The sequence below is a fragment of the Thamnophis sirtalis genome, unplaced genomic scaffold (assembly GCF_051295495.1).
Source record: "Thamnophis sirtalis isolate CommonGarterSnake01/CBP01778 unplaced genomic scaffold, rThaSir2_p1.2 scaffold_1, whole genome shotgun sequence".
Lineage (NCBI taxonomy): Eukaryota > Metazoa > Chordata > Lepidosauria > Squamata > Natricidae > Thamnophis > Thamnophis sirtalis.
The window spans coordinates 96,855,454-96,910,755 of NW_028261381.1; the positions used below are offsets into that span (position 1 = coordinate 96,855,454).

A 55,302-nucleotide genomic window follows, 5' to 3' on the forward strand; every position below is an offset into this window, starting at 1 on the left:
GCAGCACTAATACTACTTACCCAAACTGTATTTCACAAACTTGCCTCTGTTCATTACTACGGACCAGTTTGGAACTACTTTGCTCACATATCTGAACCACAATTACCTCTTAAAAAGAACTTGGACAGAAAGGAGGGCAGTTGCACTGTTTGGCTTTCTCATTTACCCATCAGTGATTAGAGAGCATGCAGCTTTATTTGCACCAAGCTTAACCTGCAATACTAGCTTAGATCCAGTGTGAATGATATGTCTTTTTCCATCAATGGTATGAGTGACACATCAAGGCTTACGAACTTACTCTATAGGAAAGAAAGGTAATAAAGCTTACGTAAATGTGAAAGCATCTAAATGTGTTGTACAGCTAATTTGTAGTGTTTGAAAGCAGAAAAGTTAAGATACAAATTCACCAAGAATCTCACTAGCTAGTTTGGGAAAGTTATCTTCCCATCCTAACTATAAGGTGTTGATCTACTAGTCTTTCTTTTTAGAGGACATAGTGTGATGATGTGAAATTAAAAGAGTTTGCCTGTTTCCCCTTTGACTGGGGTATAGCCTGAATTAGGAGGTACCAATAGTGGCATTCTCTTAGAATATTTCTCAATTACTCCCTCCCACTTCATTTTACACTTGTCTGGCAGCATAGTCAGTCAGCATGGGCAGTGCATCATGGGTGAAGGGGAAACAGGTCCTGAGAAAGATTTCCTGTGTCCTTCATACCCCCCCCCCCATTACAAGTGTGATCCATCAGCCAGCGTGGCCTTGGATATGTGTCTAGGCATAAGTTTAAACAAAGTGTTCTTTCTGAAGAGTTTCATCCTCAGAAATAGCCTTGGTGCAAAGAAACTCTATGTTGTGACCTGTTGCTTGACTAGCCTGAAAAAATGGCACCCACCCATTGCCTTTCAACCCCAAACTGCATGTGAAGGAGAGCAATTGGTGTTTGCCCTTCCTGCTGGCAGATAACTCTGGATGGGAAGGGACCACAGTCAGGGGAATCCACAGACATGGCCTTTAAATTGTCAAAATATAAGGACAACACCAGTCACCAGCTTTGTCACCAAAGCAGAATAGGGTTTGACCATCAGGCAAATTATACCAGAATATTTTTATGCCAACTCAACATGTAGAGGAATGAATATTAACACGGAAGAAGTCTTCTGCTTTTTATAGGCTGTTGTTAGTAGTACCATGCACAGAAGAACAATGTTCTACTGCTAATTTAATAAATATTAATAAACAATGAAATTTATGATAATTTTAAGGCAATCTTCTAAATTACTGATAGAGTCTGTCTCTCACAACTGACATAGCAGAGCTGAATTGCAATGTAACAGAAGACAAATGACAAAATAGAAATAGATCAACTTGTAATCAGATCTACTGAAATGCCACCCATCCTATACAACATGCCAGGGAAAACTTCTGAAGCAGTCCTTAACTTGGAGCCAAAGTCACATCATTTCTATTTGGCTTAATCTTGGAGCCATTCAAATATAGAAAGGCAGCACCTCTGTTAGAAACGCAATGTACAGAAGGCATTCAGCCCAAAACACGGAACTTTTCTAGCCTGCAATGAGCTGAAAAATCTGTTAGCAAGTAACCATATTCTCCACATGTCAATTTCTTTTAGTCAATCCTATTTCAAGAAATTGGTTTTGTATATAATCAAGATCTTCGAAGTAGCCCAAATTTGTATTGTCCTTGATTGCAGGACATTTTTTAATTAACATTTAGGGTTGCATAAAAATGGGGCACAACTCACTTAACAACTGTCTTGTCTAGCAATGAAATTTTTGGGCTCAATTGTGGTTGCAAGTCAAGGACTATCTGTAATTTCACAATGTGTTCACAAAGAGCTGTGGTGGCAGTGGTTAGAATGTAGTACTGCAGGCTACTTCTGCTGACTGCCGATTGTCAGCAGTTAGGAATTCAATTCTCACTGGATCACCGGTTGACTCAGCTCAGTCTTCCATCTTTCCGAGGTCAGTAAAATGAGGGCCTAGATTGTTGGGGGCAATATGCTGCTTCTGGAAACCACTTAGAGAGGACTGTGAAGCGGTATATAAGTCTAAGTGCTATTCTATTGCTTATCTGCATTATCAGTTACTGAAATTATGTATGGATTGATTTGATTATTTAAGCTGCCCAGAGCTGTTTGCAGAGTGAACTTGGTGGCATATATTGTATATTAAGTAAACAAGTAAACAAGTATGATTGGTCAATTTATTTTCAGCCTTTCTTTCAGGAACTCAAGGTGGAATACACAGAGGTTCTATTTTTGCTCACAACAGCCCTTTGTATGACTCTTCTCACTGGTCATAAATAAATACTAACTCAGCAACAAATCTAATATATGTTCTAAAGCTTCTATGTTTTTTTATCTGAATTTTATAGGAGGTAAGTTTCCCTACTTGGTACTGTCAATCTGCTTTGCTTAACCAGATCCACAGATGCCAATAATTTTCTTTATGTAGGTATGTATTAAGTTAATAAGGCTGCCCAACTTCATAATGATTGACAATATGCATTTGTTCAATTTATAAGGCTACTCATTTGGGAAATGACTCTGCTGCAGGTTAAATTCTGCAGAGCCTGCACTATGGAATGGACTCAGAATGGTTCTCACTGAGATGTGGTTTAATTGAAAGTACTCAGTTGATGTCATTATTGTTGTTGTTGTTAAGGCTGTCCAACTTCAAAAAAGACTTTACCATGTAACCAGAACATGTTTTAAAAAACACAACTAAAACAATATGACTATACAGACTAAAACAGCATTCCCAACATTCAGAAAAGGACTCCACAGGGGTTCCACATTTGAGGTCTAAAAGCAGAGCTGGGTCTTACGGGACCTCCAGGACCATTGGAGTCTGGGAGCTATACTATAATTACATCTGGGGAAATGTTGTTCCAAAGGGCAAGGGCTGTGATTGAGACAGCACTCTTCCTTGGTCCTACAAGATGACATTTAATTGAGAGACCAAGGAACATGCCCACTCGATCTGAAATGACAGACAGTCCTCCAAATAATCAGGTCCTGTAGCCATGAAGAACTTTCTGGGAAAAGTGATTAGAAGTGAGATAAGTGCACTTAGTATCCTTTAAAAGGCTCCACTATGACCTTGATGATTAAACCTTTTGTCTCCCCACACTTAGCCCTGTCCTGCCTTCTTTAATGAGAAGTAACCACCTGGAGATGTACGGGTGATCTTCTGCTCTCTCCTTGTCTGAAGAGGTTCTGAAGAACTTGATTACTCACTGCTTCTTTAGCCTTTGCCACAGTTGTGCTCTCTGAAGCGCACCATGCCTCACCAAAAGTAAGTAGGGTATTAATCTGTAGGCAAATTTCCCCCTTTACTGTGGCATTTTAATATTTTAAAAAATTGTGGTCATAAGTTGATGACTACCTGTAAATGGATGATCACTCCAAGGACGCTTTAGTTAAGCCTGGTTGAATTAGAATGTTTGAGGAAACTCCGTGCTTGAATTGAACACTGATATAATTTGTGCATGATATATCCATTTGTTTCAGTGAATCATGTTTTGGTAAATGGAAACTGTGATTAGCCTGATTCAAGCAAGATCATTATCAGGGCAGTCCTAAGCTTACTCTAAAAATAGCATCAACAGGCTATTTGACCTTCATTAATAGACTTGAGGTTTAGTTGTTCTTAAGTATGCAAAGAATTGCAGTAGTACGAGCCATGTTAGTTTGGTCATCAACAAAATATATTTAAAATGTGTGTCTTGGCATGAAGTGTGATGCTAGCACATCCACCTTTGCAGTGGAATTATAGAAAAAGGGAAATTCTTAATAATGCCTGTTGTGCTATTCTATCATTGGCTTGGGAATTATACTTTTTGGGGGACAAATTAAAAGATGCATCCATATCAGACGGTCTGTAGTACTAGAATACATAATTGAGAATATGAGCAGTTTTCTTATGCCTAAAATCTTGTAGATGTTAAAACTTCATTGAAAAGAAGTTTATGTAAAATATATTTGAGGGACAGTGAGAAAACTATTCAGAATTCTGAAATCATCAGTTGCCACCTTCACTTCCTCAGGTAACTATAAAGAAAATATGGCAAACTAGTAACTGCATGCAACAATACGTGATTCTGAAAAATTATTAGAAAGAATTTAGATTCTAAATTCTAGATGTTATGTTTTTCTTGTATTGCTTTTGGTGGCTGAGCTTTCATAATATACTGCATTCAATGTATTGGTATTTATACGGCCATTATTTGCGTATATGCTTGTATAGTTTAGTCCCAATATAGAATGCACAATCTTACCTTTCTCCTTGTTATTTGGAAACATTGTGAGAAAATATATACTAATTTCCTTATAATATAGATTTGGAAAAGATGAAAATCAAAACTAGTACAATAGTATTTATCAGTCCTCCGCAAAATAATCCAATATAAAGGTAGAACTCTGTCAATAACACTAGCAATAGTGCTTAGATTTATATACCACTTTACAGTGCTTTATAGCCCTCTCTAAGTGGTTTATAGAGTCAGCATATTGTCCTCAACAATCTGGGTCCTCATTTTACTGACTTCGGAAGGATGGAAGTCTGAGTCAATCTCGAGCCGGTGAGACTAGAAATGCCAAACTGCTGGCAGCTGGCAGTCTGCAGAAGTAGCTGCAATACTGCAGTCTAACCACTGTGCCATTGTGCCTCCAGTTTAACATCAAGCATCAATGGATAATTAATTTTCTGTAAGCACTTCTGAATATACAGCACATTCATTTGCCCATCTTTGGAAGAAATGATGGAAAGAAATTTGGAATTCAAAAAAACAGAGGTCAGAAATGATTTAAGCCTTTCTCCTGCCAATCCTTAGCTCCAAAATACCATGCCTAATGTTGGGGAAAAGATAAAATTACTGATGTGTTAGTTAATGACCACAGTAAAGTTAAGGAAGTACAGCTACTGAGTCTGTAATACTTATTTTGAGTATATAATAGCTTCATTTGCACCAGAATCTTTAGATCTGGTTCACACATTATGTTAAACAAATGTTGACTTATTTATTAAATAATCCCCAATTGGCTAGATTCAGGCATCACAAGGAGCTGAAAGCAACAGTTAAACACAACATATAAGTCTTATACTTTTCTTGCAATTGCACTCTTCAGCTACTTACATGCTTTTATTTATTGATTTTACTACAGAACGTGTGGAGCACTGGTGGCAGCAGCAGATGAAGGATCTGATCCAGGACTTTTTCCAGTCTTAAGGCAAGAGTGAAGAGCAGGACAAAGGAAGCTTGCATGCCTCCTTGCAAGCAAGGGGTTCTCGCCAGCAATCACTTGCATCAAGTGGGGACTCTATTTTAGAACCACTGCTAACAAAAGGAACCTAACATACATTTTTGCTATAATGTCAATCAGACTGATCAGACTGACTACAATTATTAGTATCCATTTTATTCCTTTTTTTGTATATGGGGACAACTTTTGCCATCTTCCATCCAGCTGGAATATTTTAGTCCAATTTCATTTTAAATTGTTTTTATAGGATTTCATTAATCATTTGTGTTTTGAACTCTGCATTTTGATATGGCCTAAGGGCTAATCAACACACTAAATTAACTAACCACTGCTAACATGTAATTCCTCATTCGGAACAACTACTGTGTCTGAATTCCTGCTTGCGAAAACACTGTTCTTTGGACTAGGGCTGCTGGGGATTTGCCAATGTCACTACTGTCACTGCTTTGATCTTGCCTAATGGGAATTTGCTTGAGACAGTCTATGCAACTGTGTACACACCCTGCCTGCCAATCTATAATTAATCTATTATAGTCTAATTATAGTTTATGTCCTTTTGAACTGTAGGCATATATGTGTATGTCTGTGTGTGGGGGTGCTGGGACAGGACAATGAACTTATTTTACATCTACTGGTGGACTTGTAAAAAAAATACAGCAGTATAAGGCAATAATCAATGCCCAGAGGGAGGAGATTTTCCCCTAGCAGGCAGTAGCTAATTAGAGTGGAGGTATTTGCCTCCAGTGACATTATTAAGTCCAGTAAGTACTTGAGCCAGCGTAATTCAGAAAATGCCACCTGTGATGTGTAGCAGAAAAAGACTGGTACAAATTGCCTTCCACATAGGCTGAATGCAGGTAAATAACAACATTGTGTGTTCCTATTCTTGAGAAATTTGTCAGTGGCTTGTACTTGTGTAGGAGAAAGCCAGTCATCAATCTCTTTTCTATATTTCTAACACTTTTCATATCTGATTCAACCCAGCTGATGTAATGGTATGTGGGAGTGAGTTTGGGAGACAGAGCAATCAGATCCAGGCAAGGGAACAGTCAGATAAAACGCACTTTAGCCCACAGCAGGAATGTAGGCAGGGCAAAGTCTCAGAAGAGATCATCCCTACTTTTATTGAGCTGTAAAGGGGACAGAAGTACTTTCACACTTGCAAGATTCTGTTAACATAACTTTATAATGAAGCAGAATTAGCTCATTTGGCCGTGTTCCCTATCTGATCTACCCAGTAAGGCTGAGAAGCTTGAAGAATTTGGTTTTACATTATTTTTCACAGATGCTATAACCTCTAGTCTCATAATCCTAGCTGTTTGACTAGTAATCTACTTACAAATTGCTCCCCAAATTCATATCTCTACTATAATAATGTAGCATATCATAGCAGTATACTGTATCTATTATTGCCAACATTCCTGGAGTGACTGTACTGAAACCTAACAATCTCCTCTCTTTTTTAAAACTCAGATGTTAGCTCCTATCACTATATTAACTTTCTAAATTGCCCTTTGCTGCCATCCAGTGAATGGAAAAGAATTTAGTCGATAAAAAGGGGCGTTTAGCTGGAGCTACAATTTGGTATAGTAACTTGATTACTTTCCACTTCCTACTCCTTGCTTTATGGGCTCATACGTTTTTTGAAATATGTTTTTCTGAGTTGGGAAATTGAATACTGGGTGTAAGAAAAGAATAGGACAGAAGTGCAGTGATAACAGCTTCTGAGAAAACAAGGTAATTACAACTTCTATTGACAAATATATGTTTGTTTAAGATTTTGTTCTACATGTTGCCAGCATATCCAGCTATTGGCACTGTAGTCCATATAGCTAAGATTGGAAAGCTAACAAGTACCAAGGAAAGTGAGAGTTGGAATAAATAACAAAATTGTTTGGCATTTAAATTTTCTGAAGTCACTTTTATTAAATATTCATCCAATATGAAACAATAAGATATACTGGTATGTGTTATATTTAATTTATTCTTTTAATTCTCCTTAAAGCTAAAGCTGAGAAGCATTTCTGCTCTATGAAGAACATAGAAGAAATCTACCTAAATTCCCATTCTTGGTGAATCAACACACCTTCCTATGATTTCACAGAACTGTAAGTCATGAAGAAAGATACAGAAAGTTTCTGTTATGGCATCATTGTCATAAGGAATTATTTTAATTGTAGGGTGGAGGAAAAGCTTAATGTTCTCTTCCAAGCCTGCATAATATGATCAGCTGTATCAGCAACTGTGCACTGTATGTAATGAACTTACCCGCCTGTAAAAAAAAAAAGGCAACACTGTCCTAGACTGCATTAACAGCGGGATAGAATCAAGATCTCATGAAGTACCTCTTTATAATTCCTTGGTAAGATCATGCTTGGAATATTACATTCAGTTTTGGTTGCCATTATATAAAAAAAGATGTGGAGGCTTTAGAAAGTGTGCAGAGGAAAGCAACAAAGATGATTAAGGGACTGGAGGCTAAAGCATACAAAGAATGGTTGCAGGAATTGGGTATGTCTAGTTTAATGAAAAGGACTTGGGGTGAATGATAGCAATGTTTCAATATCTAAGTGGTACAAAGAAAAGGTACTTCTCCGTAGTCCCTGAAGGTAGAATAAGAAGCAATGGATGGAAACTAACCAAGGAGAGAACTAAGGATAAATTTCCTGACAGAACAATTAATCAGTGGAGTGGCTTGCCTCCATAACTAGTGGGTGCTCCAATATTGGATGTTTTTGAACAACCATTTGTCTGAAATGGTATAGGGTTTCCTACTTGAGCAGGAAGTTGGATTAGAAGATATCCAGGGTCTCTTCCAACTGTCTTATTCTGTTATTCTCTGCAGTTTAGTATTATTAGATCTCTTTCCTGGACTATATAAAGGAGATCAGAGCAAAATAAATTACACAATGAAAAGCTTCCTAAATTTTATTTTTGTGGCTTTCCATAAATCATCAGAAAAGAAGCAGCAGATCTGGATATGATAGAAGTGCAAAGGACCAAGTATACCTTCAATCTAGTCCCCTACTTAGTGCAGGAAATCCAGAGCTTATCCAGTTGAGAGCTATCCCTTAAGACTTCCATCTTTGGAATGTCAATTCTTCCCTAGATCCCAAGGCCGTTACATCATTTCTTCTTAACATTCTATTGGGTTGAAAAAGAACAAAAACTCCTTTAATATTCAGTCACAGTAAACCTCTTTTACTTAAATTAGCTGGACCAGGACCTGTTCTCTGAACGCAGTGAACTTTTTTTTACCCTTTACATGTATCCTTTACCACTGAGAAATCTGCAGACTGCTTCTATGTTCATTTTCAGTTTTTCCTTTTCAGATGAAATATCAATTCCTTCAGTCTTTTCTTAGGTATAAAGTATAAAGATGATTCAGCCAGTCAAATGTTTGCTGCCATTTGCTCTTATAATATTTGTTCTATGTGTCTTAATTGTCTCTTAAAGAAATTCATTAGTTTCTAGGACATGGCACATATCTTCTAAACTTTCAAAGTACAGTATGATGTTTCTGAGAAAATATTATTTTTCCAAGCTTATAATTTACCTTATAATTATACCTTATAATTTGGAGCATCACCCAGAACAGATCTGTGCAAATTCCCCATTGATTTCAAACAATGCCTCCCTCCTTCTTGACATCAGGCAAAAGAGCAAGACCAAAACAATAACCTAATCAAGGAACTATAAGGAGAAAAATGGGCAAGCAACCCCATATAAACCGGGGAAATCCCACACTCACTGCAATTATTAAATTACCTTGTGGGGTGCTGAATTGTCCTGCAAACAAACAAGTTCAAGATAGCATCTAGGATTCCATAGTTCAACCTATATTGGAAGAAAGGTTATTGTTAGGACACTGAATGTGAAAGCATATTAAGTATTTTAGTTATAATAGGTTTATGTACTAAGTAACCCACATTAATAAATCTATATATTCTACTTAAACAATTTTATATAGATAGGTGTACATATAACTATAGATAAAATGTTTTATTTTGATTTTACTATTTGGGGAACTTGTTAAAGAGCAGATGTCAATTATGATGCTATTTTTAAATGTAGAATTAAAGTAAGGTGACCAGACGTCCCGATTTCAGCGGGACAATCCCTCTTTTGAACGATTTGTCCCACGTCCCAGGTTTTTTTTTAAAAAGTCCCGATTTTTTTTAAGTTACGAAAAAGCCTCCAGCCACCTTGAGGCTCTCCTAGCAACTGGGAGCGTATATTCTTCGAGCCGAGCGCATTCCCACCTGCACGTCCTTGGGAGCTGTTGCCAATGGCTGAGGAAGGAGAACACTACTCCATGTGGAGACTTCCCTCATGGATTTTTTCTTCTTCTGTTGCTTTGAGCAGCTCCTCTCTCCCCCCTCTCTCTTTCTCTCTCTCTCTCTCTCTCTCTCTCTCTCTGAGCTAGTGGCTACCTCCGAGGCTGTCCAAGCTCAGTCCCTCCCCCTCCCCCCAGACTGGGGCTTCTAAATTGGCATTGCTGTTGTTTGGGGAGGGGATTACTGTGCCATAGAAACACAGCGTATGTCTCACATGGCTGATAACCTGGTATCTATACAGAAGAGGTAATTTTTAAAATTCAAAGCAAATCCAGAAAAAGGGGAGAAAGAGGCTGAAGGAGTGTTTGCACAGGAGGGGGAATTTATAAACGGCCCAGTGAATCCAGAGGAGGAGTGTGTGTGTGTGTGTGTGAGAGAGAGAGAGAGAGAGAGAGGCGCAGGCTGAAGGTGTGCACAAGAGGGGGAATTTATACACGGCCCAGTGAATCCAGAGGAGGAGTGTGTGTGTGTGTGAGAGAGAGAGAGGCGCAGGCTGAAGGTGTGCACAGGAGGGGGAATTTATACACGGCCCAGTGAATCCAGAGGAGGAGTGTGTGTGTGAGAGAGAGAGAGAGGCAGGCTGAAGGTGTGCACAGGAGGGGGAATTTATAAACGGCCCAGTGAATCCAGAGGAGGAGTATGTGTGTGTCTGTGTGTGTGTGTGTGTGAGAGAGAGAGGGGCGCAGGCTGAAGGTGTGCACAGGAGGGGGAATTTATACACGGCCCAGTGAATCCAGAGGAGGAGTATGTGTGTGTGTGTGTGAGATAGAGAGAGAAAGAGAGAGAGGGAGAGAGAGAGGCTGAAGGTGTACACAGGAGGGGGAATTTATAAACGGCCCAGTGAATCCAGAGGAGTGTGTGTGTGTGTGTGTGTGTGTGTGTGTGTGAGAGAGAGAGAGAGAGAGAGAGAGAGAGAGAGAGAGACTATCACTAAGTGTTGTAGCTTCTGATTCTTGATGAATGTATTCTATTTTATTTTTCTTTATGTATATTGTGAGCATATTCACCAAAGTCAAATTCCTTATGTGTCCAATCACACTTGGCTAATAAACTATTCTATTCTACTCTACTCTATTCATTTCTATTTCAATTCTAATAAGGAGTTTAGCCTCTCTCTCTTGAAAATGTAAGCTAGCATAAGGCATTATAATGCAAGCTAGCTTTAGCTTTCAAACAGTTCATTTAGTGACCAAAGTTACAATGGCATTGAAAAAAGTGGCTGATGACTATTTTTCACACTTAGCGACCATTTTTCACACTTAGCGACTGTTGCAGCATCCTCATGGTCACGTGATCAAAATTTTGATGTTTGGCAACAGATTCATGATGGTTTCAGTGTCCTAGGGTCATATAATCGCTTTGTGTGACCTTTTGACAAAATATAAAATTTTTAATCAAGCCCCCCGCCCCCCCCCCCGGTCAATGGTGTCCCTCTTTACCAATCTGAAAATCTGGTCACCTTACACTAACATATAAAGATAAAGGTAAAAGTTGCCCTTGCACATATGTGCTAGTAGTTCCTGATTCTAGGGGACAGTGCTCATCTCCATTTCAAAGCCGAAGAGCCAACGCTGTCCAAAGACGTCTCCATTGTCATGTGGGCTGGCATGACTAAATGCCGAAGGCACACAGAATACTGTTACCTTCCCACCAAAGGTGATCCCTATTTTTCTACTTGCATTTTTGCATGCTTTCGAACTGCTAGATTGGCAAAAGCTGGGACAAGTAACGGGAGCTCACTCCGTTATGCAGCACTAGGAATTCAAATTGTCAAATTGCTGACTGACAAGCTCAGCGTCTTAGCCACTGAGCCACCTAATACATATAGATATGCTACATACGTACGTACATACGTACGTACGTACGTACGTATGTACGTACGTACGTATATACCTATGCCTTAACATATAAATACATATAAATATTAGTTACGGTCCATCTTGAATATGTAGTGGAAAGAGGAAGCTTGAGTGTTCACAAGGTTGATATTGTATGGAACAAAACTGTGGCTTAATCTGGATGTTCTGTTTTGAATGCCACAAAGCCTCTCCCACAAGGTAACAAGGAAAAAGGTTGTGAAGAGGATGTGTAGTGTCCCCAATAAGCCTGCTCAAGCATCACTTATGTGCTATGTCCTGGACAGAAGGAAGAGAACTACCAATGATCTTTCTCTGCCTTCCTCACCACTCTCTGCATCACCTTCCTGTCTGAAGCAGTAATGCTTCCAAACCAAACTCTAATGCAGTATGACAGGATGCTCTCGATTGTCCCACTATAGCAGGAGTGTCAAACTCACAGCCCACGGGCCAGATGTATCCTGCACTGACTACGACCATCCCCACTTAGCAAAGGGGAATGTCACAATACATCACGTGACGCCAACGTGACCTCGTGAGTTTGACACCCCTGCTCTATAGAAAGTGGCAAAGACAATTTAATTGAAACTTTTAATAAAGATATAAATGCTAACACAAAATAAACTAGAATAAAAGTTCATAGGGTGCAAAAAGAAAAAGAACAAAAATGGGGGGGCATGCAAAAGAAAAAGGCAACAGACAATAATAAAGTAGTGGCTTCCAACCTTCCTCATACTGAGGAAGTACTGTTAATATATCGTATAGTTAATCCAATGCTTGAAGGAAGAGCAAGGCCTTCATGGCCTTCCAGGAGCTAAAAGAGTAGAAATCACTTGGATCCTAGACGGGAGGCTATTCCAAAAATCTGGGTTAGCTACAGAGAAGGCATGCCTCCAAAATCTCATCCGGTGACAACACTTAAGGCAGTGTTTCCCAACCTTGGTGACTTTAAGTCCTGTGGACTTCAACTCCCAGAATTCCCCAGCCAGCTATGCCCAAGGTTGGGAAACACTGACTTAAGGGAGAGGACCTGGAACGCACCTACCCAAACTAATCCAGTAGGGTGGCCAGATACCCTCAGGCAAAGGCGATCCCACACGTAACCTGGTTCTGTGCCAGGCAGGGCTTTAAAGGTGATAATCATCCCCTTGAAATGCACCCAGAAAACTACCAGAAGGCAGTACACTCACACAGCAGTGGTGTTACTTGGATGAACCACTGAGACCCAAAACTCTATGTATTGCTGAATTCTGGAATTGTAGTTTCTGAATGGTCTTCAAGGGCAGCCCCATGTTAGCACATTGCAGTAATCCAAATGGGAGTTGAATAAGACATGAGAGCTCTCCTGGTCTAGGAATGGGTGCAATTGGCCTACAAGGTGAATTTCTGCTAAGGTCTTCCCAGCCACAGCTGCCACCTGCTCTTCACCTGCGCATGAGAACTATTTGGGAAAGTGCCACCCCATTCACAATCAGAGAAGTCAATTCTCCTGACCTCAAGGGGGCCAAAGACCAACAGCTATCTTGCTAAGATGAAATTGCAACTGGTTTCTCTCCCTCCTCCAGCGCCCAGGCCCCAAGCTAGTACCTGAACAGCATCACTTGGTCAGTATAGAGCAGAGATGTATAGCTAGGTATCTACTGAATGCTAGACTGCCAAATATACTCTCTGTTGCTGGTTGTTTTTTTGGAACCTTCACCAACCAGATTGGCCCAGACTCAATAGACACAAAGACTGGAATTATGGACAATTGAGTGTTTTGTACCTCCCCTCAAAGACTGCAGGACAGGGATGGGGCAAAGACATTTATTTTATTTTTAAAATTTTTACAAATAAAAGACTTCCAAGGTGCCTTCCAACTCTGTTATTATGTTATTCAATAATTGTAAATTATAAATGCTCAACACTATTGTAGAATCTTATTAATTAAATTATTTTTTATTTTAATTATTTTCTGTAAGCTCTTTTTTTTAATTTCTGCTTTCTACCTCTTATTCTTCTCCTATTCAGCTGAATTTTTACTCCATCTATGGGAAATGGCTGCCAGGAAAGGGAAACAATGTGTCTCTCTTCCCAGTTTTCTCAGTTGCTGTCTCCCTTCCCATTGCTTCTTCTCCTTCCATTGATCTCTTTATTTGACATCATTCAAAAGGAGAAGAGAGGAGTTGCAAAAGAAAAGACACAGTGTATATATGTAATGTGATTATGGTATGAAAAGTAATGCCTGCAAAGTAATACATCACCAACAGATGGCAGTACTCGTGTGATAGAAGTTCCAGCATGTTTGAGGGCACCTGTTTTTTCACTTCAGTTGGCAGAGTTACTGTAAGTTGAAGTGGAGCAGTGGTGGGTTTCAAAAATGTTTGGAACCTCTTCTGTAGGTGTGGCCTGCTTTCCGGGTGCACTGGTGGAACCTCTTCTAACCGGTTGGGTAGATTTGATGAACCGGAATAGGTGCGAACTGGTAGGAACCCACCTTTGAAGTGGAGGCAATATAATATCACAACTTCACCAAACTGGGGGGGGGGGGGGGAAATCCCAATCTAGAAAATTTGGTGGTGGCCTCTTTTTTATGGAACAAACATTAGTCCCCTTTCCAGGTGCATTTGTTCACCACCCTGTTTTTTTCCAAAAAATTATAAAACCATGGTTTTGTTTTCAGACCTGCAGATCACAAATGAATTGATCAAGTGGCTGATCTGATTGTGTTGCTGTTGCCATGGGGGTGAGGGTTTGTTTTTATTATACGGATTTATATTATATGGTGTGTGTTTTTTTAATGTTGTAACCCGCCCAGAGTCCTGTGAGTTCAGTTTTTTTTAATAATAATAAATAAAATTGGTTACAGTTTTTGGGGCTGCCGATGGTATTTTTCAATGGATTTCCTTGAACCTGACACACTATCAACTCAGTGCACTGTACTGCAATTCTCACAACTTTGAAACAACAGTTAAGCCGAGTTTCAAAGTTCAAGAAGGGAATTTTGCTGTGACCACGACAACCTTGGGCGTCATACCTCATGAGTCATCCAAGATACAACTATCAAGCGTGATCTCATGCCCTTACCCCAACTGACCTCGCACTCAGCTTTGGTAGCAGCACAGCATTTGCCTTTTCCCAAAATTGAAGAAATATCTTCATGGACATCTGTTTGATACAACAGCAGGAAAAGACTAGTCAGGATCTGGTTGAACAGATAAAATGAGGAGTTCCTTCATGATGACTTTAAAAAGGCATCATTGGCAGAAATATATAGCAAATAGTAGTGATTATATTTTTTAAAGTGTTAGGGCTTTAGTTTTTAGTTTTAAAGCAAGATGGAAGGATGGCATCAGCAAGTATTGCAGGCCCAATTGGCAAAAGAAAGCTCAGGAACATATTGGTTAGAAATACGCGGAAGAGGCATTCATCCTGCAGTGGATAGATAATGGCTAAAATCATGATGATGATGACATAAAAAAGTAAATTCAAGTAACAAATCATTTCAAGGATTATTTTCCTGATTCCTTTATTAAAATAACTGTATTTAAATTAGATTACTTTTCATTCAGCTACCTTCATTGTGCCTTGTTGTACATGTCCATTCCTACTGGCACATAAAAATAAGAGATAAGGTAGATACAGGAAGGAAAAAGATACAAATCAACCCATATAATAGCATAGGCATCCATATTACAAGAATCTTAGTGGGAAGCCAATATAAAAGCTTATACTAGTTCTTGGGAGATAAAGAACGTAAAATGTAATTACAATAAATCATAAATCAAGTATAATAAAAATAAGATAGCATGCTAACCAAACATCTTTATCAGCTGTACATATGTTATTGTTGAGTCATGAAGCAATAGCAATAGCTATTATAGTAACGTCTTATATACTGCTTCATAGGGCTTTCAGCCCTCTCTAAGAGGTTTACAGAGTCAGCATATTGCCCCCAACAATCTGGGTCCTCATTTTACCCACCTCGGAAGGATGGAAGGCTGAGCCGGTGAGGTTTGAACAACCGAAATGCAGAACTGCAGTCAGCTGAAGTAGCCTGCAGTGCTGCATTTAACCACCGCGCCACCTCGGCAACAACAACAATAATAAAACATGGCCCTTTTAAAACAAAACAGCAAAAAAGAGAAAATAATCAAAATGGTTTCCCAAATGAAATCCTTGATTTTGTAAAAAACACAGCACTGAAAGGTATTGCTAAATGTGTTCTGTTCATCTTAAGCTATTATTGTATTAGACAAGTGTGAGGACAGGAAGGACTACAGGTAGTCCTCAATTTACAACTGTTCATTTAGTGACCATTCATTGGTACAACAGCTCTGAAAAAAGTGACTTACGACAGTTTTTCACGCAACTGTTGCAGCATCTCCACAATGATCACATGATCAAAATTCAGATGTTTGGCATCTGACTCCTTATTTATGACAATTGAAGTGTCACGAGGATCATGTGATCCCTTTTGCAACTTTCAGACAAGCAAAGTCAATGGGGAATCCAGATTCACTTAACAATCATGTTGCTAACTTAACACATTGTAGTGATTCACTTAACAACTGTGACAAGAAAGATCGTAAAATGGGCAAAACTCACTTAACAAATTTTTCACATAGCATCGGAAATTTTGGGCTCAAATGTAGTCGTCAAGATGAGGACTACCTGTAACAGCTTGGCAAAGATTTGGCCAATAAGAAATTCTGGTTCTATTAAAACACTTTCGTGGAAGAGGCCACCTGGACTACAAGATCTCCTACTACTGCCATGCTGAAAGTTTAAAGAGGATTCTTAACACAACATCAGTGCTACTTTTTAATGCAGAAACTCAGAAACTGAGAAACAAATTCTGGTTTACATTACAATGATTATTATTTATATTCTGAATTAAACATACTTCCTCTTTTGCACACTCATTCATATCCTTCAAGTTCAAATAACATTCCAAACAAAAAAATAATATCAAAGAGGGGTATGTACTCTGTGCAATACCTAATTCCCTGTGTGATGGCTCAGAAGTATTATTCTTCCTGTTTTATAGCTTTCTGTTAGGCTTGGCCGGCCCCAGCCAGAAAATGTTATCATGCTTCCTGGTATTTTTTCAGCGGAGTGACATTTCATATGGGAATTATCTCATCTTTTGAGGAACTTTTCAGAATCACTTTATATTTTTGTTTTCTTAAAGATCTTCATTCTAGTGTTTTTCCGCAAGTTGTATAAGCTGAAAATCTTTTCTTTCTTTCTTTCTTTCTTTCTTTCTTTCTTTCTTTCTTTCTTTCTTTCTTTCTTTCTTTCTTTTTGGCTTTATCTGGCTCTCATATACTCAATCTTTCAAACATGCCCATTCCTGCTTGCACATAAAAATATGAGATAAGGTGGATACAGGAAGAAAATCCATAAATCAACCCATATAATAACATAGGCATACAGTAAAAACCATGATGATGTTAATATTATGTGCATCATGAGTGACGCTGTATAACACAAACACTATAAATTATGTATTTCTATTGCTTTGATTGTCCAGATGACACAAATAAGTCCCCCTGGGAATAGGGTGGCATACAAGTCTAATAAACTAATTAACAAATAGGTCATATCTTTTGTATCATGACAAATGCAATGTTCATTTCTCTCATCCCAAATGCCCATTCATGATAAATATATAATGATGCTGGTAACAATACTAAAGGAAATATACAATATGGTGTGCTGATTACAATATAGCCATTTTCTAATGCATCAAACTGTACATGAGGGATCTGTTATTTTTCTGCAAGGCTGGAAAGTTAGTGAAAGTTTGTCCATACAGTATATGATGTCTCTCTTAAAAGTAGAGCCAAAATTTAGAAATTAAGAGATGGAGAATATATTACATAAAGATCTCTTTACTAGTTACTAGAGATATTGTGCCTTATTGTACTTGTTCCAGGAATGTTCAAAGTCCCTGCCTGCCTTGATGTTGAACTTTCTTTGCTTTCAATAGTCAACATTGTTGCTATTGATAGGAGTCAGCAAAATCTAATATTTGGGCTTTTAAATGTTGTGTAAAATGTCACAATGGAGCCTATTGACTGAAACTTTTTATAATCTCTGCTGTAGAATGTTAGTCTCCCACTCTGTTAATGTAATGTATGAAAGCCTTCCAATAAAGTATCCTTTGCCTGTAAAGTACTTTGCTACATACCATCTGGGAACATCCTGTTGGATCTGATGAAATAGCAATAGCAATAGCAGTTAGACTTATATACCGCTTCATAGGGCTTTTAGCCCTCTCTAAGCGGTTTACAGAGTCAGCATATCGCCCCCACAGTCTGGGTCCTCATTTCACCCACCTCGGAAGGATGGAAGGCTGAGTCAACCTTGAGCCGGTGAGATTAGAACCGCTGAACTGCAGATAACAGTCAGTTGAAGTGGCCTGCACCCTAACCACTGCGCCACCTGGGCTCAGGGTCATGAAGTGCACAGGGTCTTTGACACTCTCAATTCAACTGTCAATTAGCTCCTTGTCTCTTCTGATTGGTAACAGCCTCTTAATGGTGACTGTCAGGTGGGCTCAAGCAGTGAAACATTCCTCATTGTAGGAGAAGACTTCTCCCTTCCCTGGAACTCTTAAGGTGGCCTTGGTTTACTCAAGAAACTACAACTTGATCCCACCTTCCTGGACAATTTATGACCAGTTTTCCTATCTTGCCTTTCTAGGAAGGTGATAGAAAAGGTGTTGTTTGGCAGCTTCATAAGCTCCTGGATGAAACGGATTATCTATAAACCTCAAAACAGGTCCAACAGAAACAGCATTGTTGCACTGGTGAGAGCGGAATGGGGATTATGCAACCATCCTTGCTGTCCTTGACTTCTCAATGGTCTTCAATGCTATCTACCATGGTATCCTTTTGAGCAGCTATGGGGTTTGGGGCTGGGCAGTAGAGTCTTGTGCTGGTTTGGCTCCTTTCTCCAAGACCAGTGGATGGTGAGTGCACCTGCCGCTTGCACAAATAAATATGTTTGCGCGCACAACCGCCTGACCCTCAAACAAAGCCACCCTGTCTCCGTGTACTTCAAGAAAGAAACTTCTTCTTTTGAGAATCCACCAGAAGAGTCTATGTGCCTATGACAGTGTTTCTCAACCTTGGCAACTTGAAGATGTCCGGACTTCAACTTGTTGAAGTCCAGACATCTTCAAGTTGCCAAGGTTGAGAAACACTGGCCTATGAGGACAGGTCACCAAGGCAAAATACACAAAATGAGGAAACAAGTCCGCACAAATCCATGGGCAGTGTGAAAAACAAGACAGAACCACTGAGCAAATAAGTTATTGATGACTGATCTTTTTATATTTCTCCTTCCCCACCCCTTTCAATGGAAGATAAGCTACTGGACAAACAGTTCTTTACAAGCAGGATTCTTAGTATCCTAGGCAACCTCTGTTCAGAATGCTAAACTGTTATTAACAGGAAGTGCTGCACCTTTGTACACCAAATTCCCCAGAATTTGCATTTAATCTTTTCAAACATCACACAGTCAGGCATGCCAACAGAACTTTCTAGATTAAAAGAAATTCTCAGAATAGACAAGGGTTGAGGCAGAACCGGTAGCTCTGCTATTAAGCAGAGAGTGAACCAGTCCTCTGTTGCTTTGAAAGTCGGCCTGCCCGCCCACCTGCCCACCCCTGGGTTATACCTACCTTTATTCCAGCTTCTGAAGCCCAGCTGATCAGGGCTGGCAGATTGAATTGCTGCTCCTCAGCTGTTTTCCTTGCTTTCCAAGCAAGTTTCTTTTAAGTGCACACGCACATGCTCAGCAAGCCAGTAGGAATGCCGATAGGAACCCACCACTGCTAAGGATCCATCTTGGGCACAGTTCCTAAATTAAAAGTGATTTAATCAAGTAGATACAATGCTGTTAAGACAACACGGTGAAACTATAGGTATATGAACCTCTGGGGCAGAACTCTGGGGCAGAACTTAAGGCATATATATCTCTGTGCCCCTTTGCTCAAAAGAATGCAAACATTTCACATTTAATAATGTGAAATGTTTGCATTCCCCAGGATGAGGAACTGTACATATTGTCAGCCCTGGAAGCCATCTTTTTCTTTTTTTTCTTTCCTTTTCTTCTTTCATTCATTCTTTCTTTCTTGTGTCTCTCTTTCCCACTTTATCTTTCTTTCTTTCTCTTTCCTTCTTTCTCTTTCTTTGTCTATCTATCTTTCTCTCTTTTCCATTCTCTCCCTTTCTTCCTTCCCTCCTTCCTCTTTCTTTCTTTCTTTCTTTCTCTTTCTTTTTCTCTCCCTTCCTTCCTTCCTTCCTTCCTTCCTTCCTCTCTCTCTTTGTCTTTCTTTTTTCACTCCCTTCCTTCCTTCCTTCCACCACCCCACCAACATTGGGACACTCCCGGGTCTGCTGGGTGGCTGCTGCTTCACATCCTATTGCTGGTTGCAGTTGGCTTTCTCCTGGAGATCCTTCCTCTCCAGGGCAGCCCCGTCACTCTGGCTGCATCCGGGCAGGCGTTGCACCCCCAGAGTGGTCACATGGTGGCAGCGCGCAGGCTGCTAACCCACCCAGGGCCTGCCCAGACGTGGCTGGAGTGACAGGCTGCCCTGGAGAGGAAGGATCGCCAGGAAAAAGCCTACTGCATCCAGCAATGGGGCATGAAGGAGCAGCCGCCTAGCAGCTGCTGTGTCCCATTGCAGGTGCCCAGGGCAGCCTCGACGTTCCACCTACCTGCTGCCTCCAGCTCCACGCAACCTCCCTGCCACCCCACTGCCCCCGAGACACTCCTGGCTGGACAGTCACCCCTTTGTGTCCTGTTGCCGGCTGCAGTTGGCTTTCTCCTAGTGATCATTCCTGACTGGGAAAGACCCTCCAGGGGAGCCCCTCTGCTCCGGCTGCATCCGGGCAATGCTGTGCCCCCAGAATGGTCACATGGTGGTAGCACGTGGGCTGCTGACTGACCCAGGGTGACTGACCCATGGTGGTGGCACGTGGGCTGCTGACTGACCCAGGGCCGACATGGCCAGAGCAACAGAGCTTCCCTGGAGAGAAAGGATCTCTCTCTCTCTCTCTCTATCTATCTATCTATCTATCTATCTATCTATCTATCTATCTATCATCTAATATGCCACCTATTTCTAGATAGATAGATAGATAGATAGATAGATGGATGGATGGATGGATGGATGGATGGATGGATGGATGATAATTTATCAGCCATGCAGGGTAACTCTTGAGTGGCTTCCAATCATAATTAACATATTTTCTCACTGATTCCTTACTATTCTCACACTTAGCATTTTAATATCAAGCTTTTCTAAGTTTAAGTATGTTATTATCCAAACAAAAACATTTCCTGGTAGCAGTAACAGTACCCTAATAAGTGCTAAATAAAGAGACTTCAAAGTTAGGGTGACCAGATGTCCTGCATCTGGCGGGACAGGCACACATTTCAATAATTTTTCCCTTGTCCCGTCGCGTATTGAAAAAGTACCGATTTTCCAAAAGAAAGAAAATCAATTTTAAAAAGGAAGCTGTGAAAAATTTTTTTTTCTAAAGTGTCGTTCCTGATGTGGCCTTTAGAGGGCAGTGTTTCCCTCCCTCCCCTTTTGGGTGTGCGCGCACCGACGCGTGCCGTTTTTCTGCAGGGAGAGCGATGGTAAGGAGGAGGTTAGGTCCTGGGCCAAGCAGCTCAACCATCGGAAGTTGTTTTTTTTCCCTGTTTCTTTTGAGCGCCACTCTTCTGCAGCCATGCTGTGCAAGCCGCTGTCAATCTGGTCTGGGTGAACCGAGGGGAGGCAGGCGGAGATCCGGTTGGGAGAAGCTAGTGACCAAAGTGGCATTGAAAAAAGGGACTGATGACCATTTTTCACACTTAGTGACCATTTTCACACTTAGCGATCGTTGCAGCATCCTCATGGTCACGTGATCAAAATTTTGATGTTTGGCAACAGTTACAATTTATATTTGTAAATTGTAGTTATGTTGAAATAAAAAATATTACAATACTATTTTTGTGTTATATGAAAATTTTTGTTGCTCCGTATAAATTTTTAAATAAATTTTTTAATCAAGCCCCTCCCCCCCCCGGTCAAAGGTGTCCCTCTTTACCAATCTGAAAATCTGGTCACCTTATTCAAAGTGTTTATTGGGAATGGTATGAATTTGGAAAGTTAATTTAATCACAGACAAGCCACTAAATATTGATAAGAAACCACCCACAAAAGTGGCAGGGAGATAATGTGTCATTCACTGTTATGACTAGAATGGAGAAGCTTCATTTGTGGCATCAGAAAGAGCCTAAGGACAGTGGTGAAATTCAATTTTTTTTACTACCAGTTCTATGGGTGTGGCTTGTTGGCAGAGGTGGATTGCTGCTGGTTCGGTCGAACCGGTACAGTTGCCCCCCCCCCGGCTCTATACCAGTTTTTATGGCAAAAAGAAAATTGCACACACATGAAAAGCGTGCGGTGCTTGCGTGAGCCCCAACAATTAGCTGGTTGTTGAAGAGGTGGTGGATTGTGCCTGCTTGCTTTGTGGGCATGGCAAGGAAAGGATATTGCAAAATATTCATTCCCACCCCACTCCAGGGGAAGAATACTGTAAAATCTCCATTCCCTCCCAATTCCTGGTGGAAGGATATTGCAAAATCTGCATTACCACCCCCACTCAGGGGCCAGCCAGAGGTGGTATTTGCCAGTTTTCCAAACTACTCAAAATTTCCACTACCGGTTGTCCAGAACCTGTCAGAACCTGCTGAATTTCATCCCTGCCTCAAGGTAAACAAAAACAATCAATCCACACATAAATGTACAATAGCACTTTTATTGCAACAATTGCTTACAAGTTAAAATGGGATTGGCAATTTAATGAAATTTAAAACAACACAAGCAACCTTTATATGTCCACATTTGGCTACATGAATGTCTTTCAGATTAAATGTAAATTTCCAAATAGAAATTGAGTAAAGAAAGAAAAAATATGAAAAGTGTAGCATATCAAATTTATCTACTGAATATTGTATCCTAATAATTTAATCTTCTCCAGCAGGAACACTTTCTGAAAAGATACCAGGGTTCCTTATCTTTTGAAACTGAAAAACAAGGCCCCATTTCAGTTCCCCACTAAAGACTTTAACATAGGAATAATAGTCAGCAACAAAGCCCCACACAGGACTATCTTGCTAGCTACAACATTTGGAGAATTGTTACACAAATCCTGGTTGCAGCATCTGAACTTGAAGTTACTTATATGTGTACCAAGTAAAATAGAATTTGCATCACAGCGAGAACTTATCCAGCAGGAAGACGAACTTACTCCATCTTAAAAAAAAAAAACAAGATTGCAATGTTAGTTTGTATCCTACTTAATTAAAAATAAAAGTTATATATATATATACAGGCAGAAAAGGAATGTTCAGCAATTTCATAATATTTTTAAAGGCTGTTGAGCTAAACACAACCGTCCCTTAGATGATATTCTTGGTTTCTTTTATATCCTACATTTATGTATAAAATTGCAAAATGAAATTTTAAAAAAGCTGCTTTAAAGATTTTGAATTGGTCCAAATCATTGATCAAATAAGATTAAGATTTGCCACTACAGTAAAGGAAAAAGTAAAATAAACAATGAATTATTAGCCACCCACTAAAAATATTTATGTCATTTATTTATTTATTTATTTATTTATTTATTTATTTATTTATTTATTTATTTATTTATTTATTTATTTATTTATTTATTTGTCTTGTATGCCGCCCACTCCCGGAGGACTCCGGGTGGCTCACAAAAGACAAGGGAAAGGGGGGAACAAGACAAAGACAACATATTAAAAACAAAACCAACATTCACAATTTCTGTGGAGGTAGATGCTTCTCAGCTCCCACCAGCCTGCTGGAACAGCCAGGACTTGGTGGCTTTGCGGAAGGCCGGGAGGGTAGTAAGGATCTACTAGGTAGTAAGGTAGTAATCGGCAGGAGGCGGTCTCTCAGGTACCCAGGTCCGATGCCATGTAGGGCTTTATAGGTAGCGACCAGCACCTTGAAGCGGATTCGGAGACTAATAGGTAGCCAGTGCAGCTCGCGGAGGATAGGTGTAACGTGGGTGTACCTTGGTGCACCCACAATCGCTCGCGCAGCTGCATTCTGGACTAATTGGAGTCTTCGAACACTCTTCAAGGGCAGCCCCAGGTAGAGCGCATTACAATAATCCAGTCTTGAGGTCACAAGGGCGTGAGTGACTGTCTGAAGGGCCTCCCGATCCAGGTAGGGTCACAATTGGTGTACCAGGCGAACCTGGGCAAAGGTCCCCCAGGTCACAGCCGACAGATGGTGTTCTAGAGTCAGCTGTGGGTCCAGGAGGACTCCCAAATTGCGAACCCTCTCTGAGGGGCGTATAATTTCGCCCCCAAGCCTGAGAGATGGAACAGTTGGACAATCTTTGGGAGGGAACATCAGAAGCCACTCGGTATTGAGTGCCAACTTGTTTGCTCCCATCCAGACTCTAACAGCCTCCAGACACTGGCACATCACTTCTACTGCTTCGCTGAGTTGGCACGGGGCAGACAGATACAGCTGCGTATCGTCTGCATATTGGTGATACTTAATCCTGTGCCGGCGTATGATCTCACCCAGCGGCTTCATGTAGATGTTAAATAGGAGGGGGGACAGGACCGAACCCTGCGGCACCCCATACTTGAGGGGCCTTGGGGTCGATCTCTGCCCTCCGACCAACACCGACTGTGACCTGTCCAAGAGATAGGAGGAGAACCACCGCAAAACGGTGCCTCCCACCCCCACCTCTCGCAACCGTTGCAGAAGGATACCATGGTCGATGGTATCGAAGGCCGCTGAGAGGTCAAGAAGCACAAGGATAGAGGGGTGACCCCTATCCCTGGCCCGCCAGAGATCATCGATCAGGGCGACCAAAGCAGTTTCCGTGCTGTAACCAGGCCTGAAACCCGACTGAAAAGAGTCTAGATAATCGGCTTCATCCAAGGACCGTCGGAGTTGTGAGGCCACCACTTTCTCAACAACCTTCCCTACAAAGGGAAGGTTGGAGACTGGACGATAGTTGCTCAAAATGGCTGGGTCCAAAGACGATTTCTTCAGGAGGGGTCTCACCACCGCATCCTTTAGGAGGGGTGGGAAGATTCCCTCCCGGAGAGAGGTGTTCACAATCGTCTGGATCCAGCCGCGTGTCACCTCCCTGCTGGTTGAGACCAGCCAGGAGGGACACGGGTCCAGTATACAAGTGGAGGCACTCACCGCTCCCATGACCTTGTCCACTTCATCAGGAGAAGCCCATTGAAACTCAATCCATAAAGCATGCTCAAGACCCTCCCCCGGTACCTCGGCTGGTATCGTGCAATTGGAGTCCAGCTCTGTCCGAATCCGAGCGACTTTATCCATCAAATACTGAACAAATTCCTCAGGTCTACCCTGTAGAGGGTCACCCGCATCCCTCCCTTTCAAGAGGGAGCGGGTTATTCTAAACAAGGCGGCTGGGCGCGATTCGGCGGATGCAATAAGGGCGGCAAAATGCGAACATTTCACCGCCTGTATTGCCACGAGATAGGCTCTAATAAAGGCTCTCATCAGTGCTCGGTCTGACTCAGATTTACTGGTCCTCCAGTGGCGCTCTAGGCGTCTCTTTTGGCGTTTCATCTCCCGGAGTTCCTCGGTGAACCAAGGAGCCCTCCGGGATCTGCCGCCTCGGAGAGGTCGCAAAGGCGCAATCCGGTTTAGAGCCCCCGCCACTGCTATATTCCAAGCAGCGACTAAGGACTCCACCGGATTGTGGACGATAGTGTCAGGTATTTCTCCAAGTGCCGTCTGAAATCCCATAGGGTCCATCAGGCGCCTGGGGCGGAACCACCTAATCGGTTCCTCCTCCCTACAGTGGGGGATTGGCCTCCGAAAGTCAAGCCTCAGCAGGAAGTGATCAGACCATGACAAGGGCAAGGTTTTAATGCCCTTCAACTCTAGATCACATCTCCACTGCTCCGACAGAAATACAAGGTCAAGTGTGTGACCCGCTGAATGAGTCAAACCTCGAATTACTTGGGTCAAGTCCATGGCTGTCATGGAAGCCATGAACTCCTGCACCCCATCAGAGCGTTCACCAAGTGTAGGCAGGTTGAAATCCCCCAGAACCATAAGCCTGGGGAACTCCACCGCCAACTCAGCTACTGACTCGAGGAGCGAGGGGAGGGCTGTTGCAACGCTGTTGGGAGGTAGGTACGTTAGCAACAGACCCACTTGACCACCAAGGTCCAGCTTCATCAACAGGGACTCACACCCGACAAACTCCGGAGCAGGGATCCTACGAAGAACTAAAGACCCTCGGACGATGACAGCCACTCCTCCACCCCTTTCCTGGGGTCGCAGCTGATGAAGCACCTGAAAACCTTCTGGGCACATTTCAGTGAGGGGGACTCCTCCCTCTGGGCCCAGCCAGGTCTCAGTAATACATGCCAGGTCTGCCTCCTCGTCTAAAATTAGGTCCCAGACAAGGGGAGCTTTGTGAACCACAGACCTGGCATTTAGCAACAACAGCCTGAGATCATAGTTAAGCACTTGTTTTAGTAAAACAAGCACTTACGATACTAATACAAATGTAACTTCAGTAGCATATTTCCAACTGTTCTTAGAAAACAAAAAACTTGGAAACAAAAAATACCAGAAGAATAACTGTTGTCACTCCAACTAAATTCACAAAATTTGGGAGGAGAAGGAAATTACTTCAACCTTTTCAGGGCCAATCATTCTTTTTAAGCCTGCAAAGGAGGCAATGGCAAACTACTTCCAAAAACCTTTGTCCAGAAAACTGCAGAGATTTCTCTTGGTAGTTGCCAGAAGTAAAAACAAAAATGACTCAAAGGGAGGTTGTTCTCTCCAAGTGATACTATATATCGATATTTTATTGCTGACTTCATTGTGTGAATATTAAACTACTCAGAACAAATAAAATCAATCTAAAAATCAGATTAATGAATTTGTATATTTCTTCAAAAATAAAATTAAAAAAAAATAAAATAATACTCACTATAATATACTATTATGCAAGTATTTAGTTCCGTTGGGCAGGTTACATTTTTGTCACATTTCCCATCTGGACAATTATAGCACACTAAAGCATTGCCTAAATAAACAATGAAAAAAAGAAACTAAACACAATTTCCCCTTCTGAAACAAAATCTCTGTTAGAAAACAAATTATAAATAGTCCTTTCTTACTGTTTTTTTTAACAACTGTTCACCATTTAAACAATGTTAAAAAACAGCTTTGCACCAATCCATGTGTTTACAACCATTGCACCATAATTCACAGCTTCACAACTGGCTCCTGACGGAGTTCATGGAGAATACAGATCTCCATAAATTTTGGCATGGAATCTGCATCGACTTGTTCATATAATTGCCAGGAGTCAAACATGCACACAAAATAAAAAGAACAAGAGTTCCATTGAAACTGGATCTCTGGGCTTGCCTCAAGACTTTGCCTGCTTATAAAACACAGTTTCATCAATAAAGGAGAATATTTGTAGCTCAGGGTTAAAATGAGGGGTCCTTGGTGCTCTCTGAGATTGTTTTCTTGAAGATATTTCATTACCCTAACTAAGTCACATCATCAATGCTTGTAAGGAGTGCTGTTTGCTGTCAGTTTATATTCTGGGGTCTTATCTCTTTTGCATTGTTTACAGATGTTGTTAAAGTCTTTGTGTCTATTGATGGCTGATTTGTCAAAGTGCCAGCCTTCTAGAAATTCCAGGCCAAGTTGAAAAATGCCAGGGAATTTCTAGAAGCCTGGCACTCTGACAAATCAGCCATCAACAGACACATAGACATTAACAACATCTATAGACTATGCATCAAACAGCCCAAAAGGGAAAAAGACCCCAGAACCTCCACCAGTATTCTACACTCAGAGCAGTATAGACCTGCAGTGTCAAACTCAATTTCATTGAGAGCCATATCAGGGTTGTGTTTGACTTTGGAGGGCTGGGGAGGTGGTCAGGATGGGCATGGCAAGGGTGGACATGGCCAGCTCAATGTTACTTATCAAGGCTCCTCACATGGCCCTTCTGAGCTCCATTTTCACTGGCAGAGAGCTGCAGGAGGCCATTGAGTCCAAAAATGGAGCCCAGGAGGGCCATGTGTCTCTCTTTCGAGTTCTATTTTTTCTGATAGAGGACTGCAGGAGGCCATTGTGGCCAAAAATGGAGCCTGGGAGGGCTGTGCGTGCCCCTCCCAAGCTCCATTTTCTCTGACAGAGGGCTACAGGTGGCCATCATGGCCCAAAATGGAGCCTGGGAGGGCTTCATGTGGTCCTTCCGAGCTCCATTTTCACTGGCAGAAGCACTGAGAGCTGGTCCTTTGTTATTTCCAGGGCCGGCCCACAGGCCAGATCTAAACACCCTATGGGCTGGGCCCGGCCCGGAGGCCTTGAGTTTGACATCCCTGGCATAGATTAACTCCAAGGTTAACTTCAAACCAACAAGTAAGAAATACCACAATCAAGAAATTACTATCAGTAAACGGCCCAACCAAAGAATTTCTAAGACCACCCCACCCACCCAGACAGGCAAGATGCCAGAATATAAACTGACAGTAAAAAGCATTCTTTAGTAGCATTGATGTTACCTAGTTAGGGTGATGAAACCTCTACAAGAAAACAAGCAAGCCCAGAGAGCAGCAAAGAAAGTTTCAGACAATTCAAACTAAGAATCTGTCATTCAAAGGAATATAATTTGTTCTATCATTATTTTATAATCCATATAATTCCAAATCATCAAACTAAAACCCAGTCAGCCCTTTGAATGAGGAGCCACCTTTGCCTCCCTGTTCTATTCTTCTGGTCCCTGCATTGTCATCATTCTGTTTCCATTTACCGTGGGGTTCACTTACCTGAAGGGAGGAACAAAGCCAGAATAAAGGTAGTAATGACAGCAGTGACCAAAAGGGAATTCATCTTCTTTGTGTCTCCTAGTCAACCTACATAATAAAAAAATATGTTGTCCTATCAGATGTTCTAGACCTAAAATAAACACAATAATCTTAACTGAACAACAGTATTTGGATCCTAAGCCTCAACTTTCTATACCCCATGTCATTATGCCAGCCTTATATAAAACTTTTGTGAGTGTTAAATAGGAATTTTTTTTTTCCGGACACATGACAGAATATTCATGAAAGGCAACAACTCTGAGTATAAAGAAAAGATCTATTAAATTACTGGTCTCTAAAATCAAACCACTAATTTGAAATATTATTTCTACTAAACTTCAAAACATTTTTATATTGTATATAGAAAAAAATGGAATTTAACATAAAGTAAAGAAAAACATTATGTTTACATACTAAACTCACCACTCTACTCCATTGTTTTCCTAAAGACACTGTTGCTGGAGATCTCTCATCATTACCTCTATCATTTTAATTGCTTTTTCTGCATAATGAAACAGTCGACCAACATTTAAACGATTGTCCACTAGGACGCCAAAGTTCCCTCTCACAGTTATTGCTATTGAGCCACATTTCACCGAATCTGTACCTGTACATTGGTTTTTCTTGCCTAAGTGTAAAACCTTACTTTTCTCTACATTGAATTTCATTTTGTTAAATCGGGTCCAGTGTTCAAGTCTTTTGAGATTCATCTGGCTCTTGAGTCTAATTTTCTGGGGTTTAGGCTATTCCTGCCTATTTAGTGTTATCTGCAAATTTGATGAGTTTCCCTTCTATTCTCTCATTTAAATTGTTTAATTAATGGAGTGTGTCATAGTGGAAACGGTGAATGGACTGAGAAAACATTCTACCTCCATCCTGTTCCCCCTCCCAGACATTTTTGTTTTGTTTTAATGGCAATATTTATTATCTTAAGGATTTAAATCTAAAGTCATCTAACAATGGGATGGCTGGCATATAAATTTAATAAATACAAATTTTACTTTTAAGAAACTAAGGGGAAAAAATTAATAAGTTGTATCTGATATCAGTTTTCTGATTTGCACATGAGTTCATTCAATTTGGATGTGCCATTTTAAATATTTACTAGTAATTGAAAAGCCTATATTACTTCCTTATATCCTGCCTTTATTATGTTTAAAAAAATTCAAGGCTGTGAACCTAACACACCTTCCTTCTATTTTCCACAAAACCACCACCCTGTTGAAGCAAATTGAGCTGAGAGTGAATAGCCTAAAGTCACCCAGCCAGCTTTCATGCTCAACGCTAGATTAGAAGTAACAGTCTCTGAGTTTCTACCTGGTACCTTAACCCAGGGATGAAATTCAGCATGTTCTGACAGGTTCTGGAGGATCGGTAGCGGAAATTTTGAGTAGTTCGGAGAACTAGCAAATACCATATTTTTCGGAGTATAAGATGCATCTCCCCCCTAAAAGAGGGTGAAAATTTAAGTGCGCCTTATACACTGAATGTAACCCCACCCACCCACTGGCCCCAACCCTTTGGCCTCTTTGCAGCAAACGAGGGATTTCGGAGGCTTCAATAAACTATAGCAACCCTTGCAGCCTGTAACCCTTGATAATCGGGAGAAATTGAAAGTCAACCTTGCTGTTTGTTCCACGGAGCAAATTGCTGAGAGGCAGAGGCCAAAGGGTTAGGCTGTTTGCTGTAAGGCGGTAAGTCAAGAACTATAAATGCCTATAGGATGTTCAAATTATTAGACTTATTTTTTAAAGACTGCTTTATTATTATTCTAGACAACTTAACAAAATGAAGAAGCTTTTTAAAATAAATGCTTGATATGAAGAGGCCCCGTGCTATTGTTTTAAAAAGTGCTATTCTTTTAAATAGCAGAGAACAACTGTACTTGCAGAAAGCACATCAATTTTAACAGCATCTGTACAAGTATAGTCTGAAATATAACACTAGAAACCGTGTATATTGTCTGTATTGTTTGTTGCAAGGAGGCAAATTGCTCAGAGGCAGAGGCAGATATTTTCCCCTTGTTTTCCTCCCCAAAATCTATACTTCGGAACGTCTTATATTCTGAAAAATACGGTATCACCTCTAGCTGGCCCCAGAGTGGAGAGGAAATGGGGATTTTGCAGTATCTTTCCCTTTGCCACGTCCACCAAGGCATGCCCACAGAACCGTAGTAAAATAATTTGAATTTTACCACTGCCTTAACCATTGGACTAGACAAAACTGGCAAAACACATACAGTATATGTTTGTGTGTGGTGGTGGTGGTGGTGGTGGTGGTGGTGGTGGTGGTGATGATGATCCAAGATCCTGTTCGGCATGCACTTTGAGAGTCCTTGCGGTATAATATAGAGGAGCCTAAAATCTTTATCTAGCTCAGAGCTTCACCCAGTCTAAATCTGGCATAAGCATGCTTTCTTTGTTCTTGTGGACGTGCCTTTGAGTGGAGCAAAGGTTTGGGACGCTCCGGGCTGCTCTGAACAGCTGGATACAGCTGTCAGATTCGCGTTTCCATTATTTTGAAACAATCCAAAATGCTTGCCTGCTTCTACTTTTCAGCTTTGGCTTGGAGGCGGCCACCCACTTCCCTTAACTTTCTTCACTAAGCGCAGAAAACCAGCTGAAAAGTTTTTTAAAAAACTGTGTACCCCGAGGAGAGAGAGAGAGGAGGTTAACTTTGGAGTTCTTACCGAAAACAAAGCAACAAAACAACGCTAACCCTATGTAAACCACTGTTTTATTTTATATTTGCCTCTTCACACGCTTGGCATTTCTTTTGTGTCTCTTGCTATCCAATCCCGCCCTAAATCCAAGCTAAAGCCCGAGGATAGCTGGGTTGACGTCCGCGCTATGCCACCGAAAAACGACTTGCGTGTCGCTGACTCAAGCTACTATCCAGCTAGCGGATTTCAAAGGAGAATTTGAGAAACTGAACTAAAAATCAAACGCCGTGCCGGAGGCTTCATTTTCACAGGACGGAAACCAGCGAATACTTACAAGGGAACGCTTAAACAACACAGATAAGAAAAGATGATTCCCCACCGCGTCACACGGGAAGGACACTTGTCCGAACTTCTCAGACCTCGCCTGGCCCTCTCAACTCGGGAAATTAATGTATATACCTGGAGAAAAATGGGGCCAACCTAGGCTATTTTGTCATTGGCCAGGGACAGGTTTACTGATCCCTGATTGGCTGCACACTTGATGGAGATCGTTGGCTAGATAGAATAAGGAACTATTCCTTGGCTTTACGTTTTATTTGTTTTATTCCAGGGTGCGGAGCACAGTATGTCAGTTACAGAATAGCAATAGGAACGAGCCCAAGATGTTTGCTCGTTTGTGCCACCCTCTCACAGGGTACTTGGCAGTCGCCAGTTCATGATGACAGAAGTCTTCACTTGAAATGCAATATTGCCACTCGTCCGTTTGTATTACTGCAGTAAACTAGCTATTTAAAAGTGACTGATTATTTAGGTTTATCTATATGTGCTTCCAAGTCAGATCCGGAGACGTGTTTGAACACCTAAACAGAAGTAAACCAATGCACCACCAATTTTTTATTCCAGATAGTTTATTCTGCGTACAAGGTATGTGAATGAGAGATGAAAAATGTGAATTTCCAATGCTGCTTTAAGTAGGAACTTAAATATAAACAATAAATAAATGGAACAACAGTATATGCTACCTCAACCTTTCAATATATAAAAACATTACTAAAGGAGAGTTTTTAACTAGCAAGAATTTGTTTACAATACTGTGTTTCCATTTTTTTAAATCTTGGAACCTTCTGATCCCAGAAATCATAAATATCATTTAAAGGACCACACAAACTGGGGGAAAGAAGCATTGTAAACTTGTTAACTGACAAATAGCGTGTTGTGGTATGAAAGAATAGGTACTATTATGCAAAATTGCAAGCAATGAAGACTATATTCCTTTTTACATTGGTAATTTGATAATATTCTACTACCAATACGCAAACTGATTTCAATTCCCTTCAATTTTGCCTGTTTTTACTGGGTACAATAGTCCATGATTTAATCAGTGTTTTCTGAATTAATCCATTGGCAGTGTTGACCCAATGCCTTCTTAACCATAAAGTAGCCAAACACATTGTAGCCTATCAAACTGAAAGAGAGCCAACATGTATATCCTTTGGTATTTCCTAGGTAAACTATTATTTTCTATAGAAAGTGAGAACTTTCAGAATAAAAGGGAATGTAGAATGTATCTACTACAAATCCTAAGTATATGTTAGGTTTAAGAATATTATATCCTTAAAGCTGTAATATAATCAGGACTGGTTGGTCCTTGGTGATTTCAAATTAAAATGATTAATAGAAACGACAATGAAAATTATTATAGACATGAAAGTGGTTACAAAGTTTATATCCAAATCTGGCAGGAGTCAGGACTACAATGGAATTAAACCTGTAAGCTTATATTCAGTGGGGATTTTCTTCCAAATATATAGGAACTGTATTTCAATATACATTATGGTTGTAGCCAAACTCTATTGAACCAGTTCAGTGGCTCTTTTGGCCCCCACCCCACCGCTTTACACACTGTTTTTATGGCAAAAAGCAAATTGTGCACACGCACACAGCGTGTAGTGCCTCCGCCAGCCCAGACAATCACCTGGTTGTCGAAGGGGTGGTGGATTGTGCATAAACATGCAAGCGCAAGTCAGGCACATGTGTGAACGGAACACGCGCACGCCCAATCAGGAAACCTGTAGTGAAGGTAAGTGTAACCTACCAGTGCTTGGTGGGAATGGCAAGGAAAGGATATTGCAAAATATTCATTCCCACCCCACTCCAGGGGAGGGTACTGCAAAATCTCCATTCCCTCCCAATTCCTGGGGGAAGGATATTGCAAAATCTCCATTATCACTACACTCTGGGGCCAGCCGGAGGTGGTATTTGCCGGTTTTTCAAACTACTCAAAATTTCCACTACCTGTTCTCCAGAACCTGTCAGAACCTGATGAATTTCATCCCTGCCTCAAGGTAAACAAAAAAAATCAATCCGCATGTAAATGTACAATAGCACTTTTATTGCAACAATTGCTTACAAGTTAAAATGGGATTGGCAATTTAATGAAATTTAAAACAACACAGGCAACCTTTATATGTCCACCTTTGGCTACATGAATGTCTTACAGATTAAATGTAAATTTCCAAATAGAAATTGAGTACAGAAAGGAAAAATATGAAAAGTGTAGCATATCAAATAAATTTTATCTACTGAATATTGTATCCTAATAATTTAATCTTCTCCAGCAGGAACACTTTCTGAAAAGATACCAGGGTTCCTTATCTTTTTAAACTGAAAAACAAGGCCTCATTTCAGTTCCCCACTAGAGACTTTAACATATGAATAATAGTCAGCAACAAAGCCCCACACAGGACTATCTTGCTAGCTACAACATTTGGAGCATTGTTACACAAATCCCGGTCGCAGCACCTGGAGTTGAAGTTATTCAATTTGAAATCAAATGAAATAGAATGTATATTACAGCGAGAATTTCTCCAGCAGCGAGACAAACTTCCTCTACCTTAAAAAAAAACAAGATTGCAAAGTTAGGTTGTATCCTACTTAATTAAAAATAAAAGTTTTATATGTATACAGGCAGAAAAGGTATGTTCAGCAATTTCATAATCTTTTTATAGGCTGTTAAATTAAACACAACAGTCCCTTAGATGATATTCTTGGTCTCTTTATATCCTACTTTTCTGTATAAAATCACAAAATGAAAGTTTTAAAAAGCTGCTTTAAAGATTTTGAATTGGTCCAAATCATTAATCAAATAAGATTAAGATTTTACCATCTCTGTTCAATAATTACTTTATTCCACCTTTCAACAACAGCTTTAAGCTAAATAAGAAATATTCATTTTTTCCTGCCACAGTAAAGGAAAAAGTAAAATAAGCAATGAATTATTAGCCACAAACTAAAAATATTTATGTCATAGTTAAGCACTTGTTTTAGTAAAACAAGCGCTTACGGTACTAGTACAAATGTAACTTCTGTAGCATATTTCCAACTGTTCTTAGAACACAAAAAAGTTGAAAACAAAAAATACCAGCAGAATTGCTGTTGTCGCTCCAACTAAATTCACAAAATTTTGGGGGAGAAGGAAATTACTTCAACCTTTTCAGGGCCAATCATTCTTTTTAAGCCTGCAAAGGAGGCAATGGCAAACTACTTCCAAAAACCTTTGCCCAGAAAACTGCAGCGATTTGTCTTGGTAGTTGCCATAAGTAAAACAATGACTCAAAGGGAGGTTGTTCCCTCCAAGTGATACTATATATTGATATTTTATTGCTGACTTAATTGTGTGCATATTAAACTATTCAGAACAATTAAAATCAGACTAAAAATCAGAATAATGAATTTGTATATTTCTTCAAAAATTAAATGTAAAAGAGATAAAGTAATACTCACTATGATGTACTACTAAGCAAGTATCTTCTCCATATGTGCAGGTTGTATTTTGGTCACAGTTCGCATATGGACAATTATAGCACACTAAAGCATTTCCTACATAAACAAGGAAAAAAAGAAACTAAACACAATTTTCCCTTCTGAAACAGAATCTCTGTTAGAAAACACATTACAAATAGTCCTTTCTTACTGTTTTGTTTAGCAACTTTTCAACATTTAAACAATGTAAAAAAACAGCTTTGCACCAATCTATGTATTTACAACCATTGCACCATCATTCACAGCTTCACGGCTGGCTCCTGACGGAGTTCATGGAGAATACAGATCTCCAAAAATTTTGGCATGGAATCTGCATCGACTTGTTCATATAATTGCCAGGAATCAAAGATGCACACAAAATAAAAAGAACAAGAGTTCCATTGAAACTGGATCTCTAGGATTGCCTCAAGACTTTGCCTGCTTATAAAAGAGAGTTTCATCAATAAAGGAGAATATTTGTAGCTCAGGGTTAAAATGAGGGGTCCTTGGTGCTCTCTGAGATTGTTTTCTTGAAGATATTTCATTACCCTAACTAAGTCACATCATCAATGCTTGTAAGGAGTGCTGTTTGCTGTCAGTTTATATTCTGGGGTCTTGCCTTGATTATCTCGTTGGCATAGTTTACAGATGTTGTTAAAGTCTGTGTGTCTATTGATGGCTGATTTGTCAAAGTGCCAGCCTTCTAGAAATTCCAGGCCAAGTTGAAAAATGCCAGGGAATTTCTAGAAGCCTGGCACTCTGACAAATCAGCCATCAACAGACACATAGACATTAACAACATCTATAGACTATGCATCAAAGAGCCCAAAAGGGAAAAAGACCCCAGAACCTCCACCAGTATTCCGCATTCAGAGCAGTATAGATCTGCAGTGTCAAACTCAATTTCATTGAGAGCCATATCAGGGTTGTGTTTGACTTTGGAGGGCTGGGGAGGTGGTCAGGGTAGGCATGGCAAGAATGGACATGGCCAGCTTTATATCACTTATCAAGCCTCCTCACATGGCTCCGCTTTCACTGGCAGAGAGCTTCAGGATGCCATTGAGTCCGAAAATGGAGCCCAGGAGGGCCATGTGTCTCTCTTTCGAGTTCCATTTTTGGTGACCAAGGGCTGCATTTTTGTGGCCAAAAAATGGAGCCTGGGATGACTGTGCCTACCCCTCCCAAGCTCCATTTTCACTGACAGACGGCTGCAGGAGGCCATGATGGCCCAAAATGGAGCCTGGGAGGGCTGCATGTGGTCCTTCTGAGCCCCGTTTTCACTGGCAGAAGCACTGAGAGCTGGTCCTTTGTTGTTTCCAGGGCGGGCCTGCAGGCCAGATCTAAACACCCTATGGGCTGGGCCCGGCCCGCAGGCCTTGCGTTTGACATCCCTGGCATAGATTAACTCCAAGGTTAACTTCAAACCAAATAAACAATACCACAATCAAGAAACTACCAAAGAATCATCAGTAAACAGCCCAACCAAAGAATCTCTAAGATCACCCCCACCCACACAGAAAGGCAAGACACCAGAATATAAACTGACAGTAAACAGCACTCTTTAGTAGCATTGATGATAGGGTAGTTAGTTAGTTACTTTAATTAGGGTAATGAAACATCTACAACAGTGTTTCTCAACCTTGGCAACTTGAAGATGTCTGGACTTCAACTCCCAGAATTCCCCAGGCAGTGCTGGCTGGGAAGTTCTGAGAGTTGAAGTCGGGACATCTTCAAGTTGCCAAGGTTGAGAAACACTGTTCTACATAAAAACAAGCAAACTCAGAAAGCAGCAGAGAGTTTCAGACAATTCAAACCAAGAACCTGTCATTCAAAGGAATATAATTTATTCTATCATTATTATATAACCCATATAATTCCAAACCATCAAACTGAAACCCAGACAGCCCTTTGAATGAGGAGCCACCTTTGCCTCCCTGTTCTATTCTTCTGGTCCCTGCATTGTCATCATTCTGTTTTCATTTACCGTGGGGTTCACTTACCTGAAGGGAGGAACAAAGCCAGAACAAAGGTAGTAATGACAGCAGTGACCAAAAGGGAATTCATCTTCTTTGTGTCTCCTAGTCAACCTACATAATAAAAAAATATGTTGTCTTATCAGATGTTCTAAACCTAAAATAAACACAATAATCTTAACTGAACAACAGTATTTTTATCCTAAGCCTCAACTTTTTATACCCCATGTCGTTATGCCAACCTTATATAAAACTTTTATGAGTGCTAAATAGGAATAAAAAATTTTTCGGGCACATGACAGAATATTCATGAAAGGCAACGAAACTGAGTATAAAGAAAAGATCTGTTAAATTACTGGTCTCTAAAATCAAACTACTAATATGAAATATTATTTCTACTAAACTTCAAAACATTTTTATATTGTATATCAAAAAAATTGGAATTTAAAATAAAGTAAAGAAAAACGTTATGTTTACATACTAAACTCACTAGTCTACTCCACTGTTTTCCTAAAGACACTGTTGCTGGAGCTCTCTCATCATTAGCTGTGTCATAGGAAAATTCCAATAGGAAACATAGGCAACAACACAAGCAAAAATTCTTACTTTAAGATCAGAAGTTTATTGTTTCTAATAATTTGGAACATTAGAAATGAATGGATATAAAAGATATAATAGCAATAATACACTGATTTAAAATAGTAATGCAGAGGGCCAATGAGAAATAGCAAGTCCTACAAGGATTGCTACAAATCAGAGCTCTGAGCCGATCTTGAATCCTATCCTTTATACTGTTCTTCTAACCACATACATGTTTCACAACCTCACTAGCTGTCCCTATCTGTAAACACCTGTGTAACATTACTTTCAATTCCTCATTTCCAACAGTTTCATTCTTCCTGTTTTAAACAAATCCATATAAGTGCATATTTTGCAAAAACATATTTCACAGTTAGCAACAGTTCAGCAGGTTTACAAATATCTCTGGTAAATTTTGAAATCATCCTAACGGAAAACTTTGATTCATATCTCTTTCTTCTGGCGCCTTCTATTATCAATAGGACTTATTGAATCGAATATATCAATAGGATATATTTCTTGGTTCTCACAATACTCACTTCTTGTTCATAATTACAACACAAAAGGCAACTTACAAATCAATTTCTGCACATAAGCTACCTTATATCAATTATGGAAGTAAATGAAATAAACCAAAATCCTTCATTTGAGATTAAAAGGCATTTGAGCAAGGCAAATACATAAAAGGGGTTTAGCCAGGCTGAATCATTTGAATGGTGGTGTGTGCAACACTAAATATAGCTGAAGAGGAGCAAAGCTGTGCTGGTCAAAACTGCAGGCAGAAGACCTCTCCTAATGCAGGCTGTTTCTGGCAATCATCACTGGGCTTCCATGAATGTGGTCTTTTGTTACTTGATGCTGGCGTGGCTTTGGGTGTAGGTTGTATGGAGAGCAGGGGCAGAGGTTACTAGCACTTGCCTCCCTGTTGTGGCTTCTTTGTCTGGGATTGGTACTTTCTTACTGTGCAAAGCATGCACCCAGGAGGACAGATGTTGACACTTCACAGCAGTATTGATGGTCAAGATGATCTGGAATGAACCCTTCCAACAAGGAGCCAGGTAATTCTTTTGTTGAAATACCTTCACCAGTTGCCATGGTGGGGCAAGGATGTAGAGTCTATTATTATTTTTTTTGGAAGCACAGCAGCAACCTTTGAATGACATGTTTTTAAGGTTGTGACAAGGGCAGGTTAGGCTTGTATGTCAGCCAGGTTCACCACAGACTACGGAGAAGCAGACAATACAAGTAGAGCAAAAATCTTTAGCCAGAACATGAACTCCAGGAGCAAACAATTTTTTTGTTGATAACAGAAGACACTACCTCATGGCCAACATGGGCAGGCCCATGTTAGAGGTGAACAAGATAGGGCAAAAGAGAGCATGGACAAATGGGGCAGCCATCCAGGTGATGCCACATCCCTATGGAATCAACAGTACAGTCAGAGTTGCACCATACACAGTGTTCAGAGACAGGAGCAGAGGCACTGCACGACAGCAACTTGAGAGGGTAGGTGCAGCACATCCAACAGATCTTTAACATAATCAGCATTCTTTATTGGAAATCCTTGAATTAATTTTTCATCCACTTAATGTATAGCATATTCTACTATCCTCTGATTAAAATTCACTTTTTTTCATGGAACAGAAACATAATAGTATCTGGAACAGAGGACACTAATATTATTTGGTTTAGGTACTCCTTAACATTACTTAAAATTATTTTAATCAATTATGCCCAAATTCCCAAGCCAAGGATGTAATATGTTTAATGCATTCAGTAGAAGGGCAATAGCATGTGTTTTTCAAGGAAAAGAAATGAGAAAAATTATCTGGAAGATGTGTGAAAGAAATTCATGGTCAAATGCAGTGAGTTACTGACAAGAGAAAAACAAAGATGACTACGTAGTCATTGCAAAGTGAAAAGTCAAGGTAAAGTTATAATTGGGGGAGGGAAAGAAATCAAGAAAGAAGTCAAATTAATGATTACAATATAGCAATAGCAATAGCAGTAGACTTATATACCGCTTCATAGGGCTTTCAGCCCTCTCTAAGCGGTTTACAGAGAGTCAGCATATTGCCCCCAACAATCTGGGTCCTCATTTTACCCACCTCGGAAGGATGGAAGGCTGAGTCAACCCTGAGCCGGTGAGATTTGAACCGCTGAACTGCTGATCTAGCAGTAGCCTGCAGTGCTGCATTTAACCACTGCGCCACCTTGGCTCATTCAATTTACATTGCTAAATTGTTTCTCCCTCATCACTGAACAAGCTTAAAAATTACAAATTGAATAATGAATTCTATAATCCCAATGGGTAAAAAGATTGCATCATTTCTTTATGCATGTCCCCCCCTCTTTTTTTTCCAAACCCAGATTCCTTTAGTTGTATTTTACAGAGCTTAAATTTGTAGCAGGGTAGGTTTTTTTGGTTTTTTGTTTTTGTAAAAACTTTGTCCAAATATCCCACACACACAGACAGACACACACGCAAGACTTCCTCTATGAATGAGTCACATTCATAACCGAGTCTATTCATACAGTTTACAATGGAATACGACAAAGATTGTGGGCTCACAGCTTGGAAATAACCTAGAAAGCAGTTAAATCTTCCATGGCTAAAAAAAAATTCACTGAAAGTTCCAAAAGTTTGGCAAAAGTTTGCATGGTGGCATCTAGGATGTCTTTACCAAATCATAGACATAACCATTTTAGATCAGGAACTCCCCTCCCCCCATCACAAAGCAAGAATATCCAACAGAAAATAAGCAGAAAGAGGCAACACACATTAACTATATGAATAGTGAATGTAATTCTAGACCACAGACCAATGTAAAAGGACTTCCTCATACGCTTGTGATTACATTGATGGATCTTGATCTCACTGGATACATTGGATCTCAGTGTATTTCTATTAGTATTCACTTGCCGATCTAAGGGCAGGTATTTGCATTTGGTTTCCTTTCTTCTTTTCTCTTCCCTTCTTTTTTTTCTGTTTGTTTATTTCCTTCCATTAAGACAGCCCAGGGAACTACCGATAGTTGTTTCATGAAAATGAAAGGCAATTGAATCCTGCCAACAAAGGCAGTCCTATGTATGGAAAAGATCAACTCCTTCCCAAAGAAAAATGAAGCAGAAAGATGTGCCACCTTGGTAAGAGAGCCGACCCTTATCCACAGGAAGGTAGCAGGCACAGCAAACAAGCTGACCCTTATCTACAGGAAAAAGGGGCAACATGGCAGGAAGTAATTAAGTTGGGATATAGACATTTATAAAATCAAGCTAAAAGACACTAATAATAATTTGAATTTATTATAAGGAAAGACAGAAAGGAAAAAACAGGGTCAGGTAAAGAAAAATCATAGTGCCAAAGGAAAAAGTACCCAGGATGAAAAATAGCAATTCAGACAAAAGAAGGAATGGAAAACTCAATCCTAGCAGCAAGGTTAACCTTCCTCCAATTAAATTAGGCAGTATCATAAAGAAGACTAAATGACAATAAGGAAGAGAAAAATAAACCAATATAACAAATTGAGCATAGTGTAAAGAAGTAAACAATTCAAAATAAAGGCGTCAATAGAGACATGATAGATAATGAGAAGAAGGCAAAAAGGACTCCGACAGAGGCATGCTCCAGTTCCATTGAGGCATAACCTTAATCAGGAGAAAGCAGTAGCAAAATAATCAAGAGACATATGTTCAAAAATCTTATCACAGGAGTCATTAAAGGAAACACACTCGGCATAATCAATGTAACAATCAAAAAACCTATACATGACCACTAAGGATTAAGGCAGGAGGAATAACAATCCACCCAGCTCATACAATAAGGCTATGGGAAAGATCTGGTCAAAAGAGATTCAAGAAACATTTCACAATAACAATGCAAACACATACATACAGTGTCTATAAAAAACTCAAAAAAGAGGCAGTGATAATAGCTACATCAGAAAAAAACCCACAATCTCAGAAAATACACATATCAATTAAATGATAAAATATCAAAAAGATTAAACCTTACACAATCTCAGAAAATACACATATCAATTAAATGCATAAAATATCAAAAAGATTATACCCTACCACACGTTATCAATGAAGAGGAGGCATAAGAAAGTATTCATCTTTCAAGAAAGGCAAAATATAGTAAAACACACAGGGGCACGATCCCAACCACAACTACCAATACAAGGGAGTGATCAGTTCCCAGGGGAGTCAGCTCCTTCTGAGGTCCCAGCCACGGGACCAGCCCCAACTGTTTTGCCCAGAAGGCATGACAGGTAAGGGAGAAACCTGTCCTTAAAGCAAGTCCAGGTGTGACCCTTCCCTTGCAGCCAAATTGTGAGACAGGCTTTAGCTAGCTAACTAAATCACAGCAATTTCCCTATGTAACTACTCTATGTCCCCAAAGAGGGAACTTCCAGCTTACCTCTGATCCAAAGTGGATTGTGTTTGATAGGAGCAGGCTGGTGATCTGGAGGCCAAGAGCCAGGAAGTTGTAAATAATCCCAGATGGACACGAGATCTCTTCCAGCAACCGTCCTTTCCCGGCCCGACGCACCAAAAACTGTCATAAGAAAATTCCAATAGGAAACAAAGGCAAAACACAAGCATAAATCCTTACTTTAAGATCAGAGATTTATTGTTTCTAATAATTTGGAATATTAGAAATGAATAGATATAAAAGATATAATAGCAATAATAACCTGATTTAAAATACTAAAGCAGAGCGCCAATGGGAAATAGCAAGTCCTACAAGGATTGCTGCAAATCAAAGAGCTCTAAGCCAATCTTGAATCCTATCCTTTATACTGTTCTTCTAACCACATACATGTTTCACAACCTCACTAACTTTCACTATCTGTAAACACCTGTGTAACATTACTTTCAATTCCTCATTTTCAAAAAATTTATTCTTCCTGTTTTAAACAAATCCATATTTTGAAAAAAACATATTTCACAATTAGCAACATTTCAGCAGGTTTACCAATATTTCTGGTAAATTTTGAAATCATCCTAGCTGAAAACTTTGGTTCATATCTCTTTCTTCTGGGACCTTCTATTATCCATTATTGAATCTAATATATCAATAGGCTATATTTCTTGGTTCTCACAGTTGTACCATTTTAATTGATTTTTCTGCATAATGACATGAAACAGTTGACCAACATTTAAATGATTGTCCACTAGGACACCAAAGATCCCTCTCACAGTTATTGCTATTGAGCCACATTTCACCTAATCTGTACCTGTACATTTGTTTTTTCTTGCCTAAGTGTACAACATTACTTTTCTCTACACTGAATTCCATTTTGTTAAATCGGGTCCAGTGTTCAAATCTTTCGAGATTCATCTGGACCTTGAGTCTATCTTCTGGGGTTTGGGCTATTCCTGCATGTTTAGTGTTATCTGCAAATTTGATGAGTTTCCCTTCTATTCTCTCATCTAAATAGTTTAATTAATGGAGTGTGTCATAGTGGAAGAGGTGAATGAACTGAGAAAAGATTCTACCTCCATCCTGTTCCCCTCCGCAACATTTTGGTTATGTTTTAATGGCAATATTTATTATCTTAAGGATTTAAATCTAAAGTCATCTAACAATGCGATGGCTGGCACATAAATTTAATAAATACAAATTTTACTTTTGAGAAACTAAGGAAGAAAATTTAATAAGTTGTATCTGATATCGGTTTTCTGATTTTGCACATGAGTTCATTCAATTTGGATGTGCCATTTTAAATATTTGCTATTAATTGAAAAGCCTATTTTATTTCCTTATATCCTGCCTTTATTATGTTTAAAAATAATTCAAAGCTGTGAACATTCCTAACACACCTTCCTCGTATTTTCCACACAATCACCACCCTGCTGAGGCAAATTGAGCTGAGAGTGAATAGCCTAAAGGCGTGGCACGACAGAACCGCAGTTCACTAAAGCGCGCCCGATTAAAGCGCGTACCTGACGTCATCAGCAGCGCGACAAATACGACCGTGGAGAAAAAAGGGCGCTTTAAAAAGCGCTTTTAAAGCAAGCCGCTTCACGTAAAGATAAGGGTTAGGTTTAGGGTTAGGGTTAGGGTTAGGTTAAGGGTTAGGGTTAGGTTTAGGGTTACGTTAAGCGTTAGGGTTAGGTTTAGGTTAGGTTAAGGGTTAGCGTTAGGTTTAGCTTTAGGTTAAGGGTTAGGTTTAGGGTTAGGTTAAGGGTTAGGTTTAGGGTTAGGTTTAGGGTTAGGTTTGGGGGGGGTTAGGTTTAGGTTTACGCGTTAATTTTAACTTTACCGCTCACAGCGTGCTGTTTTCGTCGCGCTGTGATGACGTCAGGTACGCGCTTTCGTCGAGCGCGCTTTAGCGGTTTTGTGGTGGAACCGCCTAAAGGCACCGGGCCGGCTTTCATTCTCAAGGCTAGACTAGAAGTAACAGTCTCTGAGTTTCTACCCTGGTACCTTAACCCAGGAGTGAAATTCAGCATGTTCTGACAGGTTCTGGAAAACCGGTAGCGGAAATTTTGAGTAGTTTGGAGAACTGGCAAATATCATATTTTTCGGAGTATAGGATGCATCCTTTTCCCCCCTAAAAGGGTGAAAATTTGAGTGTGCCTTATACACTGAATGCAGCCCCAGCCACCCACCGGTCCCAACCCTTTGGCTTCTGCCTCCCAGCAATTTTCCTCTTTGCAGCAAATGGGGGCTTTCGGAGGCTTCAGTAAGCTTATACTTCAGAGCATCTTATACTCTGAAAAATAGGGTATCACTTCTAGCTGGCCCCAGAGTGGAGTGGGGATTTTTCGGAGTATAGGATGCATCCTTTCCCCCCAAAAAAGGAAGAAAAGAAAAAAAGAAAAAAAAAAAGCAACAGTATCCAAGTGCATTCATTGTTCTGAGATATATGTTTGTATGTGGTGGTGATGATGATAATAATGATGATCCAAGATCCTGTTTCGGCATGGACTTTCAGAGTCCTTGCGGTATAATATAGAGGAGCCTAAAATCTTTATGTAACTCAGGGCTTCACCAAGTCTAAATCTGGCATAAGCATGCTTTCTTTGTTCTTGTGGACGTGGCTTTGAGTGGAGCAAAGGTTTGGGACGCTCCGGGCTGCTCTTAACAGCTGGATACAGCTGTCAGATTCGCATGTCCATTAATAACTATTTTGAAACAATCCAATCAAAGATTCTTTTATTAAATTTTCATTTCCTTTTCACGCAATCCTCTGACTCTTATTGCAAATGCAGTCTTATTGTAATTTATCATAACGAGTTGTTTTTGAGCATTTTCAACTTCCTGTTGTAACGTTTGAATTTTAGATGTCAAATTAGAATTAGTTTTTTTCCAAAAGTTCCAATTTGTCCTCCATTTCAGAAACATAATCTGTCATAACAGTCATAACTCTGATCGTATCTTCCCTTGTTTGAGCAATCTTGGCGTCCAGTTTATCATATAAGTCCGATAAAAGTTGTTTAATTTCCTGTCTGAACTCTTTAAGGGTTTCAAAAAGAAATTCTTGCGTTAAGAGATCTCCAGTAGAGGGCGTGGGAGGCAAGGGCAGCGATTTTGTAACAATTTCTTGAGATGTATTATTAAGGAAACGCTTAGACTGCTTCGATTTGGGAGCCATTATAAAAAACGCACAAACAAACAAAGTCTCTGCTCCCCTCGGTTTTAAATGGGATACTATTTATAGACTTTTAACAGTTAATAAGGAGAAGTCTTCAGGAGAATAGAACTGATTGAGTGTGTCATATATCAAATGCAGAAGCTATAAAATCGCCATCTTGTAACACAGCTGGATAAGAAAGCCTTTTACAAAATTGAAGCTGGTATTTTGAATAGTAATAAGAAAAAAATTTACAACTTCAAGTTAATATTTGGTTTTGAAGCCATTTCAAAATTTATCTGCCTGCAGTTAATAAAACTCTATTGCCTGAATATGCAGCTTTAAGTAAAGAGGCTGAGTTCCCCTTTTATTTTGAAGTTAAGGCTTGGCAAAACTTTCAGTGAGTAAACATTGTAACAAGACCGTTCAGCAGATTCATCACCATTTAACTTCCAGATAAGCAAAGTTAATGAAGGAGTAACATTCTTGTAGAAATAAAGCTAATTAAAAAGCTTCTGCTGGCCTATTGTGAAACCAAAACATATGATAAGCAATCTCTTTTGTTTTGAATTCTTGTGAATTCTTGTGAGGATTAACAAAAAGTGTTCATTATTATCGGAGAAACCAGCCTGCTCGGCGCCATTTTAAAAGCCTCTAAGTAAATAATTTTTCGGAGGAGAAAAAGAAAAGAAGCTAAAATGTTGATAAACAATTATTGTGCATGGAAATGGATTCAGCTCGTGATAAGATTAAATCAAACAAAGCTTTGAACTGAGTGGGGGAGACCTACTTTGTCCTGCACAAGGCAGTTTGAAGTTCCCAGCACGGACAGCCGTTCTGCCTTGGGCTAGCCCCCCTTTCCCTGCAAGCACAAAAGCTGCAAAAATCGAAGAGCATTTGCCAGCAAAACAGTTTCTTCTTTCCTTCTTGCCTGAAGGATAAGAAAACCTGATAAGACGTCAGATGGAAGATCCTCTAAACAGGTACGTAGCCAGGAATTCGGAGGCAGCTGATTTTTTTGCTGCCACCACCAGCAGGCTCCTCCCATTTTATTTTGAAACAATCCAAAATGCTTGCCCGCTTCTACTTTTCAGCTTTGGCTTGAAGGGGGCCACCCACTTCGCTTAACTTTCTTCACTAAGCGCAGAAAACCAGCTGGAAAGTTAAAAAAAAAGAACTGCGTACCCACAGGAGAGAGAGAGAGGAGGTTAAATTTGGAGTTCTTACCGAAATCAAAGCAACAAAACAATGCTAACCCTATGTAAACTGCTATCTATTTTATATTTTCTTTTTTTTGCTTCCTCGCTCACTTGGCATTTCTTTTGTGTCTCTTGCTATCCAATCCTGCCCTAATCCAAGCTAAAGCCCGAGGATAGCTGGGTTGACATCCATGCTATGCCACCGACAAACAACCGGCATGTCGCTGACTCAAGCTACTATCTGGCTAGCAGATTTCACAGGGGAATTTGAGAAACCGAAATAAAAAGTAAACGCCGTGCCGGAGGCTTCATTTTCACAGGACAGAAACCAGCGAATACTTACAAGGGAACGCTTAAACAACACAGATAAGAAAAGATGATTCCCCACCGCGTCACACGGGAAGGACACTTGTCCGAATTGGCCAGTGACAGGTTTACTGATCCCTAATTGGCTGCACACTTGATGGAGATTGTTGGCTAGACAGAATAAAGACTATTTCTTGGCTTTACATTTTATTTGTTTTATTCCAGGGTACAGTATGTCAGTACATTTGGAGCATTGTTACACAAATCCCAGCTGCAGCCCCTGAAGTTGAAGTTATTCAACTTTAAATCAAGTGAAATAGAATTTACATTACAGCGAGAATTTCTCCAGCAGCGAGACAAACTTCCTCTACCTTAAAAAAACACAAGATTGCAAAGTTAGGTTGTATCCTACTTAATTAAAAATAAAAGTTTTATATCTATACAGGCAGAAAAGGTATGTTCAGCAATTTCATAATCTTTTTATAGGCTGTTAAATTAAACACAACAGTCCCTTAGATGATATTCTTGGTCTCTTTATATCCTACTTTTCTGTATAAAATCACAAAATAAAAGTTTTAAAAAGCTGATTTAAAGATTTTGAATTGGTCCAAATCATTAATCTTAAGATTTGCCACCACAATAAAGGGAAAAAGTAAAATAAGCAATGAATTATTAGCCACCCACTAAAAATATTTATGTCATAGTTTGCATAATTAAGCACTTGTTTTAGTATAACAAGCGCTTACGGTACTAGTACAAATGTAACTTCAGTAGCATATTTCCAACTGTTCTTAGCTTTCAAACAGTTCATTTTCGTGACCAAAGTTACAATGGCATTGAAAAAGTGACTGATGACCATTTTTCACACTTAGCGACCATTTTTCACACTTAGCGACCGTTGCAGCATCCTCATGGTCACGTGATGAAAATTTTGATGTTTGGCAACAGATTCGTATTTATGATAGTTTCAGTGTCCTGGGTCATGTAATCGCCTTGTGTGACCTTTTGACAAAATATAAATTTTTTAATCAAGCCCCCCCCCTCCCCCCCGGTCAATGGTGTCCCTGTTTACCAATCTGAAAATCTGGTCACCTTAGGCAATGGCAAACTACTTCCAAAAACCTTTGTCCAGAAAACTGCAGCGATTTGTCTTGGCAGTCGCCAGAAGTTAAAAAAAAGGACTCAAAGGGAGGTTGTTCCCGCCAAGTGATACTATATATTGATATTTTATTGCTGACTTAATTGTGTGCATATTAAACTATTCAGAACAATTAAAATCAGTCTAAAAATCAGAATAATGAATTTGTATATTTCTTCAAAAATTAAATTTTAAAAAAAGGAATACTCACTATGATGTACTGTTAAGCAAGTATCTGTTCCATATGGGCAGGATGTATTTTGGTCACAGTTCGCATATGGACAATTTTAGCACACTAAAGCATTTCCTACATAAACAAGGAAAAAAAGAAACTAAACACAATTTTCCCTTCTGAAACAGAATCTCTGTTAGAAAACAAATTATAAATAGTCCTTTCTTACTGTTTTCTTTAGCAACTTTTCAACGTTTAAACAATGTTAAAAACAGCTTTACACCAATCCATGTATTTACAACCATTGCACCAACATTCACAGCTTCACAATTGGCTCTTGACAGAGTTCATGGAGAATACAGATCTCCAAAAAATTTGGCATGGAATCTGCATCAACTTGTTCATATAGTTGCCAGGAGTCAAAGATGCACACAAAATAAAAACATCAAGAGTTCCATTGAAACTGGATCTCTAGGATTGCCTCAACACTTTGCCTGCTTATAAAAGAGAGTTTCATCAATAAAGGAGAATATTTGTAGCTCAGGGTTAAAATGAGGGGTCCTTGGTGCTCTTTGAGATTGCTTGTTTTTAGTGATGTGTGGTGAGGTTAATGGCTGGTGGGGCAGTATTTTTTTTAGACTTGTGGACTTCAACTCCCAGAATTCCACAGCCAGGCATGCTCAGTTCCAATTTAAAGCGACAGCACTTGTTTTTCTCCTTTGCTAAATAAGTTTCCTTCTTTCTTTTTCTTCTCCCTTCCCCTCCTTCCTCACTCTTTCCCTCCCTCCCCCCTCTCACACACACACAGTTGCACCAGGATTCAGAAAATTTAGGTTTTTCTCCTCAGCCCATGTTAGCAATACCACTAGCAGCATTTTGGCTGACAGGTGTAAGTAGAAGTGGAAATTCATTCTACTGAAAACATTGTTTTTGCTTATGATTGGATTAATTAAAATTTCAGAAGACCCAAAGGCATAGTATTAGAGTGTTACATAGTGCATAAACTAAAGAACTGTCTCAATATGCTTCCTCCCCCCTCTCTCAAACGCACGCACACACACACACACACACACAAAGTTGCACCAGGAGGATGAAGTTTAAATTCCTCCCCCTCCCTCCAACCCAGCTGTTTCAGAGAGGATTTCAACTCTGCTCTTGCCTGCCATCATGAAAAGGAAAAAAATGTAAAAGGAAAAAGACAAGAGCTGAGGTCAGGCTGAGCTAGTTGCTGCCATAGTCATCATGGATGACTCTGCTTAGTGCTTAACTGTTTAAAAAAGCCTCTAAAAAGTGCCCTCTACAGGACGAGGCGGGAGAACAACTTGCTTCATCTATGTCAGGAATTTTTCGGCTTTTAACCCTTGCTTAACTCTGCTTGAGTGATCATAAAATGCCAGACTAGATGAGGCGTGTCGTTCTCCTGCCGCCTCCCTCGTTTGAAGAAGAGAAGGGAACGGCTATGGTGGGGAGGCTTTTGCCTGGAAGCGGCTACTCGGCTCCTTCCCGGCTAGTCAAGAAACCCCAAAGTTGGGGATTTTTTGTAATACTAAAGAGTGTTTTTCCTCCTTTCTGCTCCCGGCAGTGAAGCCCTGCCGGCTACTTAAAGCATTGGAAGACCGCTTCAGCCGCCTCAGTGGAACTTCCCGCAGGAAAATGAGCCTAGGTTAAAAGAGGAGCTAGTAGAAGTTACACAGCCTTTCACGGGGGACCCCCACCAGAAAGGGCACTCACGCATCCCGCCGCGCCCAAGCCCACTGGCGTGCAGAGGAAGGGGTGCGGGATGCCAAGCAGATGGGAAGGAAAGCGAGCTGCCCCTGCCCAACTTCCCAGTGAATCTCTCAAGAAGCGCAATGGCCCGTGTCTACACCGCGTGAGGTCCGTATCAGTATCCGGTGTAAATGCATTGCCTTCCCACGTTAAGCGCTCGGATTAGGGATCCCCCCTCCCTAGTGCGGTAGAAAAACACTTCCCGAGTGAATGGGTGAACCAAACTTTGCATGGGAAAGCGCCTACGGCTTCTCGGCTCCCCGCCTTGCTTAATAGCCACACACTCCTCGTGCCCTCGCCGCCGCTACATGAGATACTCAGATAATCACCCTTTCTTGGTGCACCCCCCCACCTCCTACGACCCTTCATCTTCCCTTCTTCCCTCTCGTGCAAGTGCACAATGCTCACATCGACTCCGCCCAGGCGGCAGGGCTTTAAAGTGGCGGCAGGGCACTGGCGGCAGGGCTTTAAAGTCCCGGTGCCGCGTTCACCATAGAGTGGATCCCGGTCCCACTCTATGGCGAATGTGGCGACGGGGCTTCAGCGGGGCTTTCGCGCTTGCCTCACTGGCCATGAAGCTCACCGCACGTCACTGATTCCCACCCCACTCCACATGAAGGATACTGCAAAATCTCTATTTCCTTCCAATTCCTGGGGGAAGGATATTGCAAAATCTCCATTACCACTGCACTCTGGAGCCAGCCAGAGGTGGTATTTGCCGATTTTCCAAACTACTCAAAATTTCCACTACCGGTTCTCCAGAACCTGTCAGAACCTGCTGAATTTCATCCCTGCCTCAAGATAAACAAAAACAATCAATCCACACGTAAATGTACAATAGCACTTTTATTGCAACAATTGCTTACAAGTTAAAATGGGATTGGCAATTTAATGAAATTTAAAACAACACAAGCAACCTTTAGATGTCCACATTTGGCTACATGAATGTCTTACAGATTAAATGTAAATTTCCAAATACAAATTGAGTAAAGAAAGGAAAAATATGAAAAGTGTAGAATATCAAATAAATTTTATCTACTGAATATTGTATCCTAATAATTTAATCTTCTCCAGCAGGAACACTTTCTGAAAAGATACTAGGGTTCCTTATCTTTTGAAACTGAAAAACAAGGCCCCATTTCAGTTCCCCACTAGAGACTTTAACATATGAATAATAGTCAGCAACAAAGCCCCACACAGGACTATCTTGCTAGCTACAACATTTGAAGCATTGTTACACAAATCCGAGTTGCAGCACCTGAAGTTGAAGTTATTCAACTGTATAGCAAGTGAAGTAATATTTATATCACAGTTGGACAGTACCACCTCTAGCTGGCCCCAGAGTGGAGAGGAAATGGAGATTTTGCAGTATCTTTCCCCTGCCATGCCCACCAAGCCATGCCCACAGAACCGGTAGTAAAATAATTTGAATTTTACCACTGCCTTAACCATTAGACTAGACCAAACTGGCTAAACACATACAGTATATGTTTGTGTGTGGTGGTGATGATGATGATGATGATGATGATGATGATGATGATGATCCAAGATCCTGTTTTGGCATGCACTTTTGAGAATCCTTGCGGTATAATATAGAGGAGCCTAAAATCTTTATGTTATTTTATTTTATATTTTCTTTTATTTCCCTCCTCGCTTGCTTGGTATTTCTTTTGTGTCTCTTGCTATCCAGTCCCACCCTAAATCCAAGCTAAAGCCCGAGGATAGCTGGGTTGACGTACACGCTATGCCACTGACAAACCATCTTCATGTCACTGACTCAAGCTACTATCCGGCTAGCGGATTTCAAAGGAGAATTTGAGAAACTGAACTAAAAAGCAAACGCCATGCCAGAGGCTTCATTTTCAGAATGAAGAAAATAGCCAATACTTACAAGGGAACACTTAAACAACACAGGTAAGAAAAGATGATTCCCCACCGCGTCACACGGGGAGGACACTTGTCTGAACTTCTCAGACCTCACCTAGCCCTCTCAACTCGGGAAATTAATGTATATACCTCGAGAAAAATCTAGGCTATTTTGTCATTGGCCAGTGACAGGTTTACTGATCCTTGATTGGCTGCACACTTGATGGAGATCGTTGGCTAGATAGAATAAAGGACTATTTCTTGGCTTTACATTTTATTTGTTTTATTCCAGGATGGTATGTACAGTATGTCAGTTATAGTATAGGAATAAGGACCTGAATCCAAGATGCTTGCTCGTTTGTGCCACCCTCTCACAGGGTGCTTGGCAGTCGCCAATTTATGATGACAGAAGTCCTCACTTGAAGTGCAATATTGCCATTCGTCTGTTTATATGACTGCGGTAAACGAGCTATTTAAAAGTGACAAATTATTCCTAAGAAGGTTTATCTATATGTGCTTTTCAAATCAGATCCAGAGATGTGTTAGAACACCTAACAGAAGTGAACCAATGCACCACCAATTTCACTTTATTCTGCGTACAAGGTATATATATATATATATATAAACATTACTAAAGGACAGTTTTTAACTAGCAAGAATATATTTATCGTACTGTGTTTCCATTCTTTTAATCTTGGAACCTTCTGAGCCCAGAAATCATAAATATCATTTAAAGGACCACACAAACTGGGGGAAAGAAGCATTGTAAACTTGTTAACTGACAAATAGCATGTTCTGGTATGAAAGGATAGGTACTATTATGCAAAATTGCAAGCAATGAAGACTATATTTCTTTTTTACATTAGTAATTTGATAATATTCTACTACCAATACGCAAACTGATTTCAATTCCCTTGAATTTTGCCTGTTTTTACTGGGTACAATAGTCCATGATTTAATCAGTGTTTTCTGAATTAATCCATTGGCAGTGTTGACCCAATGCCTTCTGCACCATAAAGTAGCCAAACACATTGTAGCCTATCAAACTGAAAGAGAGCCAACATGTATATCCTTTGGTATTTCCTAGGTAAAACTATTATTTTCTATAGAAAGTGAGAACTTTCAGAATAAAAGGGAATGTAGAATGTATCTACTACAAATCCTAAGTATATGTTAGTTTTAAAAATATTATATCCTTAAAGCTGTAATATAATTAGGACTGGTAGCTCCTTGGTGATTTCAAATTAAAATGATCAATAGAAATGACAATGAAAAATATTATAGGACATGAAAGTGATTACATCTAAATCTGGCAGGAGTCAGGATTACAATGGAATTAAACCTGTAAGCTTATATTCAATGGGGATTTTCTTCCAAATATATAGGAACTGTATTTCAATATTCCTTGTGGTTGTAGTCAAACTCTACTGAAATGTGATTTTTCTTATTTTTATAAATCAGACCCATGTTTAATTCCCTCCAAAAGAAGCTATCACTTGATCCCACTTGTCTGGATAATTTATGTCCAGTTTTCCCATCTTGCCTTTCTAGAAAGGTGTTAGCAAAGGTGTTGCTTTATAAAGCCCTGATGAAATGGATTAGTTACACCCCTCCAATCAGGCCCGATTATGGGACAGAAACATCATTGGCTACACTTGTCGATGATCTCTGGTAGGAGCAGGATGGGGACAGTGCAACCATCCTTGCTCTCCTTGACCTCTCAGTGGCATTCTGTGCCATCTACCATGGTATCCTTTTGGGCCAGTTATGGAGTTCAGAGCTGGACAGCACAGTCTTGTGCTGGTTTGGCTCCTTTCTCCAATGCCAGTCTCAATCGGTGTTAATAGGGAGTGAGAGGTCCAGCCCACGGCTGCTCCTTTGTGATATTCAGCAGGGCTTTGTATTCTGCCCACTTGTTTTTAACATCTACATGAAGCCATGGGGTGAGATGTAAGCCCTGCAGAGTCACTTCAAAGCAAGATGGGCAGCAAATGGGATGGATGGATGGACAAACAAACAAACAAAATTTTATCACTCAAATGCTGCATATATAATGATCCCTCAATTTATTTTTGCCACCTGGTGAATAGATAAATTATGTGGTACTATTGTAGTTTCATTAAACTAACTATAGAACTGGTTCGGGGCTGTGGCAGGCCTGGGTCGCTGCCGGTTCCAGCGACCCTGGCCACCAAACCACTACCGGTTTGGCCGAACCAGTCCAAACCAATAGGAACCCACCACTGGTCCACAAGCCCCCACTGCCAATGTGGCTGTGGTGGGCCAGTCCCTTTGGGGTGAGAAGGTATGTCAAGTAACCTGGACCCATGCCATGCAGAGTTTTAAAGGACTCTCTAAGCAGAGCCTCTTCATTGCTCCCAATAGAACCTGGATGGATTCTTCAGTTCCTCCAAATTGCTGCATGCATAATATATTCACTATATAAATGTAATAGGTATGGAAAAAGAATCAGCCCCACCTGTCTCTTTTTCTGATGTTAAATCCATTCTCACCATGGCTTTCTGTTTATTGTAAAAGTTTCCTTATCCAAATAATCCAATGCTTGGGTATAGCCATTGCTTTAAGAGACTTCCAGAGTTTTGAATGATCAGTGCAATCTAGAACAGAAGTAGAATTATTTTTAAAATGCATTTAATGTTTCCATTGTTCATCTAGTATTTGCTCAAATTTGATTTCTATTCTCAGATACATTGACTGTGTTTTTTTTAAATCTTTGACACACCAAATTAATGATCAGTCTTTATCCTTGACATGTCAATTTAATTATCATAAAAATGCTTAGCAAGTTGTTGCTTTGATTGGAAATATGCAGAATACGCCTTCAAACTGCAGTGGATAGAAATGGTTGGAATGCTGATGATGGTGAGGAGGAGGAGGAGGAGGAGGAGGAGGAGGAGGAGGAGGAGGAGGAAGAAAAAGAAGAAGAAGAAGAAGAAGAAGAAGAGGAGGAAGAAGAAGAAGAAGAAGAAGAAGAAGAATTATTGTTGGTTTGGATTTATTTGTCTGAAAAAGTATTAATTCTCTCATTTTTGTTTGACAGGAGGAATTTTGGTAATTGATGTTATCTATCAACAGATTTACATCTCGTGTCCTGCTTGTTGAGAAAAAATCCATACTACATTTTATTTTAGGGACACAGTGGCTCTGTGGCTAAGATGCTGAGCTTGTCGATCAGGAAGGTCGAGTTCAGCAATTTGAATCCTTAGTGCCACGTAACTAAGTGAACTCCCGTTACTTTTCCCAGCTTCTGCCAACCTACCAGTTCGAAAGCATGTAAAAATGCAAGTAGAAAAATAGGGACCACTTTGATGGGAAGGTAACAGCGTTCCGTGCACCTTCGGCATTTAATCATGTCGGCCGCATGACAACGGAGACATATTTGGACTAGCACATATATGCAAGGGGAACCTTCCCCTTCCCCTTTCGAACTGCTGACCTTTCTATTAACAAACTCAGCATTTTAGGCACTGAGCCACCATGTCCCTTATCTTTACCTTTACCTATATTTTATTTACAGATCTGAATAGTGACTCCAGCTGAACAATGTGTGACTTTTACTGGCTATAAGAATTGTTTTAACGTGACAAAGTTTCAGACCAACACAGTGGTATCTCAGTATTCATTCTTAATTGGTTCCAGGAAGAGTGATGAGTACCAAACAATTTTTCCCCATAAAGAATAATGTAGTGAGTCACAAGGCAGCCAACACCAAGATGTTTTAGCTTGTGCATTGAGTACTAAACAAACAATGAGTACTGGGACAAAGGAGGTTTCTTTTTATTGTTATTTGTGGCTAATTCTTATATTCTAGCTAATATAACTATAGGTT

General features: G+C 40.1%; 1 protein-coding gene and 1 non-coding gene across 2 annotated transcripts; both read right to left on the reverse strand.

The window, feature by feature from the left end:
* Positions 1–22,263: 22,263 nt before the first annotated feature.
* LOC148049627 (CD59 glycoprotein-like) lies at positions 22,264–31,521 on the reverse strand. The gene is made up of 4 exons (XM_087704305.1): positions 31,400–31,521; positions 28,365–28,451; positions 26,504–26,599; positions 22,264–22,779 (listed from the first exon to the last, which is right to left on the reverse strand). The coding sequence occupies exons 2-4, from the start codon at positions 28,426–28,428 to the stop codon at positions 22,571–22,573; spliced, it is 369 nt and encodes a 122-aa protein (XP_087560431.1). The 5' UTR covers positions 28,429–28,451; positions 31,400–31,521; the 3' UTR covers positions 22,264–22,570.
* Positions 31,522–33,445: 1,924 nt separating this feature from the next.
* LOC106538175 (uncharacterized) lies at positions 33,446–46,737 on the reverse strand. Its single transcript, XR_015697555.1, has 4 exons — positions 46,547–46,737; positions 36,867–36,953; positions 34,849–34,944; positions 33,446–33,958 (listed from the first exon to the last, which is right to left on the reverse strand). It is a non-coding gene; the product is annotated as an uncharacterized LOC106538175 (transcript).
* Positions 46,738–55,302: the final 8,565 nt, after the last annotated feature.

Coding starts and splice junctions, on each gene's coding strand:
- LOC148049627 (XM_087704305.1), bottom strand. CDS start 28,428: ATGAATTCCCTTTTGGTCACTGCTGTCATTACTACCTTTATTCTGGCT. Junction 26,600..28,364: donor GGCTTTGTTCCTCCCTTCAG/GTAAGTGAACCC, acceptor TTGTTTATTTAG/GCAATGCTTTAGTGTGCTAT. Junction 22,780..26,503: donor TTGCATAATAGTATATTATA/GTGAGTATTATT, acceptor TTTTTTTTTAAG/ATGGAGTAAGTTCGTCTTCC.